The 69,201-nt window shown below is 49.1% G+C and overlaps 6 protein-coding genes across 7 annotated transcripts; 3 read left to right on the top strand and 3 right to left on the bottom strand.

Moving 5' to 3' along the window:
• The first annotated feature begins 16,596 nt into the window (after window positions 1–16,596).
• On the top strand, window positions 16,597–18,706 carry LOC131290552 (sodium channel protein Nach). The gene is made up of 3 exons (XM_058319706.1): window positions 16,597–17,336; window positions 17,521–18,024; window positions 18,100–18,706. Exons 1-3 carry the CDS (start codon window positions 16,597–16,599, stop codon window positions 18,704–18,706), a joined length of 1,851 nt encoding a protein of 616 aa, XP_058175689.1.
• A 1,765-nt stretch (window positions 18,707–20,471) lies between these two features.
• On the bottom strand, window positions 20,472–21,375 carry LOC131291339 (ras-related protein Rab-40B). The gene is made up of 2 exons (XM_058320540.1): window positions 21,204–21,375; window positions 20,472–21,133 (listed from the first exon to the last, which is right to left on the bottom strand). The coding sequence occupies exons 1-2, from the start codon at window positions 21,328–21,330 to the stop codon at window positions 20,472–20,474; spliced, it is 789 nt and encodes a 262-aa protein (XP_058176523.1). The 5' UTR covers window positions 21,331–21,375.
• A 1,788-nt stretch (window positions 21,376–23,163) lies between these two features.
• LOC131291336 (casein kinase I-like) lies at window positions 23,164–26,626 on the top strand. 2 transcript variants are annotated; one of them, XM_058320536.1, is made up of 4 exons: window positions 23,164–23,220; window positions 23,294–23,478; window positions 24,648–25,870; window positions 25,945–26,626. In XM_058320536.1, exons 3-4 carry the CDS (start codon window positions 25,047–25,049, stop codon window positions 26,114–26,116), a joined length of 996 nt encoding a protein of 331 aa, XP_058176519.1. In that variant the 5' UTR covers window positions 23,164–23,220; window positions 23,294–23,478; window positions 24,648–25,046; the 3' UTR covers window positions 26,117–26,626. The 2 variants fall into 2 exon arrangements, with proteins under 2 accessions (XP_058176519.1, XP_058176520.1); XM_058320537.1 differs by lacking the exon at window positions 23,164–23,220 and having other exon boundaries at window positions 23,246–23,478.
• A 4,508-nt stretch (window positions 26,627–31,134) lies between these two features.
• LOC131290551 (ankyrin repeat and LEM domain-containing protein 2 homolog) lies at window positions 31,135–34,334 on the top strand. Its single transcript, XM_058319705.1, has 3 exons — window positions 31,135–31,180; window positions 31,278–31,424; window positions 31,483–34,334. Exons 1-3 carry the CDS (start codon window positions 31,135–31,137, stop codon window positions 34,332–34,334), a joined length of 3,045 nt encoding a protein of 1,014 aa, XP_058175688.1.
• Window positions 34,335–34,726: 392 nt separating this feature from the next.
• LOC131290550 (nose resistant to fluoxetine protein 6) lies at window positions 34,727–42,943 on the bottom strand. The gene is made up of 10 exons (XM_058319704.1): window positions 42,559–42,943; window positions 38,384–38,530; window positions 38,083–38,321; window positions 37,733–38,021; window positions 37,473–37,657; window positions 36,875–37,398; window positions 36,655–36,781; window positions 35,270–35,459; window positions 35,028–35,176; window positions 34,727–34,960 (listed from the first exon to the last, which is right to left on the bottom strand). The coding sequence occupies exons 1-10, from the start codon at window positions 42,941–42,943 to the stop codon at window positions 34,727–34,729; spliced, it is 2,469 nt and encodes an 822-aa protein (XP_058175687.1).
• A 6,031-nt stretch (window positions 42,944–48,974) lies between these two features.
• LOC131290548 (MAP kinase-activating death domain protein) lies at window positions 48,975–66,351 on the bottom strand. Its single transcript, XM_058319703.1, has 15 exons — window positions 66,193–66,351; window positions 64,858–66,119; window positions 64,665–64,791; window positions 62,403–63,872; window positions 62,066–62,125; window positions 61,003–61,851; window positions 60,729–60,932; window positions 60,429–60,662; window positions 59,662–59,796; window positions 58,877–59,383; window positions 58,519–58,791; window positions 58,270–58,437; window positions 51,544–51,616; window positions 51,400–51,446; window positions 48,975–49,733 (listed from the first exon to the last, which is right to left on the bottom strand). Exons 1-15 carry the CDS (start codon window positions 66,349–66,351, stop codon window positions 48,975–48,977), a joined length of 6,327 nt encoding a protein of 2,108 aa, XP_058175686.1.
• Between the last annotated feature and the right edge of the window lie 2,850 nt (window positions 66,352–69,201).

The raw sequence follows: 69,201 nt of genomic DNA, 5'->3' as shown, positions 1-69,201 counted from the left end.
TCTTTTGTTTATCGCTTTTCCTGCGTTGTTTAGTGGTCTTCTTGCTCACTTTCTTGTGTGTGTGTGTGCTTTTTTCTTTTCCTGACCGCCAGCAGCGCCAGCAGCCGAATCAATCAATTTAATAAATGTGTGTCCTACCAGTGTGTCGGATCGATACCGGAATGATCGATGATGTGCAGTGGCCGCCCGCTCCGTTGTCCCTTTCCTGTTCCGCATGTTTTTCAAACAGAAAATCAAACTCCGGCGCTTGGGGACGGAAAAGTCCCCCCCCTCCAAAGTCGGTGATGTTCGTTACGTTTTGTTCTTTTTTTAAGGTAACAAATTAGAAACACAAATTGACGCGGCCCCAGTCGACGCGGGAACGGCGAAGGCGAAGTTGCGTTGGATCGCTTTCCAACGACCCGCGCGGACGTGGCGTGAAAATGGGAAGGGGTTTTCCGCCGGTGTGCCGAAGTGCGGTGGCTGCGTTTAAACTAATTAGCGATAATTGCACCGTTGTTGCCAAGGACGGGGGTGGTCTGGAGGGGGGGGGGGGGGGGAGTCAACGTTGTTAAATCTAATCTAATCTTCCGGACGGAAGGATAACGCAAATTGCAATGACAAAATTATCATTAAAAAGAAAAAAGGGCAACCGAGGAGGAAAAACAGTACTCAATCAACCGTATGGGCTACTTAGGATTGAAAGAAGGAGTGTGTGTGTGTGTATTAAAAAGAGCAAAAACGAACGAGTGAAAAATAGAGAGAAAACAGGGATGGGCTTCTTTCTTCGGGGGCCGGAAAAATGGCTAAACACTGCAAAATTAGCATGTTTCGAGCGCCTACGGTTAAGAAATGCCCGCATGGGAGGGAATGGTGGCGGCCGGGGGAGGGGGGGAGGCGATGGTGTGCCACCCGAAAAGCAAATGACACATTGCACGCAATGCAAACCCGGTGCGAATGCGAAGCACGGTATCAAAAGAAGATGCTGGCAAATTACACACGCTCTCCCGGTCCGAAACGCGAGCGATGCCGAGCATAAATATAATAAATAAACAAATCAAGCCACGGACCCGTCGTAGCCCGGGCTCAGGTCCTGGGCCCTGCCAGGATCCCCCGCCAACCCCGCTTGCGTGCAGCGAAATGTTAGTTTAACTTTAAAAAAGTGTAATGTAATTAAGATCGACATAATCACATCGAAATTACTGTCTAACACGTTGCCCCCCGCTGCAGCAAAGGTGAGTGGAGGAGTGGGGGTAGGGAGGGGGTGCAGGGAGGGAAGGAAAAAGATTAACATACCTGTCGTCACGCCCGGCTGCACACTGGGATCAAGTGGTGGCGTTTCGCTTCGGTTTGACGTTTCAATGAATAAATATTCTTTATTTATTTTCTACCACATTTCGTACAACTTCATAAAATGACTCTAGAAAAGTTGAAAGTTAGCTGAGTTTTTTGGGAAATATAATTTGTTCTTCAGTTTTTGATCAAAACCTATACAAAAATGCAAACAAAAAACGGAGTGACAAAGTGTTGAGCCATTTTCGCAACTTGGCAGGACTGTGAAGGGGTCAAATAAGCAATGAATATGTTTACAATAACTTTGTAAGCCCATCTAAACCTAGCCTCATTTTTCTATCTCTATAGTGGCTTCGTTTGGGGATAATGTTTTGAATTCTCTTTGGGCATTCAGAGCGAAATTTTATTTGAGCAATCAATTTACCCTTTACTCTTTATCAGTTACGAGTTATGAAACTGTGGTTTCAGTATTTCTATAAGCCGTATAGGTAAAGCTGTGCTTAGAGCCGTGTATCAAAGTAAAATAATTTGGAAGCTTCTTAAAAGTCTAAAGAAGAAACGAAGCTTTCTATTCTAAGTCTTTTAAATATACATTGGCTAAACATTGAAAGTACTAAAAACTGTTTCGGTGCCCCACTGTGCTGGTACATAAAAAAACAGAGAAAAGATCACAATAGTATGGTAGGACCGAAAGGGCTACAGAAGAAAAAAAAAAGACAGAGCGAGATACAAACGAGAGAAGAAAAGGGCTGCGAAGCGAACGGACCCAAGCTGACAAGGGCTGCGGAATCGCAAACACAAAACAGTAATTATCGCACTCGCCCGGGACAGGGCCCGGTCGTGTTTATGGAAAATTATCTGCGACTAATTGAAATAATGAGTCAACCGCGCAGGGACCGCGTTCGTTCCCGGAACCCGGGGAGGAGGGTGGGAGGGAGTTGGGGGAGTGAAACTAGACCAGGGAGGTGAGGGCGAGCGGGAAATGGGATGCGAAAAACGCATCCGAGCGGATCGTTGCTTTGATTGAGCAATTTGGGGCGCACCAACTTTCCGGAAGGAGGACGGCACGAATGACAAAACGTCATCGGAGTCGAATGGCGAAATGACGTTGAGTCAGGGCAACGGCAACTAGCTACCGTCGGGCTCGTGAATCATCTGCGACAGGGCACATCTTCTGCTCATGCATACGATTAGATACCCGATTTCCATTGAATCATAAATGCGAACAAGAGTCACAATATTCCCAGTTCAATTTATTTTATCATTCTAAGTAAGATACAGAACATATAACGCAAGTCTGAAATGTTTCTTATTTATCTCACGTTAGCAACTCTCCGAGATGGAAGAGGAACAATGCCAATCACAAGCCGCACTGTGCGTGTTCCGGTTCTGATAATGATAAGACCCTGCCGCACCGCAACCAAACCCACCAATCTAGCAATTATCGGTCGTGTCATAATATTTGCATCTTCGCTAAATTGTTTATTACACCACGGTTAGGGTGGGGGTAAAGTTGAAGAAGCAAAACCGAAAAAAAAGCAAACCGGAGAACAGGTTCAAACGGAACAAATTGAAGAGGAAAAAAAACATACACACACACAAATCACATGTGAACACGCGGAAAACGAAAGATGAATGTCGTTGTTGTTATTTTATTTATTATTTTTTTTTTTTGTAAAATATAAGGCAACGAGAAAACGATTTGCAGCATCGGCAGCAAGTGTGAAATACGCGCGAACAAACCGCGGAACCGAAGGTTTATTATTTACTCGATTGCGGGTTTGCCTGTTTCTTGGGTGTGATATTTTTCTTTTTGTTTTGTTTTATTTTCCTTTGCCTGCGCCCCTGGGTTTTGGGTTCGCGTTTCCTTCGGTCTCCCCGGTTTAGCTTTGCTTCATTTTGTTTATTTATATTTGCTGCCTTTCGCTGCTCTTCCTTCCCCAAACGCCCGAAATTGGGTTAATAAACAGGTATGTGGAACCGTGGGGATAAATTGGTACAAAAGTGATGCGGATGAAGCGAGAAGAGAAACAACGAGAGGGAAACGGGGACAAGGGAGAAAGAAAGTAATAAAAACGGCAAGTAAAACAACAACAAATAAAAGCACACTAAATCAAATATAACCAAAAGCAAAAAACAAAACAACACAACACAAGAATACAGACATCGACCGAACGAGCAAAGTCCCGAAACAACCTCACCAGCCAAAAGCCTGGAGAAAAGATGATGAAAGAGAGAGAGAGAGAGAGAGAGAGAGAGAGAGAGAGAGAGAAAGAGAGAAAGAGAGACAATACTTATATTGACTAAATATGCTGATGACAGGCCGGAGGGACCTCGCTTATGTTGCGGCCGAGCCGTGGGAATATGTTGCGTAAGTCGAAAGTGTGGAAACGGTGCTAAAGAAGGCGTGGGGGCTGGGGTAGGGGGGAGGAAAGAGGGGCAATAACATTACAGAACGAACATTTAAACACACCAAGTGCGCCAAGGGAGGGACCGCGGAGCGAGAGCTCCTTCGGTGAGCGCCTGGTGGATTGACTTGTTGCGAGCCCTAATTAACGCCACGATTTGGCGGGGCCGCCCCGGCTTCGAGGAGGGCGGGGAAGAAGGGGCTGGAGGTGGGCGGGCGATGTTGGACAACACACCGGAACATACGAGCGAGAATGATCGTGTTTTTGTGGCCTTCCCGCCTCTCTTGCTTTGCGGAGTTCTTTCGGTCAGCCGTTAAATAATGTCCCAGGACTTTTATATCCCGTCGACGTCTCACGATCGGATGGCGATGCGATGTAATGCAGCTGACACGCTCGTTTATCGTCGACTTCTCTACCACTTCGTCGCCATGTGTGCACTATTCGGTGTCGGCGGTTCTTTTGATTTTCTAGGGTGGAAATTTTACTCCGCTTCCGAAAGGGAAAATCTACGTCTGGAGGGACGCAAATCGCTGCTACATTTCCCGGAGTTCCTTAGCACCGTTGGAGAGTAGTATCTGTCGAATGCACCCACACACTGCGCAGAATTTACCCACGAATACTTGAGGCGTTAGATCCTAACCACACTGAACGTTTGATGAAAACGAATCTGTTCCAATGGCGAGTTCTAAGATACGCCAGACTTCTGAGGCTGCCTACTAATACCAAGTCCTGAGTTGGGATGAAGACCAACAGTAAAGAATTGACTTGTTTCCCGCATGTCGTCAAGTTCTAGGACATCCGTCACACCAGAACGTTGGCAGTCCTTTCGCTGTTTGGAAGTAGTTTTTTCGTGTTTCCGTTTAGTTTAGTAGGCCACGGTTTAGTTACAGAGAGGAACCGTTCCCCGAAATGTTTGATGACAGCGAATCCGTTCGACTGGCTAGCTTTGTAAAATGCCAGACTTCTGAGGCTGCTTGCGAATATCAAGTCCTGAATCTGGATGAAGACAAAACGTGGCGATGACGGCGACTGTTGAAAGGAGAGGAGAGAGTTCATTGCTAGGGTCAGAATACCTTGCTCTGAGTTAATTGACTTGGGATTAGAAACGTTGAAGGTTCCCCAAAATGTTTGATGAAAGTGAATCCATTCGATTGGCGAGATCTAAAAGATGTCAGACTGCGGAGGCAGCTTGCGAATACCAAGTCCTGAGTTTGGATGAAGACCAAACGCGGTGATCAGGATCAGGATACGTCGTTCTGAATAGTTAAGAATTGACTTGTTCACCGCATCTCACCAATCGTCTTCTATTGACACCTCTTCAAACACTTTGGACACAAGGTTCAACAAAGTACCGGGTCTTCTGCCTCATCAGAACGTTGGCATTCCTTTCGCCGCTTGGAGGTAGTTTTCCTTTTGTGAATCTGAACTTCTGGCGCGCCGATGAGTTCCAGCGTTTTTCCCCTTCAAGGAGGTTTCCATCCCCATGAGACGCGCAGCTTTTGTCCAGCCCGCCTCCCGCTGCGAGCAAATACCCACCCGGTCAGTCGGTACCCGGAAAAACGCGGCATTTCTGAACAACGGCACATTCCGGCGCTGCACATTCATTCACCCACGCACACCTTGGAGGGCGAGTCCTAGGAGCAGCCGACCTGCCGACGCCGTTGGACGTCGTTCCTGGCAGCTGCTGCCGGCATGTTCCATTCCCCTGTCCACCGCTGGCCAGAATGGCATTCCGGTTCTTTTGTCATTGTCATTTTGTCCGGTGAGGTGAACCCACAACAGTGACACAAAAAAAAAGTGTCCGCCCGGATCGCTGATTGAGAGATTGCCAGGATCCTCGATCCTCACGTCCTGTCCGCTAAAGGGGGGGGGGGGGGTCCAGGGGGAACGCCAGGCAAAGGAAAGCACGGCGAGGAGAAATGTTGGAAGAGTCGACAACAGGACATGCCCACCATGAGCAACGCGCTGGCCATTATTGTCTGGCGTGTATTTATTATTTTTTATTCATAAATCCTATTTCATCCTGGTGCGGTGTGTCGGTTTTTTTTCTTCTTATTCTTTTTGTTTTTTTCGGTATGAGTGTTTTGTGCCTCAGTGCGAGTGTGAGCCGTTCATTCATTGTTCATGGCCAATGGCGGGACAACAATTAACTTTTCCGTAAGGGCCAGGCCACCTTGCGTTGCTCAAGTGCTCCGACGCTTTTGTCGGGGGGAGGGGAAGATGGCTGCGGGACGTTCGGGATGCGAGGCTCGACGTTGCCCAAGCTCGGTCCCGGTGCTCGGAAAGCTCGTAAACCACCGCACCGAGCGCATAACTCGGCTCATAAAAGTGAAATAAACTGTAACCCGGGCGAAACAAAAACGACGACATCGTAAAAAAGGGCGAAAAAAAACAGGCAGAGGAAGAGGAAGAGGGAGGGAGGAACAACATATGGAAACGCTGGGTGAGCGAAAGAGAGAAGCAACCAGGGATGCGGCGGGAGACTTTTCCGGCAGTAGAAAATAGACGAATCGGCAGAACCAGACTTTAGCGAAGGGGCATTCCCGCCGCGAGGGAGGGGTCCATAGAGCATCGTTCGGGTTCTCCTTGCCCGCCACCCGCGGCCGACGGTCGCCCCCGCCGCCGGTTGTGTCATTAAAAAACGTGCAGCGAAGGTAACGCGCACGAAAACCAAAAACCCAAAAACCCCGAAGCGAACCGAGAAACCGAGCGTCAGCATCCAGCGCAGGAGTTTTTCCCCTCGGGCGCGCTTATTTTCATTATGATTGTTTTGTGTCTTTCCACTTTCGGGCATTGCGAACCCCGCTTTAACACCTTGTCCTGCGTCCCGAGCAAAAAAAAAAAAAGGGATAGGCTTGGGACAGAGCTAGAAAGAAGAAAGAACGATTGCCGCAGCACAGTGGGCTAGCAGGGGAACGCCGGGGCGGTCAATTTGGAACAGCGTTTAATTGACGTGTGAAAAATTTCGATCGGCTACGGTTAGTACACACCAACACACGCTGATTGGGCTCAATTTTAACAAGGTTGCTTGTGTATTGGGATATTGCCGTAGAGAAACCCAAAACAAGGTTTTTTCGAAAAGAAGTAAATCCCCCGCCAGGGATGAAAACATACTACCTTAGCGTGATAGGTACCTTACTGTTTCACTTTTCATTTCCGAAAAGCTGTGTTCTCCGGGTAGCAATTTGCCATCTCATCGCATATACCAGTGGTCGGCAACTAAGCAGCTGCTTGGGGCTCCGAGTTATTGAGAGCCCGTCCTTTTTGCCCCTTTTGTTTTTAAATTTTAATGCTATTCGTGAAAAAGGATTCTCCTGGAAAGTTCGCAAAGATGGTTTCACACAAAGTATGGTTTCGAAAATAAGCCTTTTGCCATTTAAAAAGGCCTTTGTTTGTCAGGTTTGTTTTTTCAACCAAAATGAAGATTAAAATTGTTCTAAGAGTTGTTCAACAGCAGGTGGCATTCTCTTATACTTTTTGTTAGACTTTTTCTATCGTATTTGTATTGTTGATCGTTATAAAATTTGCTAGCGTCGTGAGTCTCGTCAGAAATCCGACAGCAGTAGCTTTACTTTGCATCCAAAATAGCTACATTCAAGGAGTGCAATATTCATACCTATTGCGAACTAAAACAAGGCTCGCAATATTGAAAACCTATCAAAGCGGATCTAGTTTTGTTACTCATAGAGTAAAACGCCAGTTAAACTAAGATATGTTATACTCTATTCAAAAGGATTAGTATTATATTTAGTAAAGCATTAATCGTTTAAGGTATCCGGGTCGCGCTTTCGGTTGCTCTGACCCTTTTTGGAAATCGTGTGCCAACCCCTGGCATAAATTATGCGGTCGAGCGTGAATTGATCCAACAAGCTGTCAACCTAATGAGTTGTGTTTGCAAACACAAAAATGTAAAAGCAAGCAGCGCGTGTGAAATTACAAATTGGTTGACTTGCTGTAAATTGTCAAAACTTAAAAGAGATGCGTTTAAGCATTTATTGATGAAATTATGGTGCATGTAAACCTCGCCTAATAATTTCAGAACGATTAATAATAAGATAAGAGCATATAAGGAAAGTATGAAATTGATAAGAGTCGTCTTATGCAATTTTATGAACAGGCAAAGGTTGTCGTATGTTATGACTTAATTAAAATTCATTAGACATTAGAGAAACGAAACGAATAAAAAAAAGGTCACACCTGAGTCCCAGTGTGAATCCGCTCGTTGCGCAAATGACACCTAGATCGATTCGGAAAACGTTAACCGGGCCACACCACTCTCCAGTGCGCTGTCCCGGTGGGCTACAGTCTCGTCCTCCAATTTGTTCCTCTGCCTCCCCCCCCCTCGCTCAGTCGTCCCCCTCCCACGGGAGTTGCGCAGGGCTCGGGGCCTCCCAGCGGAAAACATAGAACGTTTTGCTGGAGGAGGAGGAGGAGAAGAACAACAGCAGAACATGAGAACGAACAGGGCTCATGATGTCAGCGGTAAAAGAAAAGGGTAAAAAAAAAGGAAAAACATTACGAAAAATCCGTATACGCTTCATTTCTCATACCGAACCACCGTGGAGGGGCGAGACCCGAGACGAGAAATTGAATAATGATGAAACAAAAAGGCTACAAACGCTGTACTGACATAAAAACGTGTAAAACTGTCCACTTGGCTTGGCTTTGAGAGAGGCGTGGAGTGGCCCAGGGGAACGGGGGAAGACCAAACAACCGAGGGTAGAAGCGAGGCAAACGAGCGCGGGAGACGATTTTCATTTAATTTATTTTTTATTTATCCTTCTTATTACCTGTCGCCTGGCGCTCGCTCCTGCAGCATCCATCCATCCATCTATCCGAGGCTCCGTGCCTCATACCCCGCACACAAACACGCTCATGTCGTACGGTACGGTATGATACATGGCATGCCCTGGGACATGGACCTCTCGGACCGGAAACAAAAGCATTCTTGAATGGGTTCGGCACTCGCCCTGCTCCAGGGCTCTGTTTTTGTTTTTTTTTTTTCGGGGGTGCCGAATTGTTTACCTCATAGTCGTCGTCGTCGTCGTCGTCATCTTCGCCGTCATCGGCATCGTCATGGGACTTTAACGTTATGCTTCCAGATCAAAGATTAGGATGCGGCCCGCTCGCCGCTCGACGGGGTCCCATGGCCGATGGAAACTAGTTTGGCCCAGGCCTGGCCTCTCTACCTGACCCCTAAGGCCCCTGAGGTCTCTCCAAAAGTGTCGCGCCGTTTAACCCTTTTTTTAGCCAAGGAGCAGCGGGGAAGGGGGGGGTTTGGAGGAGTTTGGAGGATTTGGTACTCGAGGGTCCCTGGTCCGGCGCTAGAACAAAGCCCGGCCACGACGATGCAGAAAGGCAAGGCAAAGGCATATAAGCGGGGGGGACTCAGGATACTGGATGTCTACAGTGAGTCCCTTCGGTGCTCGAGGGGGGGATACGGGGAAAGCTACCGGGTCGTAGCCACTTTCAGCAGGCCTGATTTATGGACGGTTCAAGCCGTGGGCTCCCTCCAACTATCCGGCGGAAGATTTAGAAACCTGAACGCTGTAGCCCCAAGAACGCTTCAGAACTGCTGGCGGGAATGCCGGCGATGGTAGTTCCTTTTCCGCTTCGCAATCTGTAAGTTGCATTGGATCGAGAGACTTCCATTCTTGGAGACCTAGAACCTAGAGCGACACCCACATAGCGACTCTGTGTATATCTTGTCTCTTGCGAACACACTTGTAACCAGTCCTCAGTGAGTCTTCAGAATGTAAATTATAGGTAAATTAGCGAGATACCAAGTGAAGGATAAACCAAGAACTAATGGAGATCCAGAAACTGAAAGTCTGAGACTGGATCCTCAAACCTACTGGATGAGCTGCCGAGTTATTTGGCGCGGGTATAAAGCTACGTCAGACTCTCGGTTATTCGCGGTCGGATAATCCTCCTTCATATTATTCGCGGTCGATCGTTCTATGGTGAGAGAATGGGGTACGAAATCATATTTACTAGATAAGGTATTACTTCCGAACAAACTATCCGGACAAACCGAATGCGGATTATTGAGGTATCTGTGACTAATGTAAGACTATGTGAGTCACAACTTCTATGAACCGGTACGCGTTCTTATCACATTTCCACTACTCCAATCGCTTTTATAAACTTTAGAGCGCAGTGTTATTGTTCGAAACATTTTCATTTTACCTCGAGTGCAACATGTCTGTTTTGTTGATGTTTAGAACGTTTTGGCACGCCTGATCGTGCCACCCCTTGGAGCTGGGAACCTCGGGAGTCTTCTGCGTCACTCCCAAGCAGTGATCCCATCATTCCCAGACGGGTATCATACCCTCACGTACTCGGGCGATCTCTAGAAATGTCCCTTGGAATTGTTGGATTTCAGTTCTCTTCTCGCCGCGTCTCGTTTTCCCTTTCGGCGCTTTCGGGTGTCCGGCGTCTGCGTGCGTCATGTCGAGCCTCTGCTGAACTCGCGGGACCGCGGCGGTTTGGTTTGGTTTTTTTTGTTTTTTTGTTTTGGGTCGTTGGGTTGGAAAAATGAGATGGGAGTAGATTATCGTGTTACCTACCACAAACCAGACACCTCATTACTGTCGTTGAAATTTGAAGAAGAAAACAAAACACAGGGGAAGGGGAGGAGCTAGGGGGGAATGAGATCGAAACTCGTACACGGGGGTTGGGGGGCTGTAAGCATCAATGTTTGGTACGCCAGCTCCCTTTCCTCCCGCCTATCAACCGGCAATCTATTTCAATTTGTTTGTCTGTCTGTTTATTACCTTTCTGGCGATAAGTGTGACTCCTGGATCGCCAAAATGGGCGTGGAGCGGTGCCCTGGTAAATCTCGCGAATTACCTGATGAAGTCTTCCCAGCGAAACAGGTACGACAGGTAGGTGCAAGGGTACCTCCAAGCCGATGACGAGCAGCCAGCAGAGGGGCCACCCGGATCGGCAACGATATGATACAGTAACCACAAGAGTTCAGGTGCAGTTCCCAGGTCCCCAGGTCCCCGACTGTCGTGGGATACCTATGCCCGCCAGGTATCTGGCTGTCTATGAATATTAATAACGTTCCGATTGGGGGATTGGGGGTGACATTCCGCTTTTATGGAATGCCGAACGCGAGCAAGAGATGAGAGAAGACACACGGACGTCGACGCAAACCTGAACGCACCCTCGCCGGGTGCTGGTATCGGGCCCCGAGTGACACCAGCGTGTCGGTCAATATCCGTCAAAATATCCGTCACCTGGCGTCCGTGACGGGTTCGGGCCCCAGCGCCCGGAAACGCAGAGGCGCGACCGCTCCAGTCCGCTCGGCCCCATTTCGGCCGCATGAGCTCGCATGAGTAACGGAGCCGATTCACGCTGTTTGCTGGCAATTGCGTCAGGCTGCGATGTGCAATTTGCGCAAATGATCACTGGACAGGAAGCAACAAACACTGCACGGTGGCGGGCGACGGTCGGAGGTCTCCGGGGCTCGTCCGCAAACAGACGCATGGGGCGACGACCACCAGCTTAGAAGCGGGCGTCGGCGTCACTCGGCAAACCTGCACGATTCGCAGCGCGACGGGCCTTCCGCCGGCTGGAAGCTGACAGTAGGCTACGCCAACAAAAGGCTACAGAAAACGTCAATCTAGGCGAAGGGCATGGCTGTTCTTACCTTAAACAAATTTATAGAAAGCGAACTTTCAACCATCACTCCGAAGCAGCTCCGGAAAATATCTCATTTAGACATTGAATATGTCGCAGCCATTCAATATCAAACATCCAAGCAGGTTACGTTACTTACGGCGTTAAGATCAAACAATTTGTTTATCGTTAATACTCACGCCTTTAAAACATGCTGTATGAAGTATGTCGTTTGTATATTAGTATATTATCGTTTTGTCAAAACAAAGACATTTTGCAAAGGAATTTAAATAATTGTATTAGTTACTAATTGGAAAAATTAACGAAATCAACGAACGATCCGAAAATGATTCCATGGTAGAAGCATCCCTCCGAAAATGGTGCAGAACAAGTTGACGATTTAAATAATCATTTTACAAATAAACAATACAAATAGATGACCTGAGTTATTATTTTTGCCGTATAGTACAGTTTAGGAACTATTTGTTGTATAATTTTCAAGTCGATAGCTGAACAAATAGTTACAAAACGCAAAATAATTAAAGCATGGTTTTTAAAAGCTTATCACTTTTGAACGAAAAAGGCGCTCGTATAAATATAAGCTTATTATTAAGTTTTTCTTTGAACCTAGTTTATTAACTTTAATAACAATATAAAAGACGATATAAGTTTTATAATAATAAAAAAATGTTCTTCTTACTGGAAATGTTGTCTTCCCGGACGAAATCGGGCACTTTTGCTAGTTCAAGAATAAATAAAAGCCCTTTAAAGAATAATAAATGAATTCTTTTGTCGACTTCTTATTGCATTATTCGAAAAGATTTTTTTTGGTTAGTAAAACAGCAAAAAATATTTGAAAAAATTCGCCCAAAGTTGACATTTCAGGTCGAAGGACACTTGTATGGAACTAGTCTTGGACACTTGTATGAAAAGTCTCGGACACAACTCTTGGAAACTTGTATGGAAAGTTTCAAACACAAGTCTTCCATGCAAGTACTTGTATTAATCGTGCATGGAAGTTTTTTTTAAAATCGGAAAAATTGCGTGTCCTTTCCATGCAAGTTTGTATAGAAAACCGCAGATTTTTGTTTAAAATTTTAGAAAAACCTAGCATGCAATATTTTAAAAAATCAGAAAAAACGCGAGCAACTAGCATAAAATTTTATCGAAAAAACCGAAAATTTTTGTTCGTGTTTTTCAACGTGTAAATTTCGCGAAAATTGCATGCAACTTGCATGCAAGTTTTGCCCACTTTCTTAAGACTTGCATGCAAGTTTTCCCGGAAGTGCCCCAGAGAAAACATCCGGAAAAACTTGCATGCAAGTTGAACACATCCGGAAAAACTTGCATGCAACTTGCATGCAAGTTTTCCCGGAAGTGCTCCAGAGAAACGTGATTTGACAGCTGTCAAAATTGACATTTGACAGCTGTCAAAATTGACATTTGACACCTGTCAAATTTGACAGCTGTCAAAAATGACATTTGACATTTGACACCTGTCAAATTTGACAGCTGTAAAAAATGACAGCTGTCAAAAATGACATTTGACAGCTGTCAAAAATGACATTTGACAGCTGTCAAAAATGACATTTGACATTTGACACCTGTCAAATTTGACAGCTGTCAAAATTGACATTTGACAGCTGTCAAAATTGACATTTGACAGCTGTCAAAATTGACATTTGACAGCTGTCAAATTTGACAGCTGTCAAAAATGACATTTGACATTTGACACCTGTCAAATTTGACACCTGTCAAATGTCAATTTTGACAGCTGTCAAATTTGACAGGTGTCAAATGTCATTTTTGACAGCTGTCAAATTTGACAGGTGTCAAATGTCAATTTTGACAGCTGTCAAATGTCAATTTTGACAGCTGTCAAATGTCAATTTTGACAGCTGTCAAATGTCAATTTTGACAGCTGTCAAATGTCAATTTTGACAGCTGTCAAATTTGACAGGTGTCAAATGTCAAATGTCATTTTTGACAGCTGTCAAATGTCAATTTTGACAGCTGTCAAATGTCAATTTTGACAGCTGTCAAATCACGTTTCTCTGGAGCACTTCCGGGAAAACTTGCATGCAAGTTGCATGCAAGTTTTTCCGGATGTGTTCAACTTGCATGCAAGTTTTTCCGGATGTTTTCTCTGGGACACTTCCGGGAAAACTTGCATGCAAGTCTTAAGAAAGTGGGCAAAACTTGCATGCAAGTTGCATGCAATTTTCGCGAAATTTACACGTTGAAAAACACGAATAAAAATTTTCGGTTTTTTCGATAAAATTTTATGCTAGTTGCTCGCGTTTTTTCCAATTTTTTAAAAACTTGCATGCTAAGTTTTCGAGCTGAAAAATTCAATTTCCGCCCGAAAAATCTAATTTTTTCAGGATTTTTCCGCAAAAAACACCTGAAAACGATGGTGATATTTTTGTATAAAAAAATTCTAAAATATCATTTAAAAAAATATATTTTTGGATAATTTAAAGTCGTTTTACTTACCTACTTCCCATATATTGTCGGATTATGGTTAATAATAAATCAACAAAGGGGTTATAGTTATTTAAAGCGTTTATTTATTCTACTAATTGATTAACCCGATTTCATCACGGAATCTGCCATACAAAATGTAGGTAACTTTATCGTAGGTTAAACACTTCGGTTGAACAGGTGAAGGTTGTTAAATCATCTGGATACATTTTACCCGATTCTGTAGTTTCTCTGTTTAGCCCCACACTCGCCTATTCAGTGTACGGAAATGGAAGCTTATGATAAGTCAGTGCGATAAAACTAATGAAAAACAGCTTTTGTGCATCGCCTGGCTGGTTATTGTTTTTTTTTATGTTGTGCGCCTGTATGTGTGTGAGTTTGTGTGAGTGTGTGTGAGTGTGTGTGGCAATTGAAAAATCCATACCGATAGATGCAAACAGTTCCGGTCAAGGTCGTCATCCGGTTTCGTGCTGTCAAAGCATAAATGTTCGCATTCAGTGTTTTTTTCGCCAACACAGACCTTCCCCCCTTCCCCCTCCCCTATCCCCAACCCTTTCTTATCCTCTTCTAGTGTTTCCAAGTCGGTGCGAAATCGAAACCCCGAACGAAACTTACGCTTTTTTGCTGCTCATTTTCTGCTGCTGCTCTGACATTGGCGCGGCGCGGCTAGTTAGGGACTATTTTCGTCACGATTCCATTCCGTTCGCCACTTCCGCCCTTCCCCGCCTCCACTACCACTAGCGCCAACTGGCCCTTTAATGCGATGAATCATGCGGAATCGGGACGTAAAGCAGCGAACACGAAAGCCCCCAAACCGAAGGAAAATCACCCAAAACCCAACCCCCGTTCCCGGAGCGTCCCGTTCCTTCCCCGTTCCCGCCCGCACCCGCGAACGCGGAGGGATGACTTTCGGGATTTTCTAATGAATGGTTTCATTCTTCCAAGGTTCCCCCCCCCCCCCATCATCCGCTTGGGCTGGGAAGTTGGGAGTCCTTTTTTTAATCTCCTACCGTGAGGCTACATTTGCATGAGTTCTCACTTCACTCCGTCCTCCCTTCCCCCCTTTCGGTACTGATGATTATCGGGAGCGTTTAGTTTTGTGCTCCTTTTCCCTTGGTTGGCGGCGACTCCTCGACAAGAATCGATGCATATAACTGCGAGGACCTTTGGTTTTGCGGTCCCCCTGGCTTCCCTTCGGTCAGCTTTTGGTTGGACTTCAGGCATTGCATTCCCTGTTTTGGGGTTTTTTATTTTCATCCTCCGTAAATTGGATCCTCTCGGTGGACCCTGCCAAAACCCGAGATTCCACCGTTCGGCCTCAATTAGCCCTGCCGACTCGCAGGGACTCCCGTTGTTGGGCGGTCCAAATTTATCCGAACGACACACACACACACACACACAGATAACGTGCCCGAGATATTGCCCGAGAGGAAACTGTGTGCGCGATCGGCTGCATTCCTGGTCTCCACTCCCGGGAATGCTGCGCCCGCCATTTGCATCCGTTCCGGTCTTTAATTGGGTGATTTTATTCATTCATAAATGCATTCCCTTCCAAAGGAGGGCGTTTGCGACGGACGGCAGGGACGATGACTCACCCGCACGGGAAAACGTGCAGCGGCAAAGCGGCAACAAACGGGAAATCCAAACACTTACTCAGCAGAAATCGTGTCGCCCTCGGAAGCGTGGAGAGCATGGAAGCTTTTTTTTTAAACCAAACAAACCGCCCGTTGGACCTTGGCTTCCGGCTTCGGAAGCCGTTGCACCCTCTGGTCTGCCACCATCCCATCCCTTTCCACCTCGACCCAACCGAACGCGTAGCAACACGTTGCTAATGGACGTCCATTAGGGCCTTGGAGCGTTTGCCGAAACATCGATCGTTAGCGTGGATACCGTGCGTTAAAACCATTATGGACCCCGCCAGTCCTTGCTGACCCCCGGCAGCGTCGCAGGATGCACCAACCGTTCGATAAACCCGCCCAAATGTAGGCAATTCGGTGTCGGACACGAAACGCCAGTCTTCCGCGCCTTACGGTAGGCAAACCGAAACGCACACAAATTTGAAAAACAAATCAATTACAGCCCAACCGTTAACCCTCGCGTTCGTTGGATGTTCTACATGATAATAAGATATTGGAAAACATAACTTTGACTATTGCACGTGAGCAAAACACATCCCACTACCACTCACCTCTACGTCCAGCCTACCCGGGATTTATCTCATTCAGTTTACTCTTGATACTATTACAACTTTTAGTGTGAAACGTTATATTCCTCTAACATCTGCTCTAGGTGTTTAAGAATGTTCAAATTCGTTGAAAACACCACCAAACACACCGAATTTCCGTCTGAATACAACCATCTTTTACATCCAAAATGTTGACTAGGTTAAAATAATTGAGACTTCTAAACTTGTATGTTTTTCTACCTCTAACACTCACGATCTATTTAAATCGAATAAAAAGGGATTAATATAGATGTTAATGAATGTGTCAAATATACAAACTCGATCGATTTCGATGCAAAGTGAACGATATATTACTCGTAGATGGAAGCAGCGTTGTTTTGGTCGTAGACATTAGGGTTAGTTCGACTCGTCGGCAAGCGTCGACTTAGTCCGTGCTCGGGCTCGATTTTGTGACAATAGTTTTACACCTGCTCGGTGATGTTGGTGGTGCGATAAGCGACTGATAGCGTTCATTACCCTCGGGCACACTAATTAGGCGCAGTCACGCGAGCCGGAGGAGAAGCGAACGAGAATCCTGCCAGCGCACGAGCGCGACGGTTAGTTTGTGTCCGGGTGCCGCCGATGGATCCTCCAGCGAAGCAGCCCGGCGCGAGACGCGTGCGAGCCAAGGGCCCGAACGGGCCGGGCCAGCGGAAGAAGGGCCGCTCGAAGGCGGCGAAAGCGCGGCCAACGTTCAACACGCTGCGCCTGTTCCGGCGCAGCTTCATCGTGCAGACGAAGGAGTTTTTCGACAACTCAACGCTGCACGGCGTGCGCTACATCGCCGAGGAGGGCCGGCCGTTCTTCGAGCGCTTCATGTGGTTCTGCTTCGTCGCGTTCGGCTTCATCGCGGCGGTGGTGATCATCTTCAGCCTGTGGGAGAAGTTCCAGACCAACCCGACCATCACCGGGCTGGACACGGACTTCCACAACCAGCAGGTGATCTTCCCGACCGTGCTCGTCTGCCCGACCGCACCGTACGACGAGGAGGCGGTCCGGCGGGTGGCGTACGAGACCCTGGGCGGGTACGAGCCCGGCAGCGAGGTGTACGAGCCGTTCCTGAAGCTGCTGACGCAGCTGTCGTACGCCAACCTGCGCGAGGTGGCCGCCATGCTGAGCGATTTGCCCGCCCGGAAGACGCTGCGGACGTTCAACCTGCGGGACCTGGTGTTCCGGGTGGCGGTCCGCTGCAACGACACGTTCGCCATGTGCCGCTACAAGGACGAGGACATCGACTGCTGCGAGATGTTCAAACCGATGTACACCGAGCACGGTTTCTGCTTTGCCTTCAACGCGCGCTACACCAACAACAAGCAGGTCGAGTAAGTCCTCCCAGCGAACAGTTGTTCCCGAAAGTAATGGCGTAACGTTAATTTACACATTCCACCCCACAAACGATAGACAGGTTTTGGAATCGTAGCCGAGAAAATTCAAATCATTTTCGCTAATCCCATTCCGTTCTAACTCACGCTGGACACTTGTACCCTTTCATCTCTTCTCTTACAGACTGTTCAACACGGAGTTTTTCGTGCTGTTCGAGACGGACAAGAAGTGGGCGCTGACATTCGAGCCGCTGCGCGAGAGCAACATCTTCATACACTCGTACAACGAAATCTCCGGCTGGGACTTCCAGCCGCAGGTGATGTGGGACCTCGACTCGAAGGTGGAGTTCCTGATCTCGATGAAGCAGACCTACACGACCGAGGACGCCCAGCAGCTGTCGATCGGGCAGCGGAAGTGCATCTTCCCGGAGGAGGAGAAGCTGCAGTACTACCAGGACGCGTACACCTTCTCCGGCTGCATGAAGGAGTGCCGCATCTCGAAGAGCCTGAAGTTCTGCAGCTGCATCCCGCCGTTCTACGCCCCGGTGCGCCCCCAGCCGGCCTGCACGTCCGACAACTTTCAGTGCCTCAGCGAGTACGCGGACAACATCACCAGCATCTACAGCTGCCAGGGCTGCGAGCTCGGCTGCCTCAACACGGTGTACGACATAGAGAAGTACTCGAAAATGTAGGTGTATGCACAGCACACGCGAGCCAGTGGTCACATACTAACCTGCGTCTGACCTGAGTGTTTCTCTTCCAGCATGAAAACCGAAGAGGATCAGCAGGACGCGCAGGTGACGATAGAGTATCTGACCTGGCCCATCATCCGCTACAAGCGCGAGGTGCTGTTCGGCTGGGTCGACCTGCTGGTGTCGTTCGGTGGCATCGCCGGCCTGTTCCTCGGCTTCAGCCTGCTGTCGGGCGTCGAGCTGGTGTACTTCTTCACCATGCGCGCCTTCTGCATGCTGTACAAAAACCGCGACGAGCTGGAAGCGGCCGAGAAGGAGCAGCAGATCAAGTCGATGAGCCGCCACGAGCTTGGCCTGAAGCCGCTCGGAACCCCCAGCACCCAGCAACAGCAGCAGCAGCAGGTGCAGTATAGCAGCAACGAACCGGCGTCAACCGACAAGCAGGAGGTGTTCGTCAAGCTCATCACGAACGACTACAAGGCGGGCAACTACCTGAACGTGGACCCAGCATACCCGGGGCTGAACCGCAATCGCTTGAACCAGCTGCGCGCTCAGAATCCCACGAAAAGGAACCTCTTTCAGCTGGGCCACGGGAACAACGATAGCAACAGTAAGTACATGCTGAAGAAACCCACCCAAAGCGAGGGGGGCTACATCTACGATGGCTACTTACCGTGAAATGCCCTCAGAGGTGCTGCTAGCGGTCTCGTTTCTCTAACTCTCAAACATACATCGGCTTTGCATTGATATATCCGCAAAACTTCACATCGCATCGCAACCTAGAGGCGATTCCTTCAAATAATCTTTATTTTCTTAAACATCATACATATGTTACCTAAACAAATAAAAAAACCACATCATAAATATATATTTATATATGTATATTGAAATCAAAGCATAGCCTTAAAAAGTGTTTGCGTTTGCTTTCGTTTTATTTCCGTCAACTACTCCTCGCTAAGACCTGTTGAGTCTAATGGAGGAGGGGGGAGGGGCAAACAAATCGACTTACTGGGGGGCCAAAGTTCTTGGGACCTGACTCCTACACATTACACGTGCACGTTGCAGCCAGTTGGGGGTTCTGGGTTTTGTGCGTTTCAGTTTATCTCACTCTTCACAACGTCAAGAAAATGTTGCTGATTGTACTGATTGGCTTTAAGATATCGCTTTCTATTGTATCAATGTGGATCATAACGCTGTGCTCCGTCCAACCGCTCGAATTTCGAATCCGACAGCGTTACAATTCATCATCGAAATTTGTCGTCGGTGCTGACCTGAGGGACTTTAACAACTCGCGCAGCTTTCACCCGGAATGGGGCCAATATGGCGCCGCAGTTTTGTTCAAAAGGGAGCAAAAACCCTAGTGATTTTAGTGTGCTCCAAGCTGGACGAAGGTAGTTCAATCGTCGGCACATACGTAACGGTCGGGCGGACAATTTAACCACCTTTTGCGGACCCTCCGGACGCAACTTCCGTTAGTGTTTAGTTGTACGCTATGCTTACAAATGACTGTGAGACTGGGACCTACGCCACAAAAAAGAAAAATTCTAATCACACGACATATCGTTGGGAGTAAATGAGTAATGCAAAGCCTGTCACAGTAGAAAAGTGTATGTATGCTGTGTGTATGTGTGTTTGTGAATGTATGTGTGTGTGTGTGTGTGTGTGCTGAGGTTAGAAATACTTTTAAAGTCGAACCTCCGAATGCTCGCTATTTTAAAGGGCTTACAAAATATATATATATGTCATTCCAAACGCAATACTCTCCTCTGTCCTTCTTCGTTTCTTCCTCCTAGATGCCCGCAGCGATGACTACGCTTTCTTTCTCCCCATCTCTAACTCTCTCTTTCTCGTAAACTACATATACCACATTTTTTGCTTACAGTGTAATCGTTAATGATGCTTATCTACGTTCGTAAGTTAATAAAATTAGTATTTGGTTCGTTCAGTATCAAATTTCCTCTGCCCAGCTTTCGGCCAGCAAAGCGGCCCGCACTCGTTGAGCAACTCATGTTTCCTTGCGCTTCCACGCAAGGAAACTGACCTTCCGGTTAGGTGGTTGGGGATTAATACGATGCGAAAATGGTGCAGCGTGTAAAGAGGCTGCCAGCCAAAACACTTGCCGTACCGACATCACCCGCGCCAGCGCTTTGTTGCATGGTGTTGCCAGAAACCGAAACAAATGCCGAAGAAACACGGACGATGTAGCATGGATGGGTTTGCCATGGTAAAACGAAAATTGATTAAAAGTTAGGGGCAAAGGGGGAGAAGGTATATACACACTTAGTTCGTTTGCAGGAAAATCTGCAGAATGCGACAATTGTAACGGTGTTAAAAAAAATAATAAGAAACAGAAAGAACTTCTTCCGCAATGGCCTGTACACATGGGGCTAACGCAGAGCGTCAACTAACAAAAAAAAAGCTAACCTTGCTGCCATGACAACAATCAGGAAATGACACATCCATTCCGAACGTTGTGTTTCAGGTGGTGCGCGGAATTGGTTTTGCATTTGAGATTCTTCGCCGTCGAGGCGGAATTGTTCAGCACGGTGTTTAAGCACTGGGACGAGGTGAGCGCGTACGATCGTAGGTAGGACTTGACCGACGGTGGCAGCGGAAGGCTATCTATCGTATATACATTCGTTCGCCGGCAGATACTCCGGCAGCACAGCTCCTGCAGCGACAGCACCTTGTTCGAGCGCCAGATACGCTCCATGCCGTTCCGGTGCAGCGCCATCCGGGCGAGCTCACAGAACGACTCGCGGATGTTGAAGTCGCACAGCGGGGAAATCTCGAAGCAGGCCATCTTGTTGCGGGACGCGTACAGTTCCGCCTGCTTGGCCGCCACCTGCCGCTTGAACGCCAGATGGAGCCGATTGCCGACCAGCACCTTCGGCACGCCCGGCGCGTGCTCCTCTACCTCCTTGAGCCACCGGTTCAGACCGTCGAAGCTCCACTTGTTCGTGATGTCGTAGACGAGAATGATGCCCTGGGCCCCGCGGGAGTATGAGCGGATGATCGTGCAGAACCGCCCCTGCCCGGAAGTATCCCAGATTTGCAGCTTCACTCGCTTGCCATCCAGCAGAATTGTGGTTGTTTTATGTGCCGCTAGGAGGGGAGGAAGGTATACAATTTCACAATTCGTACGTTCGAAAGTATCAAACAACGAGGTACTCACTTCCACTGCCACTGCAAAACGGACTTTCCGTCGAGCCATCGTCCAGCCCGGATAAAATTTCCTGCTTCCCAACGTCGCTGTCGCCAACGAGGAGAACCTTGAGCAGATAGTCATACTCTTTCGCCATATTCTACTTTGGTGGGAGTTGCTTTCGCTGCGATGCTTCCGTTTTGTTCGATCTGTCGAAAAGGGGAACGAAATGGAGCGTAAAGAAATACCATCCGGTAGCCAGATGCTGCGCACAAACATACCAAACAAATAAAATCTTTAGCGATTGAACCATCTCTCTGGTGAACTCGGCTTCACAGTCAGCACCAGTTCGTAGGTCAACAGAGTGCGCCAAACGGTGGAACGAGAGATTGCACAGCATGGACGTGATGTGTTTACCTTCAGAGGAATGTCATTTTCTGTCACCAACGCATGGAAATACGAACGACATCCTACGGTCGAAAGGAGCGAAGGAAAAAATCTGCATTACTGAAACAAACCTATTACGCTGAATCTATCGCTATGGCAATGCGATTGGTTGAATGATGGTTGGTTGTTGTTGATTTTGATTTTCTTTGCTGCATTACACACACCGTGCGTTAGAAACACGCAAGATTCGACAACCGGACGATAAGAGCATTAATCCGTAAACACACAACGACGATGATTCTGAATCTGCGTAGCAGAATGCAGTACAAATGGGCACGTCTGCTATAGACACAGTAAACTCTGGACTTCACTGGGTATATCTTACTATTCCGCGATGTACCAAATAATCCCCGTTTCTTGCTCGCGCAGGTGTTAATGCATTTGAGCAAACCGTACCTGTTAGCACTATATCAGCCGAAAAAAGCCTTTATGCGAAAGGAAAAAAGGCATAACAGCACTACTCTGGTGCGCAAACATGAACCATTCGTAAAACTACAACTGCACAAAGAAACGAAAGGAAGGATCGAAGAAAAAAACACTCCTTCTATGTCACCTTTCCATCTGTCATCTTTCGAAAACACAAGGTTCCTTCATGAGTCAGGTTTTTATGGAACAAGTTTTTGAAGAAAACATTACAGGCAAATGAAATAGATGAAAGCACGGAACATTTTTTAAACGTTTCCGTGTCTTTACAAAGTTAGAAAATATATTCCCAACAGTGCAGCGTAACGAACGCGTGGAACGAAAGATGTGTCAATTTTGAAGAATCGCACTCGCCATTATAGCAACTCACGTTTATAGGGGAGCTGTCAACATTGCACGAGGGTGTGACAAAGCTACAAACATTCACTCGCTGCATTCCTACATCCGCACATATGATTCACATTCGCTTGGAAAGGCACCTTAAGCCCCAGTTCCACATCCGAATCCGACGTGTAGTGTGATTCGGATGACTCAAGATCGAAAAAATGTTCACGAATGGAAGGACCAGTTCGAAACTTATCTACGAATGTAAGTTTGACATTTGAAGCTTCTTCTGTCGAATGTGAGGTAGTACCAGCGCAATAAATTCTTACTTTCATTTATTTTCTCGCTAAAACTGTTTTTATAATCGTAAATTAAAAAGAATGGCAGCTAAAGTAAAATATCTGTCTAGTTGTATGCAGCAACTTGAACTTTGACATCAAAATTCCAGTCAAAAGCAAATCAGAACCGGTCGTGCTCGGTTCAGATTTTAAGGAAGGAATGTATCTGTCAAACGCAGTTGGCAGTAAAATTCTGCGGGGGAATTGAGCAAAACGAATTTTAACTGCATATAATTTTCGAAATGGTGAGATTGCTATTGAAATTCAGCTCCCAACAAATACAAAATCCATCAAACGATATTAATATTGTTGCATACGATAAAAATCCAACAATTTGCAAGGAGTTGGCAACGGTTAGATTAAATTTCGGTTCTCAAACGTCAAACTGTTTCGAATTCACAATAGCCCTCGATTCGAAACTCCACCAGTGGACGGACGGCTTTAGCTTTATGCTTTGCCGATGATCCGCCATATTGACGTTTGGTTGATTTAGATATCGTTTGAGTTTCTGTGTGGTTAGTCTTCCGTTTTTTCGGGGGATATTTGCGCGATCGCTGACTCAAGTATCTTCTCATCGACTCGTTTCAGCGTATTTAGATGTAAACTCGCCCGCCAGCAGGTCAAGCGAAAGGAAGCGGAAATTTGTACAGTTCTTCAGTTTTCAACGAAACGTCGTGTTCGCACGCACCACCGAGTGTTAGCGCAGCATTTGTGGTGAGGAGAAAAGTGTGAAACAAAAACCAGATCGCATGGAAAGCTGCGGCCCGCGGAAGGTAAGTCATATTCGTCGTATTCATTGTGTGGTTCGGCCCAGCATTTTGTTGCCCTCAAATTGATGTGTGTGCAGCCGCATTCGGGACCCCGATTAGGGCTTGGAAAAATCAATCGCGAAAAATTGATTCCGCTCCGACCGTGGCCTTTTTCCCTTTGGCAGGTAAAAAAAGAAAAAAAAAGCAATGGACGTCAGATGGGCTAGTAGAAGGGGAAATCAAAGCAAACGTCGCGTGCCTATGTGTTAGTGAATATGTTCCGCACATTAGAGACCTAAAAGCTGGATTTGGAGACACTCAGAGTCAGTCCAATTGGTGGACGATGTTTTAGGTTCATTTCCGTCCCGAACTGCGTGTGTTTTTCTTTTAGTTTTCCCGAGCTGGCTCCCGAGTAAAAAACTACGACGAAAACAGCTGGAGAACGGTAGGTTTACCCGTGCCCTGTGGTCAGCGGACAACGGGTTGGTTCCATGTTGACGAACTCTCAATTGGGTGCATCCGAGCAAGAATATGGTGCGAGGCCAGCGACACACACATCGGGGCTCCGCATCGGGCAAAACGGTCCGTGAGGTAGCATCTCGGTCTCGGTATGCGTGTGACAAACGTAACAATTGTAAAATGGCGTTGGAAAATGGAAACAATAGGTCGAAACAGAAGACGAGATTCGGATGTGCAGACCAACTCTACCGAATTCTAAAAAAAACCCCATTGTGCTTTACCTATCCTTGTTTGAGGTCTAGATCTACGTGCAGTTGACGTTTTGGAAGTGCTGCGTGATTGGTCTGCACCGGAGTACCTACCAAACCGAGCTTGATTTTAGCCCTTGTGTTCTACTAGGTTGTGTACTTATTTTCTGCTCAATGCTAGTCTGTACGTTCTTGGAGTAGACAGTGATCATAGTCATAAATAATAATAAAGTCATAAAGCTAAATCATAACTCTTGCAGCTAAAGAATGCCAAACACGTTAGTCATTCGATGCAAATGCGCCCTACGCGAAAAGGGGGGAGTTCTAGTACCGCAATGTCCAATAGAAGATGCTTCAAAAGGAACAAAACAAACAATCGGGGCAATCGTATTAGCGTTCGGATGTAGCTCCGTGTGTTTTGCATCATGCTTGCAACGACTAATAAATTCTATCCTCTTTCTATTTCTTGTATTTGTCTATTTTTAGGACCTACTTTACTACCTTTACACATGTAGTGCTTGCTCTTGAATGAAATATCGTTACAGGTATTTCTATCGACATCGGTAATAAAGCCGGGCGTTCATTTAACCGCAACTAAGCGAACGACGAGTCGATTGCGGCGCTTTGCCAACGGCGTGACATCATTCAAGAGCAAAACTGTGTGTTCCATCAATCAAACCGCAAGCAAGCAAGCAAAGCCACTTGCGCGCCATCAAAAAAAGCACGTGAAAAAGTGTCAACCTTTTTGTTAAGTACTGTACTGATAGTTAAGCGAAAAACAGCAACAAAAGTCCTTTGGAAGAAGCACGTGTAGCCGCCGCCAACTCCTCCACAATTGTTCCGCCGGCGCCTTAGCCTTAGCAAGAAGCAGGTTACGAGATCAAAATGAACGACTTCATCGTAGCCGGGAAGTACCGCATAATCCGGAAGATCGGATCGGGCTCGTTCGGTGACATCTATCTGGGCATTAACATCACAAATGGGGAAGAGGTGGCGCTGAAAGTGGAGAGCATTCTCGCGCGCCACCCGCAGCTCACGTACGAGTACAAGCTGTACAAGGTGCTGACCGGTGGCATCGGCATCCCGCACATCCGCTACTTCGGCCAGGAGCGCAGTTACCATGTGTTGGTAATGGATCTGCTCGGCCCGTCGCTCGAGGATCTGTTTAATTTCTGTAGCCGTCACTTTACGATCAAGACCGTACTCATGCTCGTGGACCAAATGATCGGCCGACTCGAATATCTGCATATGAAGAACTTCATCCACCGTGACATCAAGCCGGACAACTTCCTGATGGGCATCGGCCGCCACTGCAACAAGCTGTTCCTGATCGACTTCGGGCTTGCGAAGAAGTACCGCGACTTCCGCTCGCGCGTCCACATCAGCTACCGGGAGGACAAGAACCTGACCGGCACGGCTCGGTACGCATCGATCAACGCCCATCTCGGCATCGAGCAGAGCCGCCGTGACGATATGGAGTCGCTCGGCTACGTGATGATGTACTTCAACCGCGGCTCGCTGCCATGGCAGGGCCTGAAGGCGACCAACAAGAAGCAGAAGTACGAGAAGATCTCCGAGAAGAAGATGTCCACCCCGATCGAGGTGCTCTGCAAAGGCTTCCCGGCCGAGTTCGCCATGTACCTCAACTACTGCCGCAGTTTGCGCTTCGAGGAAGGGCCCGACTACATGTATCTGCGACAGCTGTTCCGGTAAGCCACAACAAGCTCGTGCCATTTCCTGCCAACAGCATTCCTTCATCGCTCATTATTGTCTCTCCTTCCAGGATTCTGTTCCGCACGCTGAATCATCAGTACGACTACACCTTCGACTGGACCTTGATGAAGCAGCGAGCGATGCAGCAGGGCAGCAGTAACCCGCCGGCGGTTACCTCCGGCGAAAACAAACGCGAGGAACGGCGCGACAAAGACAAGCTGTCGAGTGACACGGACGAGTAGAATCGATGTGGAAGAGGATGAGATGGATGAGGAGGAGGAGGATGATCAAGATCGTTTATCGAATTGCTGAGCGGGGTATGTACGACGCGCGCGCTAACCAGACGGATGGCCGCCGAGGAAGAAGAAAAGAGAGAAGATATAGGAAGGGAAGGGGTAGGTGCGCGGATTAGGCTATACGAAGATTAAAAAAAAAAAAGATACACAGTTAAGGTAAGATACCGCATGCTCTAGAGATGTAAGTAGAAGTTAAAACACCTACCCTAAGCTACTAAACATCCGTTAAACAAATTAGGGGTGATACACAAATTGTACTGACTACACGTACGACTACAGATAGGAAGGGAGAGTGCGCAAACCGAGTGTGCGAAAGGAGAACAAAGCAGTCAGACAGCAGACAGACAGGAGAGGAGAAGTGCGGAAACAAACATAATATTAGGAAAAACAAGTCCGGTTTTGTCACATTGTCCGCAATCTTACGGTCAGTTTTGTTCCGTGGCGTAACTGTTTAGGGATTTTCTATTGTATCTTTCATTTTCTTATAACCTTTATTTGTACATCCAGATACGTTCTTTATTCATCCGTTTTTGATCAGGAAGGAACTTTTGTATTTGTTTTATTTTTTATTCTGTTCGGCACCATTACCCAATTACTTGGAAAATGTGGTTTTACTTAAATCTTGCCCTCTGAATTGGTCTGGCTAGTCCAAGGCGAGTCATGTGGCGAAAGATGTAGATTTCCACCCTTACTTTTTTTTTTTTCGACTGGGTATAGGTCGGTTGAGGGTCCGCGACATCCGAGCGGTAGCGCCGGTTAGAAAATCGGCCCATGAGCGCCGGGTTCTCACCACCTCGACGGCGTGGGTTCGAATCCCAACCGAGACCGGACCCTCCCCTGTACGAGAGGACTGACTATCCACGTACAACAGGGAAACAAGTCTCGTAAGCCCTTAACGGGCAGGCATGATCAAGTGGTCGTTACGCCAAGAAGAAGGAGAAGAAGGTCGGTTGGCAATGTCCGGGCTCCTTCTCTTTCGGAGTTATTTTTTTTCCTATATTATTACAAGACAGGTAGATGGGTTGGCAGGCGTTGTACTATGCAACACGGGAGTGAGAGATTAGAAAAAACAGAACATAACGCAACAGAACTCAACTAAATTCATCCTCCCTATTATGCGTTTATGTTACTGTCTGGAATCAGTTTCTTCTATAAATAATAAAACGAACAAGGATTAAATTAAATCACGCAACACAAAACCCAGCACAAGCTACACGTGAGTTGAACTTGTTTTTGACAATTGGTTGGTATTTGGAAAACGGAGGGCATTGTTGTTTATTCATTGTTTTACATAGGTACGTCAATTATTTCAAAAGGTCGTCCTGTCCTGTACTGAATTGCATACATTGTGATTTTCCTGAAGTTTATTTAGAGTTTAAAAACAGCTCGACGAACTATTCCAGCAATCAGGCAGTATGTTAGAACTGTGTGCATATGGCCAGCTCCGTTTATTGGGTTGTCGTTGCTTAGTCTTTTGAGAGCGCCGTCTTGAGATTACGTTACAGATATTCTCATTTTAAAAACAAAAGCCAACTTCCTCTTCCTCGATATTTATTTTAACCCGAAAAATCTTTAACATGATATCCATGATTCCTCCACGGGAACGGGAATAAGCGTCGGTTGGAATTCATGGATCCTTTGCTAGCAAATAATTGCTACGACTGCCTCCGATGCGCGTTGAGCCGAAAAACCCGTACCCAAGCAGCGAACGCAACCTTCTGTGTATATATTACATGCAAAACGGCTTTATTTCACTATATTCTGGTTCAAACGATTCACGGAAGGACATTCGCGTCGGTGCGATTGCGGTGCGTTACAAAATGTATAACAATTTTCCGTTGTCGCGGTCACCGACAATGTTTGCTAAACTCCTGCTACTAGGACAAAACGAAACAACTAGTGCGCAACGTGATGCGCATGCGCCCTTGCGTTAAAACCCTCAATGCACGATACCCACGTATTATTTAACTATTCTTACCTTCCTTTTTAAGCTCATTAGAAACGAAATTCGATCAAAACCCTCGGTTCAGTTTCGGTACTCGGATAGTATCAACCACGGAAAACTGACCCGAACCGATGTGTGGCATTCTCGCCGTCAATGAATCCGTCATAATGTATAAAACTGGGAAGCGGACAACTGGACTTCAGATTCGTTGGAAACTTGCGGGCAGGCAATGAACTGTACTTCGGCGTTTGATGATGATGTGTCGTGAGTCGGAGATGGTCGTGGTCAACACCAACCCATCCACCCGGTTTTCCTCGAACGAGCCGCAGTCTTGACCTTTGTACCGAGAGCGCAGTACCCTTCAGTTCCTTCTACGCTGCCGTAACACGTGACGGACGGCTTCAAAGTAACGAAACGAAACAAGACACACTTGCAGCACTGTTTCGCTTGAGATTAAAATAGCAAAACACACGATACAAAATAGGAAAAACGATACGTTATGCGTATGAGATTGAGGGGATGGATCAAAGCGGCAAATCAAACCCGCTAAAAGGACGAAGATAAAAAGGATTAAACAGATGATACTAGAAGCTTAGCATACCGGTTCTAATACGAAGCTAACGGAAGTAAACAGAACCGATAGCGTGAACGATAGACACAGTCAAGGTGTGAAAGATAGAATATGTTGGAGCAAGGCAGAACCGAACCTTCGACAGCAGAGAACCTTATATAGAGGCAGGGCAGGGGTGTAGCCACCGAGACCCAGAGCTGATTGCGCCTGATTATTAGTAGATGAGCAAAGTAGCAGTAAAATTGTTAAGCATAATCGTCGAAGCACACACACAGAGCATTGTAGGCTTCACCCAGAAACCGGCCGTGGGAGGGCGCATACTGGAGTTGCGAGGCTACTATCGGTAGGCGTTCTATCGATCAATCTAGTATGGCGGGAGGTTTCTCTCGGAACGCCTCGGTATGTTGTGGGTACGACCGGAAGTCGTACCCGGTGAAACAGAACAGTTGGAAGACAAGACAAACGGTAGTGCGCTATCGGAAAGAGAGATTACAAAAACTAAACCAAAATACACCAAGCAAAATATGGAATTCTATTCGGTCGTTCCTATAGCTGACCGACAGGAGAGTAGGAGAGTTTTCTTAGAAAGTGTCGTAGGCTGAGGCGAGCCGGTAAAGCACTTGCTCTTGCTTTTCCATCCACTCAGGGTTCCCCTCAGACGTACATCATCCAGACAGTTTTTGGCTCATCTCTCGTCCGTTCTCAATTATTTAACAGGAACGACTCCGTTTGACTCATGGCATTTTTATTTTACTAGACGATGGCCCGCCCGGGAGTGGTGTGCGTGAAAAACTTTGCTAGGTTTTCCAACCTCGCACGTGCAAGGCACGTGGTGCCGGCAAGGGTTGTGGTTTTATTTTAGTATATTCGTTTTTGTTTCTATTGCGAGAAGGACCCGAAACTAGCGAACAATAAACGGTGGAAGTAGCTTGGTTCAAATAAAGCATACCGGAAGATACCGGCAACCGGAACAGGTTGAACGTGAACCATTAGAAACATGTCCAACAATCGCACGATTACAATCGTGGGTGATCATCCGCCAGGAAAGTAAAGGGGGAGAGAGAACCACTTAACTAGCTAAGGAGATAGTAAGAGTTTTCAAAATGTCCGTTGCAGTCAACCAAACACTCTTTCTCCCTTTCGGTGAGATTATATAATGGAAGATGATCAAACATCCAATGGATTTAAAAAAGGAGCAACCGACATCCGGCGATGATTATTACAAGAAGACAAAACACCCACACACGTTGTAAACATATTCGTGAGAGAATAAACGTTCATTTCGATTACACATCACAGATTTATATAAAAATATAAAAACATATTACAAACACACGAGACATACCTGTTTGATTATTCCTCGATCTCAAACATAGTAAAAATATGTCCCCGATTATAATCGACCAGGTACTGCTGCATGCCCAAACTCTTCATTTGGAACTTGCACTGAAGGAACGTTCTATTTTTGATGACAATTTTTAAGCTCGAATTTAATTAAAATAAAAGAATTTGCTATTCAATGGCACAAAACAAATGACCGGGGTAGATTTTACGTTCCAATTTGAACGCTAGCCCGTTAGCATTAAATATGTTTCAGCTCGTAGCATAGGTAACAGTCGATTTGCTCGAGGGCAGCCAGCATATTTGAACGGTTTGTCCAATTGACATTGACCCCGATTGAAAACCCGTTTACCCTACTGGTATAAATTCCCTATGTTCTCACTGGGTGTGTCTGCATCGAAATCTACGGGTGATTGGAAAAAAAGGGGCCAGTAAGTTTTCTTCAGTGTAATAATTAAACACATACCTTTTTCATGCTTGTAAAGGGGAGCCATTTACGATCATTAAATTGGGGTTTCTTTTTACTAAACCTTCGGAATGTGGACAAAAGGTACAACCAGGAGCTGTCATGTGCAGGCTGCAATGTTGTTTGGAAACGATGCAATAAATACATTGTATCAGCCCGCAACAATGGGCAAATGGTGGCACAATTCGTTGACTTCTCATCGTCTTAGATTAATTTTGTTAAGTGGCTAACGAAATTGCTACAAAATGCATAACAATTGCGCCAGTTTGCGCGGAGAAAAAGGGTAGAATCAACCCCGCACCGTACGCCATGCAGGTAAACAAAAACACATTTTGCTACGAAAGGGGAATGCGGGAGCAACGTCAAACGGGCGTTCGGTTGCTTCGCAGCTGTCAATTGGAACGGTCAGTGGCGAAGCATCGCAGTCGGCTAGGTCAGCGTTTGAGTGTGATACCGTCTCCCAGAGCTGTGAAGCTGTAGCAACCAGTATTTTAAATTTGTTTTTTAAATTATAATTTAAATTTTTAACAACATATTTCTGTCTTTCCGGGCTCGTGCAACGTAGTTGACCAGCAGCCAGAGCGAAAGGGTATCCGAACTCCTGAAACGACGCGTTGCTCCTACCAACTCACTCGGAAACAATGGAGTACTACGCCATTTTTATCCCGGACAAAAAGCCCGACTTCTGTATGTTTAAATGCCCTTTAAATGCGTTGTTTGTTGTTGAGCGGACCACAGTAGTGGCGATTGACTAATATGCGGTTCGGTTTTTATTCCATTTCAGCCATCAAGGGCTTTTACGTCGATAAGGCAGAGGCGCTGTCCGTGCTGAAGCAACACAAGGAGGCTCGCATGAAAGCGTTCCCGTCGTCCGAGGAGGCGGTATATTTTTACCTCAATGGACCGTCGGAGACGTTCAACAAAAGTACGCGTCCGTTTGGAATGTGGGTGTCCTAATCTAAGTGCTTTCTTTCCTGATACCATTGCAGCTGTTACTGTGACGACTCCTTCGCCGATGAGCAAACCGATCAAGTCGCTGTTTGTAGCGCCGACCAGCCAGAAGTTGGTGGCCTTCCGCAAGATGATCGAGGCGAACAACATTGCCGAGGTGACGGCGACGATTCGGAACCCGCGCTTCCTGGTCAGCTCGGGCGATACGCCGACGATCCTCAAGGAGGGTCCGCGCTACAACGCGCTGCACATCACGGCCATCGAGGGGCGCGGCGAAATCTGCCGGCTGATACTGCAAACGATCGAGAACAGTTCCTACATCGAGAAGCTGCACGGCCAGCGGACGAATTCGACCGACGAAGTGAGCACCATCCTGCTGGATCTGTACCTCAACACGCCGGACAAGTGCCGCAGCGAGACGCCGCTGCACTTCGCCGCCAAGCATGGTTCGGTCGACGTGGTGCGGGAGCTGATCGCGTACCCACAGTGCCACGTGACGCCCAACTCGGACGGGCTGTACCCGCGGGAGATCATCTGCAGCCGGGCGAAGCCGCACTGCGCCACGCCGGAGGTGCGCGAAGCGATTCGCAGCCTGCTGGAGGAGCGGTTCTTCGTGCCGCTGGTGCGCTACGAGGACAATCTGATACCGCCGGTCGTCGGCAAGCCGTTCACGCCGACGCGCACCGCCACCGTGCCGATCGTGGAGGATTCGCGCTCGCCCACGATCAGCCCGAAGGGCGAGGTGAAGGCGTACGCCGGACCGATGGATCGCAGCAAGGCGGACTCGTTCTACCGGCGCTGGAAAACACCACCCCGGTTGGTCGTGCTCGGCGCGGAACGGATGGATGGGGTGCACAGCGAGCAGCTGGGCCTTCGTTCGTGCTCCACGCCGATCAAACTGCGCACACAACCCCGCCAGCTGTTTGCCAATCGCTCGCTCGACAACGCGCTGCTCGGCGGTGCACACCAGGAAAACAACAACGCCGACGATGACTCGCTGCTCGAGGGTTCCCTTTCGAACAGCTCGCTGTTGTCGAGCGGCATCCCAGAGGAGGAGGCGCCAGTGGAAGAGGACACCAATGGAAACCATGTGCGTGTAACGGCGCCGGCGGTGGCGAGCACACCGTTCCGTCTGTTCCACCAGTATCGCAACCTGGCGAGGGACGACATGGACAGCAGCCTCGACTCGGACGCGGGCTCGATCGGCGAGGCCAGCTTTAGCTACCTGTGCGACAAAACGCGCACCCTCTACGACCGGTCGCGGCTGTGCGAGACGCCCACGCACCGGGAACGGTCGCTGCGGCTATCCAATATCGACAAGGGCCTGGAAACGTTGGGCCGCACGCTGGCGAGCAACGAGAGCGTCGGCTGGAAGGAGTACTGGAACTTTCTCGGCAAGTTTTGCGATCTGACCAGCGCGGAGGGCTTGCAGCTGTTCGAGGAGTACCTGGCCAATGCCAGCGAACCCCAGATCACACCCGACAAGGAGGAGAAACCCGGCAGTCCAGCCGGTTCGGCATTGCAGCAGCAGCAGCAGCAGCTACCGGAAGTCGGCGGTCCGGTCAACGCCAACACCAGCATCAGCGTGCTGTGCGATGGCATGCAAAAGTTCACCATCCGGGAGGCCTCTTCGCAGTTGATCGGTGACTGCCAGCCGCTTGAGGTGATCCCGCAGCAGCAGCAAGTCTCCAACCCCTATCTGTGTGTCACCTCGTCGCTGAAAGTGTTCGCCACGCGCTTCGTGATGAACATGGAAAACAAGGCGCCGCAACCGAAGGGAGCAACGAATGACGCTAACACCGGCGTCTCCTCCCTGCTGCACATCGTGCAGAAGCTGGACGCGATGGTGGACAACTTTCGCAGCGACAGCGTGTTTCGTGATATCGACTTTCACAAGGCGCACACGCTGTTCGTGTGCCTCGTGCTGAGCCTCGCGGCGGATCACAGCAGCACGCGGGATGTGCCCTGGCTGGGGCTGCTCAGCTCGCCGCACGTCAGCCAAGCGCAGGCCAACAACAACAACAGCAGCTTCGAGTGCATCCGGACGCTGCTCCTCTCGACGCTGCGCGACCGCGGGCGCGTGCCGACGAAGCTGGCCGTCGACTCGGAGGCCGACTGCCGGCGGCTCTGGCTGGAGGAGAGTCTCATCACGCCGTGCGACTGCAACTACGTGCCACCATTGAACGGGAGCAGCAGGCGCACGAAGGACCGACTGAAGCGCCGCGAGGAACGGGTGAAGCGCTTGATGATGGACATCGGGCCGGCGTCGAACGCGTCCGCCGCCCCCGGGAGCAACCTGGTCGTCGACTTTAGCACCTATCGCTCCATCCAAGCCATACCGTCCCCGACCAGCACGCCACCGGCGCTCGCTGCAATAAATCGGGGCGATTCGAGCGAGGACGACGATATCTATTTGAGCTGCAGCGACACGGAGGAGGAGGAGGAGGAGGAGGATGAGCGGGAGGAGAATGTGGGACTGCAGAACGGAACGGTCCACAGCAACGACGACGAGGACGTGTTCTTTACGCCCCCGTCGAGCCCGACACGCCGATCGAAAGCCTCCACCTGGGACACGAATAACAACACCGCTGCCGCCCAACCCATGGCGCCGGCTCTGGCTCCCACACTCGTCGACGACGACGACGACGGCGACGGCGGTGGCGATACCACGACGCATACGTTCATCTCCGGCACGGCTGCCCCGACCAAGCAGGACTTCGATGTGTGGACGGCGCTGGGCGGCATCGAGATCGATCGGGGCCAGTATCCGCACGTGCACGCGTGGAAGGAGGCGATGGGTGACCACATCGCGACCAGCACCAACCATGATCCGGACCAGCACCGCCGACCGCATTTACTAAACCTCAGCACCGAAGCCATCGTTTTGTAAGCGTGTTTACACGCGCCCTTCCGGAGGTTTGTTTGGAAAACAGCCTCCGCCCCCCTTTCCACTGACCCGGAACAACACTGGAACGGAACATCAACAATCGCCTAGGTTTACGCATCGGGAGGCCCAAGTAGGCCTTGTCCCCAAAACTCTCGGATTCCGGAGGTGTACAAAGCCACGATTCCAGCGCGAAATGCGAGCGCGGAAAACATGCTTGTGATGATCCCGGTTGATGAAATCGATTTTGTATATATATATATTATTTATAATAAAAATCCATTTTACTTATATCAATATTGTACATTTTTCACTCCCTGTCTCTTCTCTCCCTCTCGCTGTTTCTCGCTGCGTTTCTCCCTCCGCTCTCTGCGTCGCTCCCCCGGTGTGGCTTCCGGCTAGTGGACGCCACTAGTTGGCCTGCTGTTTTCGTTCTCGTCCACGCTCGTCGCCACCTTCAGCACCTTCCCCGTGTCGTCGCGGGCGCCGTCCTCACCGGTCGCCACGGCCACCGGTTGTTGGCTCTTGCCCTTGCGGAACAGCATTTTCTTGATGTTGATGAAGGGCGTCTCGAACAGCACCGTCAGCAGAAACGACGCCAGAAACACCACCGCGTACTCGTTCGTGTTGAACTGTGGCAAGGGTTTGTTAGTTTGTTGACTGTTTGGGTGTGTGTGCGCGTGACACAGGAGAACTTACGATCACGGCTGGCCAGAACTCGAAGTACTGCGGGGCCCGCGTCCGGCCGACGTTGTAGAAGAAGATGGGAAACTGCGTCAGGTAGACGGCGTACGAGATGCGGGTGGTGATGCGGAAGCCTCGCCACGAGAAGAAATCGATCAGCTTATCTGTGTCGCAAACGGAGAGAACGGAGCGAGATGTAATGTAGAAAAACAAAAATTCGCCAATGGCCGCGATGGCGCGGACTCGCTGACAAATACTTCTGTAGCCCAGGTGGGCGGTGAAGACGGTCCAGGCGAAGAACAGGCACCAGGCGATCGGGGAGAACGCGGCGTAGCTGGCCGCGTGCAGCGGATCGTAGACGTAGTGGATCGAGCCCATCGGGGCCGGCCCGAAGAAGGCAACCGCGATGGAGAGCGTACTCACGTACCAGCCGATTTTCATTTGTTTCTGAAAGGGGGACCGGCGAGGGGGGGGACAGTGAGACTTCGTTAGACGTACAGTTACGCACCGAAGTTCGGTGACCCACGTTCAACTTCAGATATCTTGCATATCCATCATATATTCGCACCATAGCCATAAAATGTCAATTTAAAACTAATCAACCGAGAACAAATTTAAAAAAAATCACCATAGTCGGGACGCTTTGTGTACCATCTGATTTGATCCCCTCGACCAGGGGTCGGCAAAGCTCGGCCCGCCAACTAATGTTACTTCGTACAAAAAAACCCATCTCAATTTTTATCGGATTTGTTCCCGATGTCAGGGTTGTGTTCACCCCAAAAAATGAAGGTTAAAAATGTTCAATATCAGGTGACTTCGTTGTAGACTTTTTGTTCGACTTAAGCTATCTATCGCCATTATTGATCGTTCTCCAATTTCCTAATCCCGTGACTCTCACCCAAAATCGGCAGCGGCAATAGCTCGTTAATAGGTTTCCATACCTATTACGCACTAAAATAAAGCTCGAAATATTGGAAACTTCTCGAAAAGGAGTTATTTTAGTTACTGCCACCAAACCCTGCGTAGAAGATTAATTTCAAGTACAATTGAAAACAATAATGAACAGTAAAACAAACCAAAACTGCATATGTGGAAACATTAAAATTCAACGAAAAGAAGTATGAAAATGTCGCAATGGAAATGGCAAAATTAGTTGAAACTTGCATCAGCTAAATCTGGTGTAAATTACAATCGCTAACATCGCCTCAATGCAAACGAAATTTATAATGGCGAAATCAAGGGGGTAACGATTTCTTATAGAAATTGTTTAAATTGACGTTCGTTCAGTTCTCTTGCAAAATTTGACTTCAACCTCTCTATTCCCCAATTCCGTTCTCGTCTCCTCTCCTCTCCTGCTTAGTCCTTCCGTTCGGTGACCCTGCGTCCTCTACCCTTTGCCAATTTTTTGTAATTAATTTTAAGTTTAGACTTTATAAAGCCCTCGAGGCGAATAACAGTAAGAGCATAATAAAACGTTCACGAAAAACATGTTGCTATTCAAAACGAAAGCCAATACTCAAGGATCCAAATCCCCGGCTTATGCGTTAAGGCTAAGTAGAGATATGTAAGATATGTAAGAGTCAAACGTGGGTATTGCGTATGGTACCTTCGCTTTGGGGAGTGACGGTAAGGGTGTACTAACCTCGGTCAGCTTCATTGTTTTGTACTGGGAGCAGGCGTACCCCAGTATGACGCCCATGATGTACACCGTGACGCGGTAGTAGGGCAGGGTGTACATGAAGTCGGCCGTCTCGAACAGTTGCTTCACGCTGCGAACGGAAGAACGGGAAGACAGATGGTCAAATGTCAATGTCCGGGTGGGGGGGGGGGGGGGGTTCGTTCGGGGCAAGGGGAACACCTACGACGTGCCGAAGTAGACGTAGTTCGCCAGGCGCAGGTTGTACGTGACGTAGAACCGCTGCACGGTGGTGATGGCGGCGAGCGCCAGTAGCGCTAGTAGGCCGCGCCGGGGCCATCGCCACACCAGGTAGATGAAGAGCGGCGCCACGCAGAACAGCTCCGTGTCGATGCCGACGTGGTGCGTGTGCGTCAGGCACATGTTCTTGAAGCCGAAGTAGTTGTGGATGAACAGCATGTTGCGCCACCAGTAGCGCTTGCAGATGTCGCCGTGGTTCGTCACCACCAGGTTCCAGAGCGGGCCGCTGCCGAGGAACGGTAGCACGAACGTGCAGAAGAGGATGAGCGCCCCGAGCGGTGGCACGATGCGCAGCAGCCGGCCGACGTACTCCTGGTGTAGCCGGACCCGCTGCCCCTTCGCCAGCCGCTCGACGAACGAGAACGTGGTGAGGAAGCCGCTGAACATGATGAACGGATCGGTAAAGATGGCCGCCGCCCGTCCAATCACCGTCCATGGTTGGCCGAGTATCTGCGGAGTAGTGTAATCCCCACCGTCACATTAGTTACTCCACGGTACACACAGACACACCGAGGAGTACTTACCTCACTCATTTCCGTCCGGTTGACGTAGGGATTGAAGAAGAGCGCCATGGACTTGTGCGCAATCAGCAGCAGAAGCGCATTGAGGAAGCGGATCCCGTGCACGCACGCGATGTCGTTTCGCTCCTCCCTGAAGCTCAGTATCGATCGGGTGTTTTTGATCAGCGAAAACACCGTGAACCATTCCACTGCAGGGAAGAGAGCTGGATTGTGAGCTCGGGTCGGGTTCCTGACATGCGGCGCGGGGGGCGCGGGGTCCTTACCTTTGTCGTGCGATTTGAGATCGTACAGGGTGGAGGCGAGCACGAGGGCCGCGTACAGCGCGAACCCGTACCAGACGAGCCAGGTCCGGTCGGTGAAGTACTCCCGCCAGATGGCGTGCTTCGTCTGGCAGAGGGCCGGATGGACCTTCACCTCCGTCTGGATGCCGGTGTCGGTGATGTAGTGCTGCAGGAACTCGCTCAGCGACTGCTGGACGTCTTCGGCGGTGCACCCGGCCGGGACGCACAGGGCCCAGTGTACGGTGGAAAAGCGGGGCACCCGGTGGCCAGGCTGCGGGGATATAACCGGAGTCGGGTCATTCGCTTGCGTCGAGATACTTGAGAGTACTTACGTCGTTGAGGTTACTCTTGAGCATGCCGTGGGCCTGGACGAGATCGAAGATGTGCTTCAGCACCTGCGTGTTCGGTTTGATCGTCGGCTGCACCTCCGCCATGCAGTAGCGCCCCTGGAGCGTCCCCCCATCCGCGCCCGGTAGCGTCTGCTGGATGTTGAGGCACTGGTCGTAGTCACCGTACTGGTTGATGTTACCGTTCAGGATGCCCTGACCCACCTTGGCACTGGCATCGTGCACTGGAAGGATGCATGGAGCAGCGCTCAGTGAAAGGGGTACTCAGGAGTACGCAGCTACTTACTTCGAAGCGCCCACAGGCTGGAGGCTGCATACGCGCGGAAGAACTGCGCCGACTGCAGTCTGCATTGCGCCGACACGCGCTTGCTGTACGCCGGGTCGAAGGGTACGTTGATGCTGAACACTTTGCTGTTGAGGGACTTTATGTAACCTGTCGAGGACGAAGACAAGCGTTCAGATGGGATTATCGTCTAACGCTATCAGCACTCGATGCAGCATGTTCTGAGACATTAACCATCCCCAAAAACCCGATCGGCACACAGGCGACAAAGTCCAGGTAATTAGCGGTCCGCTCGCGTTTACATTCTGCTGCGCTGGAGCGATGCGCACCGCTCCAAACGCCATTCGCGTCACACGTCACTTTTTGGCGCAGACCTGCCTGCCAGCGCACGTAGCGCAGTCGTGTCCGGCCTATCAATTGCGGTCGGGGTTTTGTCCCGAATCGCCACATAGCTACCGACTGTAGCTGCTAGGCCGCCGGTGTCCTTGGTCAGCCTGGAAGCACCTGCTACTGGACTTTGCACCCTGGAACACTGGCTGAGACAGCAGTACTCCGAGGTACGCAGGCGGGCAGGGTTCTAAAGCGGACAACCGGATGATCGTTCTATGAAGCACAAAGGCATTCACCCGGGCTAAACAATGTCACAGTTTAGTACTGCAAACTCCCGGGTTTTGCGCCATTATGGCGGCCATTTTCCCCATGCAGAACCAATAACAAGATGGCGCAATCCAAGTGTGCCAATGCAAGATGATTGACAAAGATAATTCGGAGTATGTGTGTGTGTGTGTGTGTGTGTGTGTGACTAGTACGTCAATATTTGGGCATCCACAGTGACAACCCCACTGGATATATATATATAAATCCGATCGTCGCAACGCCGATGCCGATGGCGGACTGGAAAACCGTAACGAACACGTGGACGGAATTTTAATATCTTTATTGTCCTCGATCGCGCGCTATCGCCGATAATCAGAATGTCCACTCCACGTCCCCCCCCCCCCCCTCTCGCTTTTTATCGCTCTTTCTGGTTTTACAACACTCTCCAACCCTGTGATTGAAGAGGGGGTGAAAATGGGGGGAAAGAAAAAAAAGGTAGGCACACTGGCAGGTTACATAAAAAAAACCCATCGCTTACATAAGCCCCGGCAGTGCGTTGCGGCACGTGCACGTGCAGTGCACACTACTATTTCGCGACAGGCACTAAGGTGACACCTTTTTGCTTTCGGCCAACGCGAACCCTAACCTCAACTCCCAGAGTCCTTCGGGGTGGCCCGATTTTGGGGCACCATTTTGATCCTGCCATTATCCTTGTAGGCCTTTCTCTTAGTTTTATTGGTCTTGAAGCAACGCCTAGGTTAGGTTAAGGGTAGAACCGCAGGTTACTAAAGAGTTGCCTGTTGTTTTTTGGTTCGCCTATTCCAATTATTGTGTTCCACCTAGAATAGCGTGTCCGGACGAGGATCGGTCGCTTTTTTTTATCCACCTTATGATCACCGCAAGCTGCTGGTGAAGCCGTTGTGTAGCGGCAAAAAACCAACGGCAACAGATCCATACGTGAGATCACTTGCCTTCACCGAAGATCGCATGAAACGGTGATTGCAGCCATGAGCCGGTGGGGTCGGTTGTTGTAGCTGCATTTTGTTTTTTTTTTTTTGCCTCTATACCGCTGCTTTATCGCGTTAGATTTGCCCCGCTTTTAGTTCAAGCAGCTAGTGCACATACACACACACACGAGGTACGCGCGTTAGAGTGTCACGGCCTTTCGCTAATACAGAGAGAGAGAGAGAGGGTGCTGCGGGAAATTTAGTGCGCGTACTTGATCTTTTAGCCGGCGTGCACTTGAAATGCTCGGTATGTTAACTACATCTTTGCGCCGCCAGAAGGCCGCCTCACACATCGCGTGGGAAGTCTGTAAGCTCGCCGGGCCACCTTCGGTACGGCTAAGGCCATGCTCGGCCATGAAGCCGAGATGGGGAGAATCCGCCGAGTCTATGCTGGCTGGAGCTGCAGAACAGTTCCTCGACTAAGTACTCGATAGCACGCCGGGCGTTGGGCGTACGATAAACCTGTACAGGTTCTGCAAACTTGTAGCCTATATGAAACCCTGCCAATGAAGTCCCCAATCAGGGTTAAGTTCTTAAAACATCTGGAGTGAAACATAAAAGACCCCAAAAGTCATGTAAGTTAACCATTCCAAGGTAAAACCAGCACAAAAAAGCTAGGTTTAAGGTACCTAAGCGCTCCCACAAATACGGTTGACCTACTTTAACAGCACACCGTACGTCGAATACGGTAGACAAGTACCTCCGGGGGAAGATTGTTGGAGAAAAATACATAGTAATAGCTTTAGATATAAACAAAAAACAGAAAAGGCTCTTTTCGATCGCAAAACAAGAAACATTGCTTCCAAAACCTGTCATGAAAGGCACCACACCTAAAGCTAGAAGCACTGCTTAACGCTTCAACGACTTGCGGATATAAATCGATTTGTTAATAATCATTTTGTGGGAGTTTTTAGATAGTTGTATGTTTTGTAAGGATTAATTCACGAATATTAGAGACTGTAAACAAATCATGGAACGTCAGTGTCTAAAGTAGGAAACACATTTCGAAAAGAACCAATTAACCAGGTGTCGACACCATAGACATTCTTCCATTTTGGAATAGTTTCGTTAATAAACGAATTCCGCTCATCGGAGAAAACATCTGTCAAACGACGATCGACTCCTGTAGCGTATTGTATGGAAAGTATTGTAATAGCAGGTCAAAGCTGGAACCAGAACGTAGTCCAACGAACTGGAGTAGACACACAAGGTTCACTTAACACTGGTACTACCAACAGGTATCTTTGGAATGTTGCGCTTGATGCTAATCGAATCTCGGACCTGACGCTCGAGGTTCATGAGTATCAGTTAATGAATTGGAGCATCAGGTGGAGAAGTTCTTTGTTGATCCCTGTTGAGTAGTTACGTGTCGGAAGCGCGTTTCGAATAGCTTCTTCGTCTAACGGAGGCTGTTCAGAATCAGAATAGTCCACCTTGGGGGCCGGCCGGGGCTCAGAAGGAGCAATCAGAAGGGCATTCAGCAGCGTAACAATGTGGTTGGTGCTGCATAACCCTGGACCCTGCAACTGCAACCGTTTCAAACCGAGGTACGAAACGCTGACCAACGGCAACAAATAGTGTCGTGGGGTGAGACCTGCCACCAAAAAGGGTGCCTCGGCAGGGTTGATATCACGTTCCACACACACACACACACACACACACACACACACACACACATTTCCCTCTCCTTGTTTTTCTTTCACTTCAAACAAAAGCTGTTGGGTCGCATCGGCAAAGACACGTCCGCTTCCTGAGGTTCAGGTCGCCAAGTATCATAATAACAGTGGATGGAGCACGGTTTTTCGCTTACCTTAAGAAGTGCACCACTACTCTACTACCCCTCACCCTCTCCCCCGCTTGTGTGGTACCGTAAAAGGAGAAAGCAAATGTTGCAAGCTTTGACTTCGACTAAGTCTCTCTATCTCCGTTTTGCATATACGGTCACGGTTCGGGTGGCTTTCCTTAGGACAAGGATTTACTCGCCGCCCTTCGGTACATTGTTGTTGACATTTCGAGTGTGTGTGTGTTTTCTTTTCCCCTCCCCCCCAACGGGGTTTGTTTCCCATTTCGCAAAGAGCTCCACAAACGCATGGCGACTGAAAGTGCACCGCTTTCAGGGGAGTCGCGGGAAGACGTATGACTCACCGCTCTAACTCACTCCGGCGCTCCGGGCACACTTTTGCACAACAAACACCGTGCTCGAAAAGCGGTTGAAAGTTCACAAGCAAAAGAGTTCTAAATGGCCAAACAGTGAGTTCAGTTCGCACTCAGTTCCTGCCCGGTTCCAGTTCTCGGGAAAAAGAGCTATTTTGATCCGATCTCTGGCACTTTTGTGCTCTGATCGCTCGTCGACACTAGGTAGGATGAATAATACCATCTGTGGTCGGTGCAGGAGCCAATGTACACTCGTTCTGGAGTATTGTAACGATCCGGACTCGTCGGAGCGGGAGCTGCATGCACTCGGAATGCGAGTTTCTTTCGGTTCGGTTGCGGGTTTTTCTTTCTCGGATGAAGACGATTGATCGAGGTGAAGCTGATGGATGGATGGCGTAGGGGTTTGGTCGCGGATCTCACCTGCTTCGGCCGCGTCCAGCAGGGTGCCGTCCTCCTCAGGCGTCGCGAACGCTCCGGAGCGCCCCTCGTCCGCCAGCTCGAGTAGATAGGCTCCGATGTCGGTGAGGTTCGCCACCGGTAGGGCACTGCCGTTGGCCAGCAGGCCCGTCCACGATCGCTCCCCGATGTCCGCACCCTTCCCCTGCCTCGGTGCCAGCCCCTCGCCACCCGCCCTCCGCAGCGAGTGGAGCGGAGCGCAACCGCCAGCGTCGGCCACGGTCGGATAGATCGAGTCCAGCACGGCGGCCAGTGTCGGGACGCGGCTAACGGTGGCCACTCCGCCACTCCTCACTACCACCGCCATCCCCAGGGCGACGACGACGACGAATGCCGCCGGTAGCGACATCTTCCCCGCTTCCCTTCGTAACGCAACAAGCACAAAACAAAGGTTCTCAATTATCCCAATTCACCGCTGGATCAATTCGCACCCCGCCGTCTCACACACTCATCACACACCTTCCCGCACCCCCCGTAAAATTCCCGAATCCGCACACCGAACGAAAAATCCGCGGGAAAACGCACACACGGAGACGCGAGCGACGCGCCGGTTTTGCAGTACGTTGCGTCGTGAAGGTTAGCTTGCGACTGACGCTTCGCGCCCGTGCGCCATGTGACTACATACGTACCCGCCGCCCGCCTGCTCGCTTTTCCTCTCTCTCTCCCACATACACATACCATACCACCCTCACTCACCCCCCCCCCCCCCCCCGCGGCGACGCGAGCTGCTGTGCTTTTAGTTTGTTTCGCTTTTGCTGTTTTTTTTTTTTTTTTGCGCACCTGAACTGCATGATCCACCTATCCCTACCCCTCCCACCATCAGCTCCTCCTCCGCAAATCCTCCACCAACCTCGGCCAAGGTTCATCTGGGGCTCACTGTCCACCACCAACGGACCCGTTCATTACTTGGGCCTTAGATACTACCTTCAGCTTGATGGTGGGGAGGGGGGACGGCAGGTGTGTGTTTTTAAAAAGTTATTAAAATACCCCATCAGAACCGCAAGACAGTTGAAGAGGGGGAAGGAGGGAGGTTTATCAAGGAAACCGCGACCACCGAAGAACGTCGGATATTGCTGGTTTGCAGGGGGAAGGTACAGAGGGGGGGCACTCGGTACACCAAGACACAATGTACACACATAAACACATTTTGCAGGGTACTAGTTGTTGGCAAACATTTGAACATTTCATTTCTCGCCCCAAAACTCATCCGTTCCGGACATTCTAAAGCCATGGGACAGCTTCCGGGTGACGGTGGGGGAGGAGGGAGGAGGGGAGGTCTTTTTGTATCAACGTGGAGTCTGGGAGCAACTCCGATGGCCGCACAACGCAACCGTCTCTAAGTTCTAAGCAAATAGACGTAGTTATTTTTGTTTCAATTTCAAAGTTCCAATTTAAAATTTAACGGAATTGTCTCCTTTTTAAATCAAAGCGAATCTTAGAAGAAAATTTCAAATACCGCAGGGATCAACGATGTTATTCCTTGTGAAATCACCAAAATACAAACTGATGCGTTCAAAGACAGCACAGGATGCTTTTGGCGCGAAGTTGTTAAGAATAATTCAAAATTTCCGGTAGATTTATAAAACAGATCTCTGGAGAAAAATATTATCGTCCATGGAGAATAAAATTAATTTTTGCAGTTTTTCGTTAGAAGATGACTTAGCGTGGGAAGCGCAATGGGTGTCTCCTAGCCTTTGTTCTATCGGCTGGATTGAACCGGAATGCCGCAACTACGCAGTGCGATTACATGCAAAGCGAGTTGGTCTTCATATTTGGTGATGAACCGCGAAACCCTTCAATTAATTCTAAAAATACGTTAACTTCCGCTATGCAATCGGTACGCTCCAGTAGCGAACTGACACTGCCTTACGTGAGCTAGGAACTTGCTCTAAGGCGCCAACACCGCTAACGCGCGGCTTGTACAGCGACGAAACGGATGCACAAATAAAATAAATCTCAAGATGGACGTGAAGGCGTGAAGTTCAACCCTCAAGACAAGCAGTCGGCAAATGATGTGTGTGCCAAGACGATCAAAACCGATTACATCCACTTCAAGCGCATTGCATCATTCCGCTGACATTTTCCACGGCTTTTTAATCTAGGTAACTCAAACATCCCGACATCTGCGGGGAAACGTACAAAAAACAAAAATCCTCCGATAAAAGCGTGTTTTGCCTCTTTCTCTCTGTGCGAGTTAGATAATTGAGGCCCTCCACACATTTCCATTGCTCTAAATGTTTCTATATCTATGGCCAATATTGGACTTATGTTTTTAAACAGCTTGCAATCCTTTTTATATATGTTTTTTAGTATATAGTATCCATGTCATTCAATAGAAATAAATTCTACACGTCTTTCCGTTACTGTCCATAACTTCGTTACATATTTTAAAGTTAATATTATTACACAATTTAAAAAAGGGTAACAATGCAGACTTTTACTGTTGACCCGTAAATTAAGTCAAACGGAAATACAAGATGAAAAGAAGATTGATAAAAACATATTCTGTCAAGGATTTAGGTGAAAGCTAACAATGGTTTAGTAATATCAAAGGACATCTGTCATAACTTTGATCAAAGTATGTATACCACTGAGAGAATACATAAAATCGGTAGTTACTTTTGCACTTATAATTGGTTATTTAGTTCTCCGCACTTAATCTAACCGAACAAATCAATATTTAATTTACATCAAATTCGTGGAAGACAAAACTACGACCGTTCTGGCTTTAAGAAGGGAACAAATATGCATGCATGGCTCCAAAATCTAGTCATTTCGACCAACAGAAGGAGAAACATGTTTGTAGAATCAGTAACAAAAGAAAACTTAACGGGAAAAGCAGGAAAAAGCTATTGGAGATACAACTAAAATAATATTTTGAAAATAAAACCTGTGCAGAGAAAATAAACCCTTGTTGCTTGTGAAAAATAAAATAAAAAGGGATTGATAGAGTGACGTTTCGCAGCGCAACGGATCCGTTTGCAAATCCGACGAACGAAGGAGTAGAAAACAAAAAAGAAAACAGTCAATCCTTACATCGAAACCGCGGATGCGTTCTTCCATCCATCCGGGAATGTCGTCAGTTGCTCTGGGTATCTCCCACCCCCTCCCCCCAAAGGCGGTTAGTGATGATTGGCTACTGTGATACGAACCCCCCCCCCCCCCCCCCCGCCCTTCCCACTCCACCCCCGCGGATCGGTTTCTTTCGGGTTGAAGTTATTTTTTAATTTTATTTTTCGAACTTTTGCCACATTGGTTTATGGTGTGGCATGACAAACACGGCTATCGGATACACTTGACGACACCAGGCACGTATTCCACCAGCGCAGGAATCTCACTAGGTGTGTGTGTGTGTGCGTTGGTGTGCTTAACCGCGGCGTGGCAATCGTAGACTGGCCGTGAAAACGGAACTTGGCGATCCATAAACTAGTACGTTTCGGTTAGGTTAGGTTCGCTTGCTTCGCTTGCTCATCCCTGTCCCTTCCCCCTTTCGTTGCTTCCAAACGCATACGATTTCGATTTGCCCGGCGGGAGGGTTCGTCGCTTGCCCGCAAAGGAAAGACTTCAATGCGCTGCTTTAAGCTTAATTCGCCCCGAAAACCGCAGATCCCGGCAGAAGATCTGCGTTCTCGATGGCAAAGGGTGGTCGGTGGAAATGTCGGTCACTGCAGGCCGAAACGAAAGTAAAATGCCAATGTGTGTGTGTGTGTGTGTGCGGCCATAAACCGTTGGGTAATAATCGACGCCCGGCGCGAACGATATTACATCAGTTCACAAGGCGCACTCGCAGCGCCGGTTTTTTGGCCCGGGTTTGCAATAAATTTACAATCAATCAATTACCTCGCGCCACCCGCTACTGCTCTCTCCCTTTCCCCTCCCGTGGGCGGAACTCCTTCATGAAAATCGTCGTGAAAATCGTCGGCCACGCTCCACGAAAATGGTCGTTTATTTAAAAATAAATCCCACGGGAAAAACCAACCCCCAAACATTCTACGAAAACAGGGAAAAGGAAAACCAAGAAGAGAAGAGGAAAAAAAAAAACGGTACACTTTGCAGCACGACGTACGTGGTTAGCATGCGTTTTTTGTTTTTTTTTTTTGTTTGTTTGTTTGTTTGAAGACTTTATTATTTGGAACGTCACTCCGCGCGACTTCGACGCTAGCTCAACAAAGGTATTATATTGCTCTTGTGTTCTTCTTCTACTCGGCTAAGTGTGTTGCGAGATGGCGGTGGCTGGTTGGAGGGAGGGGTGATAAAGGATTTATGATAGAGAAGAATTTTGGGGGGGCTTTCTTGCTTGCTTACTTTCTCCTGGAAGGAATCGGAATATGCTTCTTTGCGGTGCAACTAAACAAAAACAGGATGTCAAGCGTTTGAGGGAGGGAGGGTGAAAGAGAAGGAGAGAAAGAGAGGAACCAGCAGGCTTCTATTTACAATGAACGCGTCCACCATTTTTGTTCGATTTTTCCGTTTCGTTTTCACCGGATTTGCCCATACTGTTGGGTGTTTTTTTGTTTTTTTTTTTGTTTGCGCTAAACCGTAACTTTAAACTCTATACAGCGAATCCGTCTACTAAGCCTAAAGCCATCCAAAACGGGCCAACGAAACTAAAAGAAGAAGAAATGGGGAAATTATAAGCTGTGCGCGCACCTAGCAGCTTCGCTAAACATCAACCAACGTACTAATAGTAAATGTACACATAATTACACACCGAAACGAGGAGGTCTGGTCAGGTTCTTTTCTGGGGAAGGGGAAAAGTAAGAAAACCTGGCAAACCTGGCGCGGGGGAAAGGTGTCCGACGGCGACAACAACAACGACATTATGTCACGGAAAGTTAAATAAAAAATTCTCCTGCTATCGCGATCACCATTTGTTTTCTTATCGGATTGTTTTACACGGATCATAGTGCGCCTCCTCACCGTTCGTGTTGCGCAAAGACAAGCTTCCCGACGGCCCCTAAAGCAAAGTCTGGTGCTTTGCAATCAATTCTATGCTTGCTTTCGCTTCACACATTCGGACTGTTTGCTTGTACGCTAAATGCAACATTATAATATGTCTGATTCGTCTCCCGCTAATTAAGTTCGCTAACCGGATGCTAAACAAAGTGTTTGCAAAAAAGAAATCAAATAGAATTCGAAAAACTAACAAAACAAACAAACCGAAGATGCTAAGAGAAAAACACATTTGATTTTGAAGAGAGCAAACGAGCAGAATCTCACTATTAGTTTGGTAGAAATAATCCAATCCAAACAAGATGACTGTCTCTTGGTCCTTTTTTTGTATTATCTACCCATAGCTTTAATGTCGGTGTCAACAGAGGAGCTTCTTGTCGATTATTTTATTCATTTGGAGCTGCTATCAATTGTACTTTTTTTTTCTATCGTAATGATTATTTGATGTTGTTATTTCGACACCAGTATCAAAGCAATCAATTGTGTTTACCTATTTTCCTACTTAAATGCAACGAAGTCCTACTTCAAACCTTTTATCTACTTCGCCGTAACAGTTAAGATACATTTGGTTGTTTTTCGAACAGTTCGTCCTTCACCGAAGTGTTTGAAGTACGATTAATTTACAGATCACTTGAATGTTGTTGGGGTTGGAAAGTAAGTGTCTTTGGGGCGTAAAGAAGACTGGCCAAAAGGGGTGCAAGTGAATCCATTTAGCAACTGATTGATTGTCAAATCATTGTGTTCCTCGCATCAGGCAAACAGTAGAAGTAGCAAACAAATCGGGAAAATATTTTAAAACCAACATAAAAACAGAATGTTTACATGACAAAATATGAGGGAGTTTACAGATAATGCTATAAGTATTGGCTTACACCATACAGTGAGACAGCATCCCCTGTGCTTCATGTTCCAAGTTGCAAACTAAGCGATACACTTTGCTTATGGATTGCAAATTTATAAAACCACCGTATTTGAATAATTCTTGAACGAACAATTGACTTCCAGAAAGCATTAGAAATAAAGAAATATGCTTCGGTGTTCCAACACTGTCAGGAAGCGGAACAAAAGGGCCAAAGCTTCATGTGAGACTTAAAAAGAAGAGAAGAAATGCACCCGACGAGATCTATTTATCTGTTCGGGCACACTGTATTAATTTATCCAAAAGTGTCCACCCAACATTGTTTTCCCTCGCGAGATTAGTTCGCTCCCCACCAATATCGTTTGTTTTACTTAGCAAAAATCAAAGTACACGAGTTACTGAAGTTTCGACTCTATGGAAATCCAAAAACAGAAAAGTCAGAGGTTCGCAACCTTCGAGGAGTTGAAGACGGAGAAGCGCACTATAATCCGCTTGCGTTCGGTTCATTCTTTCATCCTTCGATGTACGTAAGTGTGTGTGTGTGTTACTGGATCCTGGAAGCTGGTATCTATTTGTGGTCCGCCCCGTCGGTCGACTGCTTCGATTGGAGCGAGCGGAAGGGGAACGGCTTGGTGGGTGGCTGCGGGTTGCGGGTTGACGGCTCGATGGCGGAGTACTGGCGCAGCAGGGGCTGTTGGTTGGCGGGCGGCACGCTGACCGAGTCGGCGCGCTGCGAGAGGCTGGAGCGGGGCGGGATGGCCGGCGGGGGTCCGCGGCCGCTGGCTGCCAGAACCGGCGCCTTGCTCGCCGGCGGACTGCTGCCGGGGGCGGGCGGGGCGGCGGTACGCGGCCGGGCCGGGATCGTCGGTGGCGCCTTCCCCTTGCCCGAGGCCGGATCGGTGGTGGAGGGGGTGGAGGAAGCGGTTGTTTGTTGCTGAGATGTGCTCGAGTTCTTCCGGTTTAATTGTTGTTGCAATTGAGGAGACTGTTGTGGTGGTTGCTGTTGTTGTTGTTGTTGCTGTTGTTGTTGTTGTTGTGTTGGATGTTGCTGTTGTTGATTCGGATTGGGCTGCGTCGGTTGCTTCGGACTGAGCGGCTTCCCCACGACCGTCTTCAGCTTGGGTGAGCTCTGCTGCGGCAGATGCGTCTGCTGAACCTTCTGAGGCGGATGTTGTTGTTGCTGCTGCTGCTGCTGCTGCTGCTGTTGCTGAGCACCTTTTCCGGTTCCGGCATGCTGGTGGTGATGGTGCTGGTGCTTCGTTTGCTGCTCCTGCCCGGCGGCAATGTACGAGAACACGCACAGCACGGCGTAGCAGATCTGATCGGCCTGGAACGGACGCACCGGAGAGACGTGGGGGCGGGAGGGAGAGAGACAAATGTATACAACAGCCTAGCAAGCAGGAAGCCCGGAGACCGAAGACAGGTTTATCTTTCGGCGGGCGGTTGCGGAAATGCAATAAATCACCATCGCCTTATGTCACGTTACGAGCGCAATCAGCCCCATCAGCAGCGTTTGGACGTGTCGCAACAGCGGTGCCGCCACCGGGCACCTTCCCTATTAAGGCCTATTGTTTTACGAGCTAATTGAGCGCCGAAACCGGATTGGCGAACCGGCCATAGGTTAAACGCGATGCCGCAAAACCGAACGAAGCAACAACAAAAAAAAAAACATCAACAACGACGACCGATCCTCATCCTCTGCCATTTTATCGGGGCGAGAGGAACGGAACGGAAACGGTGTCGAGTGCAGTCGAGACACTGCAAGTACTGGTTTGACCGCACCCGCATCGACTGTGCGGGGCTGAGTAGTAGCCTGTGACCTATTGCGTGGCGTATTTGCACGGCGGTCGTTAAGCTAAATCAACATGAACATTACTGCATGCGGTGCTTACGCAAACACCCATCACTCTTCTATCCAGTATGCACCGCGGCTACACCAAGCACCGGCTAGCTTTCTTTCTTCGGAGGTAAACCTCCGTTCTCCAGCCTTGAGTCATTGAGTTATACCCAACGTCTATTGGGCCCAATCTGGGTTTATTGTTTGGGATTCGACCCAGAATAGGACTGACGATGGGTGTTGACCTGCTGGAACCTAGCGATTCTAATACGCGACAGCACGCCTTCGCTTTTTGGTAATTCATGGTCATAACACTTTCCGAGCTTTCCACTCAGGTTTGATTCTGACAACTTATCCTTAACTCTTTCTTGTCGAGTTTGGGCTACAGGTGAAGCAAAACCAGCGTCAAGACGACTCATTTAAAGCCATCTGAACCGGACTTAAACACAAGGAAAACTATTGGGTAGCGAATTGTGCCCGCCTTCTGACACCTGTCCAAGTCGAAACGACAGATAGTCATATTTTTATTTGGCGTAAGGGATCGTCTACCTACGGAACTCGTTCGGCTGATAGTAATTGTGTGGATAGGTGAAGTTGTAAGATATATTATTGCCGTATGAAGTTCTTAGTCATACAATACGGCAACGTCCGTCATACCTCAATAAATAAAATAAAGTTCTTAGTCATCATCCGGTAGGACGCTAGGAGTTAAACCGGTACCTATTCTACGTTTGTTTCTTAGTATGACACTCTGACTAGTCAAATAGTATTCTCTAATAGATCGTACAGCCTTCGAAAAGATGGCAGAGTTCCAAACAAATCACGTTCCATCTCTTTATTGACTTTACAGCTGGCTTACGAGTGCGTAACCAGCGTTAAGCTCGAGACTCTGAAGCTTGTATAAGTCAATTCAGAGCCTACCGTGCGCCAATGGTGTTGAAGCGCAACCCAAAGAGTTGAGCAAACGGTGAATAAGCTCGTACTGGAGCTAAACGAGGGAAAACCCGAAGATGGCCACCCTTCTTGCGGTTCTATCTATCTTAGGCCAAAGGTTATCATGATAGGGTGCTGACAGTTCTGAAGGTTCTCAAATGTGATGGATAAACCCTCCCCAGTGCAGCTGTTCCCAATATATGACCTAACCCTATGCCCTTACCATTGCCGATTTATACTTTCGTTGAATGATGAGCCTCGTTTTAGGATCTATGGGCGAAAAGGAAAACACAAACAAACAAATCGATGAGCGAGAGAGAGAGTTAGGCTCCTGAGGAGCCGATTCATACGCAGCTTGATTACTTACTGTACTCCTCCAGGATGAAAACGCCACCCTTCTGCGTGAAGCACTTCCGGATGTGATTCAACCGGATGAAGAACTGCAGGGAAAGGACGGATTTTCGTCGAGCCGGAAAAGCGGTCACCGGAACAAGAAGAACGAAAAGGCTATATTAGACCCACGTTGCACTACCAACCCTTCGGCTTCTGCTGCGAGTTCGTGAATGCTTTTGTGTTTGGGTGTGTGTGTGCTTGTGTGTATGTATGCATGTGTGTGTTGTGTGTGTGTGTGTGTGTGGCTTGGAGGCTGCACTAAATCTCTCGTGTGTGACGCGGTGTGCGTCTCTAAAAGCGCTACGGAAAACATACACACAAAAACTGACAGTTCGTGTTTTGGGGTTTTGGATTAAGTACTGTTACTCCTTGTCAACTGGGCGGGAAAATGGGGCAGACAAGCAAGCATTGGCTGGACACTCGGTGCAAGCATTTCTCCTCTCCATACTTCGCCCACTTCAGCTGCTCATACTCGTCGCCATGTTTTTTTTTATTTCCGCCCACTGCTTGCTTGTTTACCCCTTTTTTGCTGGACAGGGGGGCGCTCGGATTCCACGCCCCTCCAAACCCTTCCGCCTCTCTCCCTCCACCCCCCACCCCGCCCTCCCTCCCGTCACCCACGCTATTCCCACACACTCCCTTCTCGCCTACATCGCAAACCACTCCGCCCGGGTGCCTCGGGGTTCTACGGACAAAATGGCGGACGAGCGGCGGGAGCTTTTTTCTGGTTTTTTTTTCGTTTTACTCTAAAAATAAGCAAACACTACTACTAAAAACCAAAAACTTAGTTACCAGTAGCTTTGTTTTTTTGATTATTATTAAATGCTATGTCTAATTGGTAAAAGCAAACTAGTCACGACGAACACGGACACTAAACGAACGCAAATGGAAGAAAACAAAAAAACCGAACGGATGGTAAATCGAAAACCAAAACGCAAAACACTTGGAACGGGGAGGAAAAGAACAGGGAGAGTGAGGGGAGGTGTTGTGTGAGGTGGGTGTAAAACAGGAAGGAAGGAAAACATGACAAAACTATATGGGGAAAACCCAGAACCAAGTACTAAAAGAAGAAAGCTTCCTACACATGGAAGGAAGGGGTTGTAGGGTGGGAAAACTGTTCAGGGGAAGAAAACCAAACGAGTCTGTGGAGGGGAAAGGGAGTGAAAGAAATAAGAACAGCAATTTCCAATTTTGGTATCTTAGTAATATGGTATTAACTTTTTGTTTGTTGTTTTGTTTGATTTCAACTACATGTAACAGTCGTGCCGATCACGATTTTATATATTAGTGTGTATGTATGTATGAATGAATGTATCTTGTGTGCTGTTGTATATAAAAAGGCCATTAAAAAAAGTTAAAAAAAAACATTTTCAGTTGAACACAAGCGATCGATAAAATTGTGTGACGAAAATGATATGTCCGTTTAGTTTTTAAGCTCAAAACATTCCGAAAAGAGTATCATACAAACAAATAAACTTGTGAGATGGTCTCCGTAACGGTAGGACTTCTCGTAATACATTAAAGGAAAAGTTTAAAACCGAAACGAAACGAAAAGGAAACAATAGAACACAGTAAAGCACTAATTGACATTTCGATTTACTCGACCGGGAGCAAGAGTGTGTGTGAGAGAGAGAGAGATAGAGAGTGAGAGAGAGAGAGAGAGGCGAGAGAACGGAAACGGAACGGAAACACATTCTCTTTTAAGGAAGATCAATAAAAATCGACGACAAACTAAAGAATACAAAATGTACTGCTTTGGAGGGCATGAATTACTAGCTTCATTGTTTTGGTTTTCGTTCGTCGCGTGTCGGTACCAACTGAAAAGGAGGTATTTACTGTGGCTAATCATACTTTACGTAGGATAGAGATTAGTGAAAACTTAAATGATGACGCTACAAAAAGGATAAAACAGTATTCAGGCTTTCTAATGGCATCCGTGGCAGCGAAGGGTGATTATCACTGAACCATTTACAACAGGTGGAGTTTTCTAAGTAGAAAACAAAAACAAAAGCGTAGGGGAGGGTGGGAGGTAACGAAACCAAAAACAAAACCCAAAATAGTCCTAGTTTGCAAAGACGCTGGTGAAGTGAAAAAAAAATCGAAAATGGTGAACGCATGCGGTAAACGAAAAGGCCTAAGGTTGGGAACATAAAAATTTGGGAAAAAAAGAAAAGCTCTAACATGTTGACCGGTTTATAACTAGGCTAAAAAGGCTAATAGAAGCTCGACTGTACGCAACACTAGAAGTGTAGTAAGGAAATGGGGAAGTAAACAAGATTCGAAACAATAAACACTAGCCCGATACAATGTTACTTCAAATATGATACGAAAAACATAGGTGTGTCTTTTTTTTCCAATATAGCATATTACTTTCTAAACGAATACAGCATCAAATCACGTGGCTCAACGTCAACAACGCGTTGGAGGATGATCTAAGGTTGGGTGTAGGGGGAGGGGCGGTGGTGGTGGTATCGGGAAGGAAAATGCTAAAACTAAGGCACACTTGGTGATGGTGGTGGTGGTGGTGGTTAGTGTGACGCCTTTGCAGGACCGTGGAAGCATGTGGAAGCATGTAGGAGAAGGTGGGGCAATATGTACCCTCTCAAAGCGAATGGAAAAAACCATTTTGTGTTACCCGCTCAAGAACAATACCCCGCCCCTTTCACGGTTGGATATTGTGACACCTTTAGTAAAACAAAACAAGAACATAAGAAGTGAAAACTGTAGAGTCTAAACTGGTCCCCGACGCCGGGCAGCTTTTGACAGACGCTTTGTTTTGTTTCGACAATCTTTGTTTCGTAACAAATTGATGTTTGTTGAAACTAAACTTGTGTACGTGCGAAATGCACAATAAGCCTCCCTTCAATTGATAACTCTATCGTATCTTAAAATTACAGTTGCACGCTTATCTGTCACATTGCATGGGGATAAAGGAGAGATTGCACGAAAACCAGCATCGGTTTCGTGCTTACAGAATTCCACGTTTTCATCTCATTTAAAACAGGCTAACAAAAGCAAGGACAGAACTGACATTCCGTTGTCGCTTGGTTTACCGACCGATTGTGCAGCTCTTCCAATACGACGGCTCTGACGGCTAGCGAGGAACAAGAACAAAGCTGCCAAACAGATGGTTTTATCAATCCTTTTTGACCTCTCAGCACTTGGAACTAGCGCGTCAAGCGACGAGCAAAAGGCAAGCTGTCGTGGTTGATTCTGCAAAATCCTCCCACAGGTTCACATTGCCCTACTTTCCCCTAACTGGCTATTCCAGCGGGTTTCTACTGCTAAGTGGAGCGGGGAGGGGCAAGGGGGAAATTCGGTTCTTTCGCCATACACCCGGCACCGAACAGATGAATACAAGCACACGCACACTCACACACACACACACACACACACACGCATAGGAGGAGCTGGGAAGTGTGTAGCGAAAGGAGGTACGAAGTACAAAGTACATCCGGTAGGAAGTAGGGAACCCACGGAAAACCCGGAAAAACACTCAAACGATCATGAGGGTGAGCGTGTGTGCGTGTGTGTGTAGTGTGGATCCGCGCTTGTGATTAAGGATTGGGCAGCGGAGATGGATGGACGGGGAAGCGGGCGGGGGCCGAGGGAATGGAAACGGAACAATAGCAACTGATCGGGTGAATGGAAGCAAAAGATACTTCGTACATATACAGAGAGATATAGCAACAATCAGAAAATGGGCTACTACTGTTGGATGTCGGTTTTTTTTACGGCTACTTTCGGGGTTAGGTTGGTTTCTAGTATTATTTTGGTTTGTTTTGCTTCAAACATCTTCTTTCGTGTACATTGTGGGTGAATAGTGTGGACAAGTTGGATGTAACAAATGTCTCGGTTTTTAATACATAATAGAAAAAGTAGAAAAGTAACTGTACCTCAAAGTCCTTTCCGCAAATGAGTATTGTAAATGTTAAATGATCCAGATTTTTTTGTTTTCAACGTGTTTTATGTTCGAATGGGTTTGTTTTTACGATTGATTAATTTACGACGATCGGTTCAATATCGATAGTTGTTATTATTATTATTTTTTTTTTGTTTTGTTCGTCATTCAAAATTAGAACAGATGATTCGACAGATAAAAAGGAGGAATAAAGAGAAAGGAAAGAAAATTATGATTAGTGAGCTTTGTTTGTAAAATTTTCTCTGGTTTCGAAATATGGACAATCATATGTGATGAGACGTGAAAGCATACGGGAAAACTGAACTACCGAACGGACGGTTTTAAGGGGGTTTGTTTTTTTTTAAATCGTTTTTCGGGTTCCGAAAAATTTACTCCTGGCACAAAAACAAAAACGAAACGGGGCTTCTGCACGTGATGCTCTATACTTTTCCTAGCGATTGGTTGCTCGTTGTCATACCAAGCAACCACTGGCTGCACTGGCTAGGGGAAAATTTAAAATTTATAAAATGGTCGCCAACCGAAGATGCTGGTGGGGGGGGGAGGTTAAGGGTAGGCGGAAGGAAAACAGATGTAAACAACCGAAGAGCAAACGGAAGAGCGAAACCATCGAACGAATCGGAAACTGGGAGAAAGAAACAAGCAAAAAACGGAAATGGAAAACGGAAAAAACACCCAAACTAAAGCTAAGCCGTTTTCAAACTCAAACCGTAAACTACCCGCACACCCAAGGACCATCTCAAAAGCCTTTCGATTTGTAATTTCGTCATGATTTTTCTTTTGTTTGTTTGTTTCTCTTTTGTTTTGCTAGTTCGTTTTTCTTCTTCCTCTTGCCTGTTACTCAGATCTGTTTGGTATAGAAAAAAAGGGAAAAGGAAAGTTACTATGCACAAGTAGGTAAACATGGAAGGTAAAGACTGGCTAGACTAGGCAGTGTTCTTGGGAAAGATTACACTCAGAGCTATGTATATATTCATCCATCGCTTCTACAAGATTTGGCAATGTCTAGGAGTGAGCAGAAAAACAAGTCGTTGGAAAAGATGTGTATTTTTAGAAATAACTGCAAATTCATAGAAAACAACGAAACCAATTTTCCCTCAATGCGAAGAGCGCGAGAGAAAGAGATAGAAAGAGAAAAAGACGGAAAGAGAGAGAGAGAGAGAGATAAAAAAGAAAAACGAGGGAAGAAATATACGAACGCAAACCCAATGAAAAAGAAGGCACATAAATGAGCAAAACAAAAACCAAAAGGAAAACATATCGAAAATCTAAAACGTCCTAGGGAAGGAAATGGAAAACGAACGAATACATTAGCCACCGCCGTTATGGCGGCACTGGGTTTGATGCTTGTTGCCGTTCGAGATAAACCGGTAAAACGAACAAGCCACACGGTGTTGGCTATCGCCTCTCGTCATACAGCATCATTAGCTTGACAGTTGAACGGATCTATGCTCGATACTTCACGTAAATATCCGTCTACGCTGAAGGGAAATGGGGATGGCACATAAACTGGCTTGGCATAAACGATAGTTTCGGCTTGAACCACTACCGAAGGATTTCGAGATGCCCGCACAGCTGCGCTACTTTGTTCAGGTGAAAGATAATAAGACACCATAGTAAGGCATGCGTTAACCGAGTACCTTAAAGTAATTGAAAAGAAGAAACCGAATAGAAACCAAAATAACGAAAAAATACTAAAGTAAGTCTGTTAAAGCAAAATAAGACGTTAAATCGAATAATTTATAGTCACGCAAAGAGTCCTTCTGATTGCTACAAAGAGGGAAACTATCGAAGTAAACAAGTCAACAAGTCGGTCATTATTCTAACTCTCTTCCTACTGACCTATTGATCACTGCCCACTTTCCAGCCACTGTCAACAATAACGAGAGGTTGACAGACGAACAGAGAGAGAGAAAGATAGAGAAAGAAACAGTGTGAGGGGAGAGAGAGGGTCCTTGGTCTAAACATAAACAATAGAAATGAAAGTATACAAAACCAAGGTGAAAAGTAAACGAAAACGTAAGAAGTAAACGTGGTGCTTTCTGCCAGCTACAAGCAGTTGGCCTCGTGAGATGAAAATCCAACACCGGAACAAACTGTCGGAAAAACAGCACAACAAGAGTAGTGTGCGAGGAAAACATGGAACGCAAAACAGGGCGGCGAACGGACACTTTTGAGTCGCCCACCGAACAGTTCCAATTTAAACTGCGTGGAACAGGTTTGTTTTGGAAGAATGTGAATGAATTGTGATAGAGTTGCTTCGTCCTAAAGTTTGGCAAGAGTCCGGTTGTGGTCTTCACACAGTCTCTAAGGATGTACGGAACGATGGACCGGAGCAGTAGTTTGGGATAGGGTTGAAGACCGATTCTCCAGCCGATACAAAACAGCCCAGTTAGTCGCAGCGAACCTCGGTCTACTACTACGGAGTTTGGCTACGAGGTTCGGTCTGCTAGAGTGCAGAGTCGCTTCAGGTGAATTGAATTGGTATGGTACACTAATGGTATTTTTCTTTTCTCTTCAAACTATGAACATCCGTGTAAGAAACGATACGAAGAACGAGACGCGAGGTCCGAAACCCGGAGTGCGACCGGTAGAGATGCAACAGTCGGTCAGCTAGTGGTTAGAGTACTGAGTTGGAGACGCATGAACGGGACACAGAATGGATGTCAAACGAAAAGGTAGATAAGCTAACCAAGAGATACGCTGGATATATGTGTTACACACCGAGATGACAGGAGAGGGGGGAAGGGGGGAGGCGAGCGAGCAACACGCCGGGCTTACCTTGCTGTTGGCGAACAACAGGCCCACACCCTCGAGGCACACCTGCAGCAGGCCGCCCTCGCCGGTGGTCATGTCCTGCACCGGGAACTCACCGCCGAGCTCGGGTGCCTGGCCGGCGCAACCGCTCCGCTCCATCGACTCCTTGATGCAGTTGTACAGCTCCTTGCACTAGAACAAACGCAAAAGCAAACCGTGGCCGTTGGTCATGGCAGAACGCGGAAGTCCCCCAGGCAGTCTCGCCGCCCTTACCTTGCGCGTGTAGTACTTGTGCAGCTGCGTCTGGCCACCGTTGCGCTGCCAGAGGCAGAGGACCTTCGTCTTGGGTGAGTAGGTCATGTTGACGAGCCGCTCGAACCACCAGCGCTCGGTGATGCTGCCGTTGACGGATCGCAGCACCAGCCCGTCGTCCCGCACCTCGATGAAGCGCAGCGAACCGCTGGCATCCACGCCCTGGTGCACCGTGAAGCTCTGCCGATGCAGCAACCGCGATCCGAGCGGCTTCAGATCGATGTCGTTACCGTGCTGCAGAAATAGAGCGCGACAGTTTTAGGTTAGTCCAAAGCATTTAGGAACAGAGGTACCGTACGCGGATATAAGATCATCTTACCAGATTGTTGATCTGGTCGAGCAGCAGGTTCACCTCCTGCGAGTAGATGAAGCCGATGTGGCTCTTGCCGAGCAGCCGGCGAACCTTCTTCTTGATCTCCAGCTTGTGCACGTTCAGCATCACCAGGATGGCGGTCAGGTTGTAGAGCATCGTCGACAGCAGCCGGTCCTCGTCGTGCTCGAGCCGCTTGCGCTCCGAGTCCGACAGCGCCTTGTAGCGCTCCATCATCTCGCCCGGACCCTGATCCATGCCGATCATGTCCCGCTCCTGGCTGACCGCGTCCAGGAACGCATCCTCCCAGAACTGCATCTGGTCCCAGATGCCCGACCGCTCCTTGCCGAGCAGCCCCTCGAACAGGTACACGCGCGGTGCGTCCGGCGACGGCGAGCCGGACGACGGGATGAGGCTGCCACCGGTGTACCGGAAGCCGGCACTCAGCGACGACTTGCCGGAAAAGATCCCGCCCGCCATTTTCTTCGCGTCCTTCAGCGTCGAACTCTTAGGAAACTGCAAGAGGAAAGAGGCGTACAGCGATTCAAACATACATCGGTCCCATTCGGATCGGCTGAGTACGTGTGTATGAATATGAAGTGAGGAACAGGAAATCAAAACCCGATGTTAGAGAGATATAGAGAGAGAGAGAGAGAGTAACACATGCAAAAACCGACGACAAGACACACCACTTCGAAACACGTACGGAAACGGAAACGGGGGGTGGGGTGAACGGTGAGGAAAGTGAGGAGGATGTGGATGTCTCAACCGGTCGCGCGGGTTGAGATACTTACCTTTTCGTACTCGGTGTCCGACACCGTCGAGCGGCACGAGATAGAGGCGGCCAAAAAGTCACAGGGTTGCTGTTGCGGCAAAACGTCACTAGCGACTGATAGTGTACCAGATGAATCTTGCATCGCAATGCTACCCTGTGTGGTGTAGAAGCATGGGAAACACAGATTTCAAGCGTATACACACAAACATATGTAATAGAAACAATTTGAGAGCAGAATCTGCAGAGTAGTACTACTTGACGTCGCAGGAGTTGGTGATACGGGGAAGGGAGGTTTAAGTTTAACATGAAGCGAAGAAGTAGTTCAACCAACTAACACGAACACGCACTTTCACACATACTCACACAAGCATACACACACATACACACAGACAAACGCAATTCTAGGGTATTATGGTACATAGAAATGAGGTGAATGGCGGTGCTCTGCCACCGTAAGAGTGAGGTTAGGTTGCGACAGTGTGATTTCGCAGGGTACCATAATTGCCCGAGACTTGTTGACAGAATGATCGCATCCCACGGCAAGGTGGCATCGCAAAGGGATAGAGCAGAAACAAGTACACATACACCGGGAGTTCAACTCGCTAGGTTCTAGTTCCGGCCTACTCCCGGGGTTCCACAACAAGGACATCCCACTTCTCAGTGAAGAAACAAAACAGAACAAACCCGGCTGGTAGAGCCGGGGACAGGCAAAGAACACACTAACTAATTAGATGCAGTTCGACAGCGATAGTGGACCAGGCGAGCCCCTGTTGGCTCGATACCTACCTCTGACTCGAACGATGTCAGCTTGTTGAACAGCACATTCCGCTTGAGTGACAGCATATCCTTGAACATCTCCGACGTCGTCTGGTTCTCGTGCTCGTTCTCCGACGGGTGGCGCGACAGGTGGTCGGTGGTAGCGCTCGAGCTCTTGCGCGACCCTCCGAGCATCCACTCCGACAGCTCCGAGGGGCTCTGGGGCGACCGAAGGTTTTCCCGACTCCCGAGCGGACTGACACTCTGCGGGGACAAGCGAACGTTAAGGCTCAATCAATACGTCGACGTAGCAGCTGGTAGGTACTGTACCTGGCTCGAGAGGAGACTGGCGGACATATCGGAGCCGGCACCCTCGACTAGCTCCTTGCTCCAGTAGTGCGTATGGGCGATCTCCATCATCTGGAACACGGACGCCATTCCACCCAGCCCGAAGTTGCTGACCGTGTGCTCCAGCCCGTGGGTGATGGCAATCAGACACTTGAGGGTTCCCTTGTAGACCGCCTTCGATATGCACTGTGGGAGGAGGGAAAAAACCATTTCAGGAGTCTGCAGGTGCGACAGACAGACCTGCGTTAGTACATACCACATCGTCTATGTGGTCGTCCGGGCCTATCTTGCGCTCTAGAGTGCGGTTCAGCTTGCCCAGCACCAGCATGCGGTACGATTCGTCCTCCATCAGCTTCTTCAGCCGATTCAGCTTGAGCCAGCCGACGCCCTCGCCCGCTAGCACCTGGTTGACGAGATCCTTCAGGAAGCCCTGGTTCTCCGAGTTGCTGGACGAACGCTCCGCGTTCTGTATCCGCTGCATCTCCTCCTTCGTCTGCTTGGGTCCCGAGTGTTTGATCAGTGGATTGCGCTCGACCAGACCCTTCCGCCCCGGGAACGGATCGAACGACAGCTTCTCCTTCATCTTCTGCTGCTGCTGCTGCAATATACCACCCTGCTGCTGATGGGCCTGTTGCTGGGCCTGCTGGTGATGTTGCTGATGCTGCTGATGCTGCTGCTGCTGCTGATGGTGTGGATGGTGATTATGCTGCTGCTGCTGCTGGGTCTTCTGCTTGCTCCCGAATAAATCGGAGAACATGGACGACGTGGATTGTGCGATCCCATTGAAGTCGCTGGTGATGGACGAGAACAGCGACTGGTTGGTGGTAGCGACCGTGTTCGCCGTCGGCGAGCTGAGCGACTGCTGGTGGCTACCACCAGCGCCCCCACCCCCACCACCACCACCACCACCACCTGCGCTACCCTGCTGCAGCAGCCCCTTCTTGGCCGCGACCTCCTTGGCCGACTTGGTCAGATCGCCGATGGTGGACTTGCCGACATACGTCAGGTCCTCGATGGTATTCTTGCTGACACCTGCCGCCTGCTTGGACGCCTCCAGTGCCTGCTTGGACGCCTCCTCGGCCGCCTTCTTCGCCTGAAGGGTCAGCTGCAGAGTGCAAAGGTAGAAGAGCAAAGCACCGCGCAACCCACAAACACACACACGCACGCAATGGATTAGAGACAGTAGGCAAGATTAGTGCACCGAAGTAGGCAAGATTAGTGCGCGAGAAACGAAAACGAAACCCGGTACCAAAGCAAGCGTAACAAAAAAAAACCCATGCTAAGAAAGTATAACAAAACCGAACGTGAACGAAACACACCTGCTCGAGGGGAGCTAGAATCTTGAGATCTTCTTCTATCTCCTTGGCCTGCACTTTCAACTGAACATTCCACAAACGGATGTTGGGGATAGTATTGTGTTTGGTTGGTGTTGAAGTAAACAGACAACGGGGACGAGGGGGGAAGGCGAGGAGCGTGCAACAGAAAGAGGGTGAAAGAAGGTGGAAAAAAACATGTCGTTAGAGTTAGAGAGCTGATGGTAGAGAGAAGGTCAAGGGTAAATCATATCCTGGAAGAGAAGTGTAAACAAACACACGGACACACGACGGGAGTGGGAGGAGGAATGGCGGAAAGTGGCCGCGAGCGGTGCGTGCTTACCTTGTCCATCTGCGCCAGCAGCCCGTCCTGGCTGCTCTGGCGAGTCGTTTCCCTTACCAGTTCCTTTGCCTGCGTCGTCAGCACCTCGAACAGCGAGCCCTGCGAGCTCTGGCGCTGCGAACCGGCCGAGCCGAGCGATGGCGGATGGCTGCCGGAGCCAGTCGAGCCGGAGCTGGAGGTGCGTGCGAGCAGGTTCGCTCCGCTCTGCTGGCGCCCGTAGTTGGGCGAGATCGGTGGCGGGATCTTGCTCAGCTTGCCGGCCACCCGGCCCGGCTTGGTCGCTGCCTCGAGCGACCCGCCGCTGTCCTTCGACACGATCGTCTTGGGCGTGGTGGTGGAGTTGGAGTCGGACTCGTTCTCGAAGCTGCCGTGCTCGCGCTCCGGCTTCACCACCAGGTGCACCTCGTTGCGCGTCTTCGGGTTGAACTCGAACTCCGAGTCGCGGTTGAAGCTGGGCGAGCTGAGATCCGATTGGCTCGACGAGGTGGAACCGCCGGAGTCGTGGGCGTCCGTGTCGACCAGCTCCTTCGCGTTCGGCGGTCGCATGCCCTCCGGGAAGCGCAACGAGCTGGGCGGCCGGTAGACTAGCCGCGGGTCCAGGTTGGAGGACAGGTTCTTCGGTGCGACGTGGTGATGGTGCTGGTGGTGGTGCTGGTTGGCGTACACCTCGTGCAGGCTGGGCGACAGGTCCGACGACACGATCTCCGACACGAAGTCGCTGAGCGACGAGTAGCTGGAGCTGGTGCTGTCGGCGCCCTCCGAGTCCGAGCCGCTCTCGTCCGTCGGCTGGCTCTCGAGGCGCAGCATCCGCTTCAGCGCCACGTTCAGCGAGCTGCCGTCGTCCCACACCGGGAACCGGATCGGGTTGAGCGTGTGCGAGTACCACTTCGGCTTGTCGCCGACCTGCGCCGGGTCGAGGACGCCCGTCTGCACGCGCAGGAACGCCACGTTCGAGGGCGTGAGCGACCACTCGGCCAGCCACTCGACGGCCTGCGTGCGCGCGAACCGGTTGAGGAAGGCGGAGGTGCGGGGCCGCGACCGCAGGAAGCTGTTGATCTGAAAGGCGACGACGGGGCGCGGGTAGAGGCGCAGGATGCGCGTGTGCTCGGTGAAGTTGGCGAGCGTGTTCTGCGAGTTGAAGAAGCGCACCATGGCGACCCGCGTCGCCACGTCCACCGAGTCCACGTCGGCGCCGAAGATCAGCGGGTTCGGGCTGGCCGACGGCGCCGGTGGTGCTCCACCCACCGGACTCAGCTGCTGCGACGATCCCGCTCCGGGCGCTCCGGGTGCGGAATGGTGGTGATTCGATCCGGCGCCCGACGGCGCTGGAGCCTGCAGCGCCAGGCCCGTGGTGGCGTTGGCCGTGTTGGCAGCAAAGCTCTCTCTACCATTGCCCGCCTTCGGTACGGATGGCGTGGATATGGCCGCCGACGACGACGACAGCGTTCCCGACGTCATCGAGCTCAGCGCCTGCGAGCAAAAGCGAGAAACAAACAGTCATGGGTTATGATAACAAACATTAGCAGACATAATTACGTCCCCAAGACGGAGAGGTGTTAATTGGACGATGATATTTAATCTACCACAAAAAAAAAAAACAATGCCAACCCACACCGAATTCCAACCCTGTCATTGACATTCGTTCCTGAATAACACCATTCTGGGGGGGCGATGAACTGCTTCGAGAATACAGCATGACGCAACAACGTGGAAGCAAATAGTCCCTCCGAGCGTCAGGACATCAGCTTGTTTGGGGAAAAGATTCCTAGTCGTTTGACGTTTGAACGTTAATGTATTGTTTGAAAACTTTTGATTCTTTGGACGATAGTAGTTATTCTGCACTTCAACACTACGACGCTAGTTAGTAACTTTCTGGAGTTTCAGTTTGAGTTTTGAAACTTTGGGTAATAGACGTCACGGACGGAAGAGCGGCTCAGGAAAGGAACTTCTACAAGCCAGAATGGATCCCAATCTGCATGTGATGGAATTTGGCACCCCTTCCCGACAACTCCGTAGGTCTGAGTTGTAGTGTACTTCGTCAATAAGGAACTCTCATGGTGCGTTTGCTAGATACTGTAACATAGCACACATGGAACGGAAGCTTCAACAATGAACAAGTCCTCAACATCTGAAGCAACAACGTATTTGTTACCAAATACGCCCGATCTTTACCAACAGTGGATAGTGTTTGTATCCATACAGACATCAAGTCTCAACTAGTTGTACAAATGGAAGGGAATGTGCGCGATATGGATGCGTTACCTGTTTGAGGTGATTCTTGAGGATACCGCCCTCCGGTTCGGGCAGCATCGGTACCGGTTCCATGTCGCCGGACGCCGGCGTTAGCTTGTTCGAGTCGAGATCCACCAGCCAAATGTCATCCGGCAACCTGGCGGGAGGAGGAAGCGCAAGTTAGAGCCGGGTCTGGTACACAGACACCACCGCTGGGACTTACCGGAAGTTTTTCTTGTACATCAGGAAGGTCGCGGGAAGCCCGATGATGTAAGGCGTCGGTGCGAGCAGCAGCTGCTCGGCGCTGCCCATGCAGGTCGGCAGCAGCGGTATGACGGGGAACATGTACTCGAGCGGATAGATCAGGTGCACGAACGCCATCACCGACATCGAGAGCGCGTTGTAGTCGCGCGACTGTATGATGAGCTTGTGCTCGAGCAGGATGAGCGTCAGCACCTTCAGGCACGTCTCCACGCCGAGCAGCTCGAGCGGCAGGTGCAGCGGGAAGTCGACCAGCGTGAAGCGCGTGTGGTCGGGCAGCGCGAAGACGAGCGGCTGGTAGAGTGCCCCGGACAGCACGTCCACCTCGACGCGCGTCGACCCGGGCACCGGCACCGGCGCGGACAACAGCCGCAAGATCCAGGTCTCGATCTCCTGCACGTCGTGCAGCACGACGGCGCTCGTCGCCTCGGACGCCTGGTTGGTCAGCACGTTCCACACGCTGTCCCGCACCGCCTGGCGGGCAGCGGTGGTCGCCGCCGCCGCCCCCATCCCCGTCCCCGAGCCGGTGCGCTTCGGGCTGCACGAGTCGTTGCAGGCATCGATGAGCCGCTTCAGGATAAACAGGCACTCGCGGAAGATCGACAGGAACGGATGGTGCGACAGGATGCAGAGCGAGGTCAGCGAGTGGTTGCGCACCTTCGAGCGCTTGCGGGAGGCGCGGGGTGACGGCGAGTGGCTGCCGCCCGACTCCGAGTCGGCCGCCGACGGCCCGCCCACGCCCAGCAGCGACGGCTGGTGCTGGTGGTTCGGCGGATCGGAGTCGCGCCGGCTCGGACAGTCCCGGTCGGAGGAGTCGCTCGGCGCGATGTTGCTGCTCCGGTAGTCGCTCGAGAACGCCGAGTCCGAGCTCTTCTCCATGCTCTTGCGCCACGACTCGCGCCGCAGTGACGAGTTGGCCTGCTGCTTACCGCCTCCGCTTCCCGCTCCGGCCAGCCCGCGGCCCCCACCGGCGCCGGCACCGCCCCTCGGTCCCTGCGACTTCTCGATCGGGCGGTAAAAGTTGACGCAGATACCGTACCGCGTCTTACCCGAGTCCTTGTCGGTGAGCGTGAACACGAACGAGGTGGTGTCGCGGATGGCGGCGCCGGTACGCCGCGACCCAACGCTGACGCATCCCTCCGGCTGGCAGAAGTACACCATGTCGAGCGGCAACGGGAAGTCGTCGTGGTCCATCGGTGGATAGCGGCGCAGCAGTTCCGGCAGCTGGAAAGGGAAAGCACACCCATCATTGTGTCCCAAAGCCCCCGGTTCGACGACGTGCGGCGCGACGACCCACCTGTACGGACGACTGGTTACCGGAGCTGCCACCAACTACGGCCGCCCCGCCCGCGCTTCCCGTCCCCGAGCGGGACATGTGTGTGGTGCGGGCTCCGACGATCGCCAGGTAGTCGATCAGACGCGGACACAGCGAGTCCCGCTGCTGCTGTTCGGCCATGTTTGCGCGCTACTTACACTCAACTGGCTGGGCCAAGGTCACTACTGCTTGCTGAACGCGGACGTCGACGTACACCCTAACCATCTAGCCCGTCGCGAGATGAACCGAGCCTCTGCCAAGTGGATATACAAGAGGAACCCCCCCTCTAGACAATTAGGAAACTCCGGAATGAACTCAGGAACACTACACTGGTCTATATACTAAGGGGTTGGAAAAGCGTGTGAAATAAGATGCACCTGTCGTGGGAATCACTATTCTTGAGCAATATGACACAATTCTGAACAACTCCACCTTCGTCTTGCATAACGCGAACCACTGGGCAACTTATTTGACGCTAACTCCTGAGCATGAAAACTAGCAGTACGTAACTTCTGGCTTCCTTCTTTGTCCCACCAGGAGCTTTATGTTTCAACTGCCTCAGCTATCTATCCTGCCAAGTTATATCCCTCACGTGAGCTCGTCAACCATCACTCATTCTCCTTCCACAACCATTCCAGCAGGCCAGCCAGAACGTTCTCCAGCTACTCCAGCAGATCCGTAGTTGTGTACGGTGACCAGCGCTGCTGCGCACCAGAACAAGATGGCCATACCTCTGGTGGGGCTGGGCGTTCCTTGCCAAGGTCATAAAATTCTATCCGTCAGCAACGGGGAGGGGAAGCCACTTCCCTATCATATGCGTACCATAAACAAATTTACTACAAAGCCCATGTCGAGGCCCGCACCAGAAGAGAAAGTTCTAGTCCAGGCGACAGTTGGCAACTAACCGAGACCAACTTGTTGCGAACATCGTACGCAATCGATATGTTTCGAGCATCGAGTGCCGCGTGAAAAGCTTTGTTTGGGGAAATGAAAAGGCCCATTGGGAAAAGGGGCGAGGGAAAACAGGGTACGGATTGCGATGGAGAATCTCGAAACAGGGAAAATCGATTATCTCGAGCTGGCTCCAAGGTAGAGCTGGGTCGGTGTGAATAGAAGGGGTGGGGAGACCCGCAACTGCACACGTGGTCAAAATCTCTATGACGAGCATTCCAGCAGGACTTCTCTCGAAATGTGTGTGAGTGTGTGTGTTTAATTATATAAGATGGAGTCTGCTCATTTCGGTTGCTTCCCGTGAAAGTGTTCTACCAAGCACAGGTTTTCCGTGCTTCGCACGACGGGCTAACTCTTGTAAATGTGTTTCAGTAGTTGCTAGGGTATTGATATACATGTAGCTTAACGTCACGCTGGACATAGATGATGTAAAGTGCGCCTCGTCATTGCGTCTTTCGTGTACGCTGGAGTGTTACGTTCTGGCCACGGGGGCTGCTTTCGCGAAAGCTCTTACCTTTGCCTTGTAGTCGAAGCAAACGGGACGATTCCGACCGGGTGTCATTGGATGTGGCGAAAAACGAGAATCTCGCCAGATAGCTGTATAGTTGAGGCTGCACTTGGGCTTTTGTGGGCTTGGGCCTTGGCCGTACCGATTTCCTCCGTTCACAAACGACGGGCACCGTGCAGCTGTACTTGCGGTTTCGACTATCGAGCCTGCTGGTGCATAGTTTTCACCCGGACACGCCTCACTCCTAGCACATGCTCTGCTCGCACTCTGCACACATTGGCAGCACAGATGATTCGGGGATGATGACGGGGAACAGAATTTACAGACCAGTGAAACAGCCCTTCTAGCAAACGGTGCGTACCGAGCGGTCCATTTTTTGCGATTTTCGACCGTTCTGCTCGAGCTTCCGATGTTGACTGGTGTGGGCGCACACTGCTGGCGAGAACGAACCACCACCAAAACCGTGACTTGGCGAACCGTGTGTGTGTGTTTTTTTTCCGATAACCGACAGCCACCACCAGCACCACCAGCTTCCGGTTGTTTTTTGTCCACAATCCGCTACGCTGATAACCCCACCGAAGGGCCATGCGGGGCGCAGGCGCAGCCATTTTTCTTTACCATCGACACACTCGACACTTTTCCGCACGCTTCGGCGGTTGCCCGCTAGAGGGCCACCACCCCCCACTGTGTGCGTGTGTGTAGAAGAAAAACCGATTTTCTCCTACAAAGCCTCAACGAAAGGCTGCTACACCCCGCGGGACGAAATCGTATAGCATCGTATTTGAAGGAGCCGCCGTGCGAATGTCAATCGCGAATTTCAAATGTCCGTTAAACGCGCCCCGAAATGGTCCTCGGGAAATCCGTTTCCCTTCCGCTTCCAAATTGCAACAGCGAAATGCATCTGCGGGTAAAAGAAAAACACAACATGGTTATCGTTTGTATGTATTCTATCGCAATACTGCGCGTGCTGAACTAAACGTACCATTTTGATAGCGTTTAGGTCCACTCTCAGCATCATTCCGATGGTTCGATTTGTTCGGTCGATTGTGTTTTAGTCAGCTGAAAAGGGAAGAGAAAACAACACAAGCTTAGCGTAGGCATCCGGGTAGCAAAGTGTGGTTTTAGTTAGCGAGGATCAAAAACAATAACCATTGTTTCGAGGTCGATCACGCGCTGGCCACGAGCGCCAACAATTCATTACGAGGACGAGTAAAACAGCTACACGTCACTCGCTCTCGAATTTGCGTTAATCCTCGTATTGACAACCGCAGGCTTGCTTTTGCATCACTTATTATTTTATAATGTATTACCAACACCCATCAACCCGAATGACGAATCACATTTATCGACAAACAATATTGTAGCGAATCCCCCGAACGTTGTATTTTCGTGTGTAACATTTGCCTCCAATTGTCGTTTCGCATGTGTAGCTTGAGATCCTTCAGATCATATTATATCGAGTAAAGTTATATTACGCAGGTTTAACTGTAATCTCATCACAAATGCTACCTTTTTCGCAAATGATGGTCCTC

This window comes from Anopheles ziemanni, chromosome X (assembly GCF_943734765.1).
Source record: "Anopheles ziemanni chromosome X, idAnoZiCoDA_A2_x.2, whole genome shotgun sequence".
Taxonomy (NCBI): Eukaryota; Metazoa; Arthropoda; class Insecta; order Diptera; family Culicidae; genus Anopheles; species Anopheles ziemanni.
The sequence above is the reverse complement of the archived record's forward strand: the minus strand, read 5'-3'. Positions and strand labels throughout refer to the sequence as shown.

Excerpts from the sequence above, each read along its gene's own strand:
- LOC131291336 (XM_058320536.1), top strand. The coding sequence starts at position 25,047 with ATGAACGACTTCATCGTAGCCGGGAAGTACCGCATAATCCGGAAGATC. Across the intron at positions 25,871-25,944 it reads TATCTGCGACAGCTGTTCCG|GATTCTGTTCCGCACGCTGA; the intron begins GTAAGCCACAAC and ends CTCTCCTTCCAG.
- LOC131290552 (XM_058319706.1), top strand. The coding sequence starts at position 16,597 with ATGGATCCTCCAGCGAAGCAGCCCGGCGCGAGACGCGTGCGAGCCAAG. Across the intron at positions 17,337-17,520 it reads ACCAACAACAAGCAGGTCGA|ACTGTTCAACACGGAGTTTT; the intron begins GTAAGTCCTCCC and ends CTTCTCTTACAG. Across the intron at positions 18,025-18,099 it reads ATAGAGAAGTACTCGAAAAT|CATGAAAACCGAAGAGGATC; the intron begins GTAGGTGTATGC and ends TTTCTCTTCCAG.
- LOC131290551 (XM_058319705.1), top strand. The coding sequence starts at position 31,135 with ATGGAGTACTACGCCATTTTTATCCCGGACAAAAAGCCCGACTTCT. Across the intron at positions 31,181-31,277 it reads GGACAAAAAGCCCGACTTCT|CCATCAAGGGCTTTTACGTC; the intron begins GTATGTTTAAAT and ends ATTCCATTTCAG. Across the intron at positions 31,425-31,482 it reads GACGTTCAACAAAAGTACGC|CTGTTACTGTGACGACTCCT; the intron begins GTCCGTTTGGAA and ends ATACCATTGCAG.
- LOC131291339 (XM_058320540.1), bottom strand. The coding sequence starts at position 21,330 with ATGGCGAAAGAGTATGACTATCTGCTCAAGGTTCTCCTCGTTGGCGAC. Across the intron at positions 21,134-21,203 it reads GTTTTGCAGTGGCAGTGGAA|CGGCACATAAAACAACCACA; the intron begins GTGAGTACCTCG and ends CTCCCCTCCTAG.
- LOC131290550 (XM_058319704.1), bottom strand. The coding sequence starts at position 42,943 with ATGTCGCTACCGGCGGCATTCGTCGTCGTCGTCGCCCTGGGGATGGCG. Across the intron at positions 38,531-42,558 it reads GCTGGACGCGGCCGAAGCAG|GTTACATAAAGTCCCTCAAC; the intron begins GTGAGATCCGCG and ends CGTCCTCGACAG. Across the intron at positions 36,782-36,874 it reads TACGTCTACTTCGGCACGTC|CGTGAAGCAACTGTTCGAGA; the intron begins GTAGGTGTTCCC and ends TTCCGTTCGCAG.
- LOC131290548 (XM_058319703.1), bottom strand. The coding sequence starts at position 66,351 with ATGGCCGAACAGCAGCAGCGGGACTCGCTGTGTCCGCGTCTGATCGAC. Across the intron at positions 58,438-58,518 it reads ACAAGTACTACACGCGCAAG|TGCAAGGAGCTGTACAACTG; the intron begins GTAAGGGCGGCG and ends CGTTTGTTCTAG. Across the intron at positions 51,617-58,269 it reads TGTTGTTCGCCAACAGCAAG|TTCTTCATCCGGTTGAATCA; the intron begins GTAAGCCCGGCG and ends CTTTCCCTGCAG.